Here is a 69774-nt window from a genome sequence, read left to right on the forward strand (position 1 = left end):
GCTTTCACATGCATGTGAGGTGACTGAAAATACCATGGCTTGGGTCAGGTGCACCTTAGTCCTTAAAGTGACATCTTTGCTTTTAACGCTTTAAAGGGGTCTTTTGCAGCAGATTTGCCCAATATATCTTTTGATTTCTCGACTGCTGCTTCCATGGGTGTTGATTGTGGCTCCAAGTAAAATAAAATCCTAGACAACTTCAGTCTTTTCTCCGTTTATCATGATGTTGCTTATTGGTCCAGTTGTGAGGATTTTTCTTTTCTTTATGTTGAGGTGCAACCCATACTGAAGGCTGTGGTCTTTGATCTTCATTAGTAAGTGCTTCAAGTCCTCTTCACTTTCAGCAAGCAAGGTTGTGCTATCTGCATAACGCAGGCTGTTAATGAGTCTTCCTCCAGTCCCAATGCCCCATTCTTCATCATGTAGTCCAACTTCTTGGATTACTTGCTCAGCATACAGATTGAAGAAGTATGGTAAATGATACAACCCTGATGCACACCTTTCCTGATTTTAAATTACAAAGTATTCCCTTGTTTGTTTGAATGACTGCCTCTTGGTTCTACATGAGCACAATTAACTGTTCTAGAATTTCCATTCTTTGCAACATTATTCATAATTTGTTATGATCTACATTGTTGAATGCCTTTACACAGTCAATAAAGCACAGGCAAACATCCTCCTGGTATTCTTTGCTCTTAGCCAAGATCTATCTAACACCAGCAATGACACCCCTCATTCCACATCTTCTTCTGAATCTGGCTTGAATTTCTGGCAGTTCCCTGTAAAAGTATTGCTGCAAACATATTTTAATTATCTTCAACAAAATTTTACTTGTATATGATATGACATCTGTGCAATCTTTCTCTGATTTTGGGACTTCAATTAAAATATGTTAACCTTTTTAACATATCCTCTATATCTCTTATTCTCTCTTCCTTATTTTCTGTCTTTATGACTCTTTTTGCTGCATTTTGCATAATTTCATCTAACCTATCTTCCATTCTTCTAATTCTATCTTCCACTGTATGTGTTATGAAGCCCATCCACTGGTTTCTTAATTCACTTACTGTATTTTTTTTTTTTCCCCAGTTCTGGAAGTTACATTTATTTTCAAATCTGTTGTGTCAGGCTTGGTTTTTACTTAAGTATAGATGTTGTTGGGTGCTGTCGAGTCGGTTCCAACTCCTAGCAACCCCATATGACAGTAGAATTGCCCCATAAGATTTCCTTGGCTGTAGTCTTTGTTTTTAGTTTTCTTTATTTTGCTGTTGTTTTTGAGAATATACACAGCAAAACATACACCAATTCAACAGTTTCTACATGTATGATTCAGTGACATTGATTACATTCTTTGAGTTGTGCAACCATTCTCACTCTCCTTTTCTGAGTTGTTCCTCTCCATTAACATAAACTCATTGTCCCCTAAGGTTCCTATCTAATCCTTTTGAGTTGCTGTTGTCAATTTGATCATACATATATATGTATTTAAAGGAACATAACGCACAAGGCAGACTTTTTTTAACTAATTAAGTTAAACTATTGTTTTAAGAAAACCTCAAGAGATATTTTTGGTATAAGATTTAAAGAGTATCACAGGGCAATAGTTTCAGGGGTTCATCCACCCTCCATGGCTCCAGAAAGTCAAGAGTTCATGAGAATTAGAAATTCTGTTCTGCATTTTCCCCTTTTTTGGTCAGGGTTCCTTCATAGAATCCTTTATCAAAATATTCAGTAATGGTAGCCGGGCACCATCCAGTTCTTCCGGTCTCATGGCAAAGGAGGCAGTTGTTCATGGAGGCAGTTAGCCACACCTTCTGTATGCTCCTTCTATTCCTGACTCTCTTTATTCTCTTGTTGCTCTAGGCAAATAGAGAACAATTGTTGTGCCTTGGATGGCTGCTTGCAAGCTTTTAAGACCCCAGGCACTATGCCACAAACTAGGAAGTAGAATAGAAGCGCTAAACACATTATTAGGCCAATTAACTGGGATGTCCATGAAACTATGTTCCTAAACCTCCAAATCAAGGAACCAAATACCATGAGGTGTTTGGTTGTACATAAGCAGCCTCAGCAGCTACGTTTTTTTAAAATGTTGTAAATATATCTATCACACAACTGTTGCAATTCAACTTTTTACAGCTGTACAACTTCTTGACAAGCATTACAATAATTGGCTGTGCAACGCCACCCTTAATCAATGCAATTTTTTCATCGTCATTGACCCTCCCTCTCCTCCTGCCTGCTGCCCCTGGAAACCACTAATAAACCTTGGCCTCTATACATTCGCCTTTTCTTGACTTTTTATGTAAGTGAGGTCATACAGTATTTGTCCTTTTGGTTGTAAGCTTTACAGAATCAGATTGGCAGGTCTTTCTCTCATGGAGTCACTGGCTATGTTTGAACCACCAACTTTTTGGTTAGCAGCCAAGCACTTAACCACTGTGCCACCAGGACTCTTTTTAGGCATGGTTGTTCTTGTTAGGTGCCGTCAAGTCGGTTCCAACTCATAGCGACCCTATGTACTACAGAACAAAACACTGCCCGGTCCTGCGCCATCCTCACAATCATTACGCTTGGGCCCATTGTTGCAGCCACTGTGTCAATCCGTCTTGTTGAGGGCCTTCCTCTTTTTTGCTGACCCTGTACTTTACCAAGCATGATGTCCTTCTCCAGGGACTGATCCCTCCTGATAACACATCCAAAGTATGTAAGACGTAGTGTCACCATCCTTGCTTCTAAGGAGCATTATGGCTGTACTTCTTCCAAGACAGATTTGTTCATTCCTTTGGTAGTGCATCATCTATTTGATATTCTTTGCCAACACCACAATTCAAAGGCGTCAATTCTTCGGTCTTCCTTATTCATCGTCCAGCTTTTGCATGCATATCATGTGATTGAAAATACCGTGGCTTGGGTCAGGCACACCTTAGCCTTCAAGGTGACATCTTTACTTTTCAACACTTTAAAGAGGTCTTTGGTAGCGCCCAATGCAATGCGTCTTTTGATTTCTTGACTGCTGCTTCCATGGCTGTTGATTGTGGATCCAAGTAAAATGAAATCCTTGACAACTTCAATCTTTTCCCCATTTATTATATGTTGCTTATCGGCCTGGTTGTGAGGAGTTATATTTTCTTTATGTGGGGGTGTAATCCATACTGAAGGCTGTGGTCTTTGATTTTCATCAGTATGTGCTTCAAGTCCTTTTCACTTTCAGCAAGCAAGTTTGTGTCATCTGCATAATGTGGGTTGTTAATGAGTCTTTCTCCAATCCTGATGCCCCATTCTTCTTCATACAATCCAGCTCCTCAGATTATTTGCTCAGTGTACAGATTGAATAGGATACGACCCTGACACACACCTTTCTTGACTTTAAATCATGCAGTATCCTCTTGTTCAGTTCTAACAACTGCCTCTTGATCTATGTACAGGTTCCTCATGAGCACAATTAAGTATTCTGAAATTCCCATTCTTTGCAATGTTATCAATAATTTGTTATGATCCATACAGTCGAATGCCTTGGCATAGTCAATAAAACACAGGTAAACATCTTCCTGGTATTCTCTGCTTTCAGCCAGGATCCATCTGACATCAGCGATGGCCAGATAGCTGTCTTCCAAATTTCTTGGCATAGATGAGTGAACACTTTCAGTCCAGTATCCGTTTGCTGAAACAATTGATATCCCATCAATTCCTGGAGCCTTGTTTTTTGCCAATGCCTTCAGAGCAGCCTGAACTTCTTCCTTCAGTGTAATTGGTTCCTGATCATATGCTACCTCTGGAAATGGTTGAATGTCGACCAATTCTTTTTGGTATAATGACTCTGTGTATTCCTTCCATCTTCTTTTGATGCTTCCTGCGTCATTTAGTATTTTGCCCATGGAATCCTTCACTATTGCAACTCGAGGCTTGAATTTTTTCTTCAGTTCTTTCAGCTTGATAAATGCTGAGTGTGTTCGTCCCTTTTGGTTTTCTATCTCCAGCTCTTTGCACGTGTCATTGTAATACTTTACTTTGTCTTCTCCAGCCACTCTTTGAAATCTTCTGTTCGGTTCTTTTATTTCATCATTTTTTACTTTTGCTTTTGCTAGTCTGTTTTCAAGAGCAAGTTTCAGAGTCTTCTGACATCCATTTTGGTCTTTTCTTTCTCTCCGCCTTTTTAATGACCTCTTGCTTTCTCCATGGATGATGTCCTTGATGTCATTCCACAACTCGTCTGGTCTTCAGTAATCAGTGTTCAACGCACCAAATCTATTCTTGAGATGGTCTCTAAATTGGGGTGGGATATACTCAAGGTCACACTTTGGTTCTCATGGTCTTGTTCCAATTTTCTTCAGTTTCAACTTGAACTTGCATATGAGCAATTGATCGTCTGATCCACACTTGGCCCCTGGCCTTGTTCTGACTGATGATATTGAACTTTTCCATCATCTCTTTCCACAGATGTAGTCGATTTGATTCCTGTGTATTCCATCTGGCAAGGTCCAAGTGTATAGTCACTGTTTATGCTGGTGAAAAAGGTATTTGCAATGAAGAAGTCGTTGGTCTTGCAAAAATTCTATCACGTGATCTCTGGCATTGTTTCTATCACCAAGGTCATATTTTCCAGCTACTGACCCTTGCTATGTTTCCAACTTTTGCATTCCAATCACCAGTGATTATCAGTACATCCTGATTGCATGTTCTCCAGCTCTGTCTGGGATCCTCTATTGTGATCTCTTTCAGAGCAGTCGGTGGTGGTAGCTGGGCACCATCTAGTTGAGCTCGACTCAGTCTGGAGGAGGCTGTGGTAGTTGGGGGCCATTCATCCTTTGAACTAATCTTTTTCTTGTCTTTGGTTTTCTTCATTCTCCCTTGCTCCAGAGAGGGTGGGACCAGTAGAATATCTTGGATGGCCACTCACAACCTTTTAAGACCCCAGATGCTATTCACCATAGTAGGATGTAGAATATTTTCTTTATAAACTATGTATGCCAGTTGAGGTAGATGTTGCCTGATACCATGGTTTCCACAGCCCTCAGCCCAGTAATTCAATCCCTCAGGGAGTTTGGATGTGTCTATGAAGCTTCCATGATCTTGCCTTGGTCAAGTTATGCTCACTTCCCCAGTATTGGGTACAGTCCTTAAGATTTTAGTTTGCTTCTTACAGGAGCATGGGGTCAGGACTAGTCTGGACCACTCCAGTTCAAATTCTAGGCCCGAGGTTCCCTGGATCACCCAAGTCACATGAATCCAGGCCTTAAACCTATGTGGGCACCGACTGATTTATCATTTTCTCTTACTGTGAGAGCTCCCTTTGTGGTTGCAGCTCAAAGAAAAGGGTGTGTCTTAGTTTCCTAGTACTGCTGCAACACAAATACCACGAGTGGGTGGCTTTGAAGAACAGGCATTTATTTCTCATAGTTTGGGAGGCTAGAAGTCTGAATTCAGAGTACCGGGTATATAGGGGAAGGCTCTTCATCAGCTCTTTCAGCTTCTGTTGCCCCTGGATTCTTTGGTGTCTTGGTGACCTCCATGTGGCATCTGTCTTCCCGTTTGTGCTTGCTCATCTCTGTGTCTGTGCTGCTCCTTATAACTCGAAAGCGATCAGGTTTAGGACATGCCCTTCACTGATATGGCCTCATTAACATAACAAAGAAAACCGTATTTACAAACAGAATTGCAACACATATTTTTGGGGAACACAATTCAATGCATAACAGGATGGCTTGTCAGACCCCCACCTAGGTATGCCCTGACCTATGTCCCTTTTGCCCTGTAAGGCCACCAAACTACAGCACAGTTTCAAAACTGTTTTTTCTGGATTTGCAAATGCCTCCAGACAAAAGCAGCTCTGAGGGATGGGCCTTCTTTGAGTTCTCAAACCTTGTCCTAGATTTTGGCTCAGAAATTTCTCACTTTCTGAAACTCTCTGATGCTTTTATGAAATTTTGTAATTAATATTTGAGCTCAGCTTTAGTTTTCTTCAGCAGGAAGATTGATGCTAATACCATTGTTGGAACCCATATTCATTGTAGGATCATGTTAAGCCTCTCTTTTACACACACACACACACACACACACACACACACATATACCCCTCATGGTGGAATTCTGATTGAAATTATATTGACTCAATTTAGAACAACTTAGGGGACAACTGACATCTTTATGACATTAAGTTTTCCAATCCATGAATGTGATAAATGTCTATATCAACTTAAAATTATTTTTAAACTTTAAACTTGCATTTGAACTAAATGTAGCAATTGATTTCAAGAATTAAACAAATATAGTCTCCCTCTTGGAATTTTTTTTTTTTCTTGGAATAAGAGGAGACTTTCACTATGCTTTCCCTCTTCCCTTCCCTCTGCCTCCCCATAGTTTGTTTTTATTTAAAATTTTTATTTTATGACTCTGTATTAAGACTATTAAACTTGTATTAAACTTTATAACCATATTATCAATAATTATTTAAATAAGTTTTTTCAAGACCACACTTTAAAGTCATGAGCAAGTTTTCTTCATGTTTCTCATGTTGTCAAACACATTTTTTTTTCTATTATAAATCACATTGTGTTGCTTTTCTTATAATTTTTGTTTTTGCATAGAGCTTTTCCTGCATCATATGAATTCCTTAAAGGGTATTCTCTGGGATATGATTGTTAAGTATGGGATTATTAACATTTTCTAGGCTTTAAAATTATTCTAGATTTATTTAGGCATATATAAAATACATACTTTTGAACATAAACAGGATTATACCATAATAATATTACATTCTTGGTTTCATATCATTTTCTTATTATAGAATATTTCCTGCTTTAAAAAAATTCCAGTAACAGAGAAATCTGACATTTGGCTGGGTCAGCTGTTTTCCACCATTTCATGTAGATTAGCTGTCCCTTTTCTTGAGCTCTGCTGGAATGATGTCTTCATTTCACTCTGCTCCTCCTCCACTAAGGGATTCAGAGGCACAGCGGTGGCTGGGTGCTGTCCAGCTCTCCCCGGCTCAGTTACCAGGTGAGGTGGGTTCCCCTCTTGTGGAACAGCTGGCAGGTACCCTCCCCCATATGTGGGTGGCAACATTGGAAGGCAGGGAGGCTGCCCTCCTTTCTGTTTGGCTTGTATTGTTTCTGAGCTCCCTCCCTCTTTTCCTCCATGGATTGGGACAGGATTTCCTTTCTCCAGTGGCCGAGTTGCCTCAGCAGGCAATCCAGAAAAGATGCTTCAAAGGAAAACACTAAAGTGATTTCCTCCCAGGACCCATTTTTGTGATTTTTATTTTTTGCTTGATGGTAATTCATGATACTGAGACCATGTTTATGTCACAGCGCATGTAGGTGACCACATGGCTTTGGAAGTATGTACCACTGTTTTACTCTCGGCGAGCCTCGAGCCTCGGAAGGCAAAATGCCCACACCTTGGGGAGGCAGCAGTGCTCGGCCACCTTCCCAGCAGAGACTCTCTCCCTGCAGAGCAAAGCTTTGCCCTCGGGTCTGGATTTTAACAAAGGGAGGTGGTTCTTCTCACACAGGCTGGACTGGACACTTTCTTGTTCACCTGTGTGTCTCCAGTACCTGTCACGGTCCTTGGCACCTGGTGGCATTGGCGTGGAATGATTTCCTGTGCTTAGTCCTCCCGCCATGGTGTCCTAAAGGCATCACTGGGTGGGCACTCCTCCTGTTCTCCCTACAGGCTGGGGGCTCAGACAGACAGGGGTCTTCAGGAGCTGTGGTAGACGGTGGATGTGCCACTCTACACCATAAGAGGAGAAGCAAGTTGGGGAACGCCACCTCCCTTCTCCCAAGGCCTTTAGGCACCATACTTAACCAACAGAGGCAGAGTCTGGGACAGGATACAGAATAAGGCGTGTGTCTAGAAACCCCTCCCCCAACTCAAGGTCCATCTTAAAGTCTGGGGGGCCCAGCCTTCTACCTTCTTACTGTCATCTAATAGGCCCCAGGGAGGGAGCTGGGAAGGGACCAGATGGAGTGAGATACCTGAGGCTCACCAGGGCCCAGGCTGGGTGCCAGGGACGCTCCTGGCCACCTTCTTGTGCTTGAGTCAAGGAGAAGCCCTGGGCCCTGTGTCCCAGAGGGAGGAAAACACACTCACATGCTGTGGGGGCCCTGCCTCTGTCCCAGGGACCTCAGACTCTTTTTTATCTTGGCCCACCTGGTACCTGTCCCAAGACTTATTCCTGAGGCTGGCTCAAGTGAAAAGCAGATGGCAGAAACATGGGTGCTCCCCTCCCCTCGTCCCCCAAGAAACCAAACACTGAGGGGAAGCAGGGTCACACCCAGGGAGGCATCTGTGAGGGCCTGAGCCCAGGCAAGACGTGGGCACAGAGTGTGGTCCCCAGATGAAACCAGGCTCTCCCAAGGGAGGGGGACTGGAGATGTGGCCCAGGAGCCAGCCTGGCAAGGTCCGGGACATGGGTACCAGGGGGCTCCAAGCGTGCTGGCACTGTGAAGGAGTAGAAGCAGGCTGGGCTTGGGCTGTCAGTGAGGCAGCACCTGGGAGGTCAAAAGGTCCTGGAGGGCATGGAGGGGAGGGTCCAGGAGGCTCTGGGGGGCCAGGTGGGTGACAATAAGACTGGCCCCCCCAAAAAGAAAACTTTTGGGTGTTCATCATTTTGTTTTTCTCTCTCCTGGAGACTTAGAAAGTCTTTTTGAAAACCCCCTTTCATCTCTGCTGAGCTTAGGGTAGGAAGTCCTAGGCTGCCAAGGCGGGGTGGGCCAGGGCCGCTGGCTTCACGCCCACACTTGATCTTGGAAGACGAGGCTGTCGTCACCTCTGTTCACCTTTGATGAGTTCTCCTAGTTAGGACACCACGCCCTGCAGGGTCCAGCCTGTGAAGTGCTTGCCTGCCGGCCCCACCTTCCCCCCACCCCCAAGTGGAATAAGCTGCTCAGGTTTCTGGTAATTTCATCGGGGCTGCATCACATTGCTGGAGCTGAGATAGCATCTTCCCATGGTAACCCTTCCCTGCAGAGCTCCCTGCAGCCAGCCCAGCTCAGAGGGGGGACACTGAGGAGGGGTGAGCTAGGGGCATGAGGGTCCTGGGGCTAGGGCAGCTTGCTGGGATGCTGGCATAGGGATCCGGAACACGCCACCTGCCACTGGGGACTGACAGAAAAGGAGAGGGAGTAGGAGCTGGGCGAGGAACCAGGAGAGGCCCCTACCTTCTGCTGCCTGTGCAGACTGGCCTGCCGACACCGTCAATTGGCTCTGCCAACAAACCCCCACCCACACAAGCACAAGAGCCACCCCTCCAAGGCCAGGCAGAGTGACACCTGGATTCCACAATCCACCCTCACTGCAGGCAGCTCACAGAGGGGGCAACGCGGGACCAACTGCAAGACAGCAGCCCAGGCAACTGGCCAATTAGGCTCCCCCTTGGGGTCTGCATCCAGCATCATGACCCAGGGTGCCTCTGAGCCAGACGCCCATCGCTGGGGCTGGGACATGGATGGGGACGAGGACTGGGACAATGTGGTGCTGACCCTGCTGGCGCTGGCTGTGGTGGCTGCCACAGCGCTGGCCTTGCACTGGTTCGGCTCCGGGCAGGACCAGGAGATGATGGGACCAGAGTCTGCAACCTCCCACCCCCAGCCTCCTCAGGCGAGAGGATCCGGGTCAGCCCTGCACCCAAAGATCAAGGTCAGTGGTGGAGTCGAGGGACCACAACAGGGGAAGTCAGGCCCTCCAGGATGCTACCAGGGGAGTCCTGTTGCCACAGAGGCCCAGGGCCAGGAGCTCTCCGGCAGGGAAGGCCTGGGTGCCACAGTAGGGCCTACACCCCAGATGCCTGGAAAGGTGGTCAGCAGCACAGCCCGTGGACAGAAGCATGGCAACAACACCTCAGAAGCCACTCAAGGCACAGAAAGGCAGCCTCTCAGGCCAGGCACTGCCCCCCTGGGAAGGAGCAAAGCAGGGGGGACGGCCAGCTCCATCCTGATCCATTTCACACCTCGGGATCCTGGCAGAGAAGCAGAGGAGGGGGCAGGGGCAATCTGTCCGAAGGAGCCAGCACACCAGACCCCTGGTCATGCAGCTGAACAGGACACCAGCGCCTGGCAGCCAAAGATGGGGCTGCCTCATCCACGGGGCAGAGGCTGGGGCAGCCGGCGGCAGCCAGCAGACACCTGCTCAAGAGACAGACCCTGCCGCTTGCCCAGGCTGGACCCGCTGAGGCTGGGTGCTGTGGTGAGTGTGTGGGATGCTGTAGACGCCACTGTGGCCACTGCTGCTGTGGACACCCCTGCCTGCAGGCTCCTGGCAGTTTCCCAGCCTTCCCCTTCCCCTCAGGGATCTGTCCCCCAGGAGAGGCCTGTGTCACACAACATGCAGGCTGGGCCCCTGGCCGATGTCTCAGAGAAGGATCACAGGAAGAGCAGCCCCCAACCAGTCCAAATCCTGGCTCTGGGCTCAGGGGCCATGACTAGTGGGAATGGAGACACTCCAGGGGGCCCAGGTAGTGCCCCCGAGGAAGGCTGGCCTTGGGCAAGGAGGGAGGTCCTAATCACCAGAAGCTTCAGCCAGGGTCCGGGCTCCATGGACCCATCATCACCAGGTGGGCCACGTGGGGGATGCCCACATTCGTCCCAAGGGTGGGAGACCCCAGAGGCCTGCAACATGGCCAAGACTGGGGTGGGTGGCTCCAGAGATGCCCACTCCTTCTTGAGCCCAGGGTTGGGCAGGACAGAAAAGCAAGGGGGCCACAGCCTTGGAGAAGGGAGAGGTTCCTGGCAGGTTGAGGGGGAGCAGAGCTGTGGGCAGGCAACTGGCAGCCAGGCTGCTGATCCGGAGCCCAGGCAGCTCCTGGACAGAGAGAAGCCAACCCCAGGCCTCTCAAGAAGTATACCGAGCTGCAGTCCCTCCCCAAGTCCCCTGGCCACCCCACCCACAGGCGCGCCTTCTGAGCAACCCCCCTCTACGTCCTTGCCTGCAGCTCATCCCCTTGGGGGTTGCCCACATGTAGCCTCCACTCTTCCAACCTCCTCTCCTTCTTCAGAAGTGGCTCCCTCCGAAGTTAGTCAGGGTCCTTTTGAGAATGAACATTTCAGAGCAGCCCCACCCCCAACTCTAGTCCCAGCCCCAGCCCCAACTTCAACCCCACCTCCAACCCCAGCCCTGACCACAACCCTAGCCCCAACCCCAGCCCCAACTTCAACCCCACCTCCAACCCCAGCCCTGACCACAACCCTAGCCCTTACCCCAGCCCCAACTTCGACCTCACCTCCAACCCCAGCCGTGACAACTCTAGCCCCTACCCGAGCCCCAACTTCAACCCGACCTCCAACCCCAGCCATGACCACAACCCTAGCCCCTACCCCAGCCCCAACTTCAACCCCACCTCCAACCCCAGCCATGACCACAACCCTAGCCCCTACCCCAGCCCCAACTTCAACCCCACCTCCAACCCCAGCCATGACCACAACCCTAGCCCCTACCCCAGCCCCAACTTCAACCCCACCTCCAACCCCAGCGTTGACCACAACTCTAGCCCCTACCCCAGCCCCAACTTCAACCCCACCTCCAACCCCAGCGTTGACCACAACTCTAGCCCCTACCCCAGCCCCAACTTCAACCCCAGCTCCAATCACAACTCCAGCCCCCATTCCAACCCCAGCCTTGACCCCAACTCTAGCTCCAGCCCCAGCCCCAGCCCCAACCCCGGCCCTGACTCCAACTCCAGCCCCAACCCTAACTCCAGTCCCAGTCCCAATCCTAGTCCCAACTCCAATTCCAGCCCCAACCCCAACCAGTTCTGTGCAGACTCCGGCTTCTCAGGAGCCCAGGATGGCTCTCTCCAGGGACTGTCTGGAGGAGCAGGTCTCAGGCAGCTGGGGAAACCTCGTCGCAATGGTTCTTAAAAGTCACCCCTTTCCCAGGCAAGAGAGGCCCCAAGAGGGAGCCTCAAGGGCAGATCCCAATGACCTTGCAGACTCCAGGAACAGTGTATCAGGTCCTTCTGAAGGCTCAGTCTCCAGCGTGGGGGAAAAGGGCAGGCCTCCAGTGGGGCAGGCTGCAGGGGCAGTAATCAGGCATCTGGCTGAAGACCCATTCCAGCTGCAGCCGAGAGGCTCCCAGATCGACAGGGCTCCCGCCCCAGGTCGAACGCTGAGTCCAGGAGGAACTGGAGTTGAGGAGAAAAGCCATGGCTCAACGCTGCCCTGCGCCACAGATCCCCGGCCAACCCCTCGGACCAGGAAGCACAGCCTATCTGAGGTGACAGAGAGCTCTGGGCTTGCGATCCGCCCAGCTGCCCCTGGGCAGCGCCAGGAAGCTGTGCAGGGGCAGGAGGCCGGGCCTGCGGGCCGCGGGGGAACCCTCAAGGAGAAGCAGGAGGAGGCCCGCAAACTCATGGTTTTTCTGCAGAGACCCGGGGGTTGGGGCGTGGCCGAAGTGCCACGGAAGCCTAGCACCCAGCCCCCGGCGCTGCCGGCCATGGTGGCAGCGCTGCGGCGGCGGCTGGACTTGGGCAGCTGCCTCGAGGTGCTGGCCTTCGCCCAGCAGCACGGCGCGCACGGCCTGGCCCAGGACACCTACGCCGTGATGAGCGACAACCTGCTGCACGTGCTTGGGGACCCCCACCTGTACCGGCAGCTGAGCGGAGCAGACCGTGAGCGCATTTTGAGCCTTCGGACTGGCCGTGGCCAGGCTGTCCTCGGGGTCCTCATGCTGCCCAGTCTCTACCAGCTGACCCGCCCTGGGCTCTCTGGCGCCCCGAAAGGCGAGGAGGCTCCTACGGCCGGGTCGGTGCCCCTGCCTCCCGCGCATCTGCACGTGTTCAACCTTCAAGAGAACACCTGGCGGCCCCTGACCCAAGTTCCCGCGGAGGCCCCTCTCCGGGGCTGCGGCCTCTGTACGATGCACAACTACCTGTTCCTGGCCGGAGGCATCCGCGGCTCAGGGGCCAAGGCCATCTGCTCCAATGAGGTCTTTTGCTACAACCCTCTGACCGACATCTGGACTCAGGTGCAGCCCATGCGGCAGGCCCGAGCCCAGCTCAAGCTGGTGGCCCTGGATGGGCTGCTCTACGCCATCGGGGGTGAGTGCCTCTACAGCATGGAGCGCTACGACCCCCGCACGGACTCCTGGACCTCTCGCGCGCCCCTCCCTGCAGGCACCTTCCCTGTGGCACACGAGGCTGTGGCCTGCCGTGGGGACATCTATGTCACAGGGGGCCACCTGTTCTACCGCTTGCTCAGGTACAGCCCCGCCAAGGACGCATGGGATGAGTGTCCCTACAGTGCCAGCCACCGGCGCTGCAGCGACATAGTGGCGCAGGGCGGCTTCCTCTACCGCTTTGACCTCCTCCGGGGCGTGGGCGCTGCGGTGATGCGCTACAACACCGTGACCGGCTCCTGGAGCCGTGCTGCCTCCCTGCCCCTGCCGGACCCAGTGCCCCTGCGCTGCACTGTGCTGGGGAACACCATCTACTGCCTAAACCACCAGGTCACCGCCACCTTCACTGTCTCTGATGCTACCGCTCAGTTCCAGGCCCAGGAACTGCAGCCCTGTCCGGTGGGGAGTAAGGGCGTCCTCTGCCCGTTTGTCCTGACCCTGCCCCCTGCGGCCCCGCTGCAGACCGCGCTCTGAGCCCCTCTGGAGGACGTGGGTGCAGCAGCTGGGCTCTGGGGCCTTAAAGGAAACCCTGCATTGGGGTGGATCTGCCAGACGCAGGGCTCTGGGACAGGGCAGGGATCTAGAACTTTCTGCTCATGTCCTGTTCTAATAAACCTTGTGCTTCAGAGATTTCCCATGGTTTCTGGAGATTCCGGCCCCCACCCCTTCCCTCCCTTGTACTGAGAACAGCCCCGCTTGCGGGGGAGCCCAGGCCCTGTCCTCTGTGAGCTGACCGGGCACCCTCTGCCTTGTTTCCCCCTCCCTGCAGTCCCTCTGATGTTAGCGTCCTTATGACATTGTTCCTGTTGCTGTAATGCCAGGAACATAACCTGCCCCAAGCCTCTACCTGGTTAAAAACTCCTACTCTGCTCAAATGTCCCCTCCTCAAGGCAGAGTTCTCCTCTGGGCTCCTGGGTCCAGGACTTATCTGTGCCACACCCATGATGCAACCTGTCCATAGGCCCCTGGACACCAGCAGCCTATGACCAATGAGGCCCCAAAGGTCAGTGCTGAGCCAAGGAAGGGCACTGGCTGGACCATTCTATCCCCAGGGCTCCAGGTAGCAAAGATCCATGAAGGTGATGGGGAAGGGAGAACCTCGGGCCAGGATATCCTGGGGAGCAACCTCCTTCTCCAGCTTTCTGCCCTTCGAGCCCTGGTAGAGACCAGCTGGGGTCCACCCTGCAGCTCTCCCATCTGACTGGCGCCATGGACCCTTGTCCTCTCTGCCTCTGCTTGGTCTCCCAGCCCTGACCACACCTCCAGGGGGCTCTCTCCCCACCCTACATCCCCACCATCCACCCCCGCTAAACCAGGCCTTGCGATAAAGTTGTGTTGGAGAGTCACGAAGGCTGGTTTAGTCCTAGTTCTGCACCTGTCAGTTATGTGGACTTGGACACCCAACTTCTCCTTCCACTCCTGTCAAGCAGGGTCCTGGTCTCCATCATCAGGGCAGCTGTGGAGAATGTGAGCATAATCTGCTCTGTGCACTCTCAGCAAGGTGGATAAATCTCCACTGAGCGCTGCACTGCCTCAGCCTCTGCCTGGCTTGTTGTGGTCTGGGCCTTCTTTTGCTTTTTACCCTCTGCGTAGCACCATGGGCACTAAATAAATGAGTGAATCACTGACAGCGTCTGCCTCTTACACTTCTCATGCTTTGCACACGACGTTTGCTACATGGCAGGCAGACACGGCGCAGGGATGAAGGTGTTTCTCAGCTTGTGCTTGAAAATAACTTTATTGAGAAGGGTGCCGGACGCAGAGCCGTGTGCGCGGGTCACTGCCCCTCTCCGTGGCCAGGCGGCAGGGTAGGCGGGCCCTACTGCTTCTGCTTGGTCTCATTGAGCAGCTCCTGCCAGTTCTTCTCCATCTCCTCCTTGCAGTTGAGGAAGGCATCCTCTAGCCGCCGCATGGAATCGGCCAGCGTGGGGTTGGTGCGTATCACCACCATGTCGTAGGCCATCCAGGTTGCCTGCACTGTGACACCGACGGGTCTGGTCAGAGCCGCAGGGCACTGGATACCCAGTGGGCCCACAAAGACCCCATATCCCTCTTTAAGGGTGGGTACACAAGACACCAAGGAGAGGGAGTTGGTAGGTTGCATGTCAGAGGGCTCATAAAACCCTGCAAACATGGCCCCCTACATAGTGCAGTGGGGAAACTTCCTAAGCCACACGCCTCAACTGCGGAAATGTCAGCCCGCAGTGCTAAGAGGCTGGAGGCCAGTCCAATATGAAATGTAGGAAAAGTAGAGAAAACCACAGACCCTGACTAACTCTCAGTTCACAACCAGTGGTTGCAGGGGATCCCAGGGAATCATACAGCCACCCAAGCACATGCTCAGGCAGGTCTGGCCATGCTCAGGTAAGTCTCAGGTATGTCTGACCCTGCTCAGGCAGGTATGACCCAATTCAGACAGATCTGACCATGCTCAGGTAGGTTGACCATGCTCAGGTAGGTTTGACCATGCTCAGGTAGGTTTTAGCATGCTCAGGTAGGTTTAAGCATGTTCAGGTAGGTTTGAGCATGCTCAGGTAGGTTGACCATGCTCAGGTAGGTTTGACCATGCTCACGTAGATCTGACCATGCTCAGGTACATCTGACCATGCTCAGGTACATCTGACCATGCTCAGGCAGGTTGACTATGCTCAGATAGATCTGACCATGCTCAGGTACATCTGACCATGCTCAGGCAGGTTGACTATGCTCAGATAGGTTGAACATGCTTAGATAGATCTGACCATACTGATGTAGGTCTGACCATGCTCAGATAGGTCTGACCCTGCTCAGGCAGGTTGACCATGCTGAGGTAGGTCTGACCATGCTCAGGTAGGTCTCACCATGTTCAGGTAGGTCTGACTACACTCAGGCAGTTGACCATGCTCAGGTAGGTCTGACCATGCTCAGGTACATCTGACCATGCTCAGGCAGGTTGACTATGCTCAGATAGGTTGAACATGCTTAGATAGATCTGACCATACTGACGTAGGTCTGACCATGCTCAGATAGGTCTGACCCTGCTCAGGCAGGTTGACCATGCTGAGGTAGGTCTGACCATGCTCAGGTAGGTCTCACCATGTTCAGGTAGGTCTGACTACACTCAGGCAGTTGACCATGCTCAGGTAGGTCTGACCATGCTCAGGTGGGTCTGACCATGCTCAGGTAGGTCTGACGATGCTCCAGAAGGCTGACCATGCTCAGGCAGCCTGACCACATTCAGGTAGGTCTGATCATGCTCAGCTAGGTCTGACCATGCTCAGTTAGGTCTGACCATGCTCAGCTAGGTCTGACCATGCTCAGCTAGGTCTGACCATGCTCAGGCAGCCTGACCACGTTCAGGTAGGTCTGACTATGCTCAAGTAGGTCTGACTATGCTCAGGTAGATCTGACCATGCTCAGGAAGGCTGACCATGCTCAAGTAGGTCTGACCATGCTGAGGTAAGTCTCAGGCAGGTCCAACCACACTCAGGTGGGTTGACCATGCTTAGGCAAGTTTGATCATGCTCAGATAGGTTACCACTCATAGTCCTGCAAAGTTCCAAGTTTCATGTGACCGCATGTTCAGTGACTGGTCACCCACCCACCTCTATATGGCCGCCTCTGTGCTTTCGAGAAGGCCCAGGTCAGAGGTACCTCCTTGTGGGAGGTTTCTGCTATGGCCGCCAGATATCTTTTGGCTGTCCCCACCAAGTGTGCCCCCTGGCACTCACCACAGCTTTGGCCTGTTTACTCACCTGCCTGTTCCTTCATGAATTTCCTGAGGGCAGTGGCTCTGTGCTAGCACGGGGTCTGACGGCAAGTGTGCACTTTTTTTTTAATTGTGCTTTAAGTGAAAGTTTACAAATCAAGTCAACCTCTCATACAAAAATTTATATACGCCTTGCTATGTACTCCTAGTTGCTGTCCTCCTAATGAGACAACACATTCCTTCTCTCCACCCTGTTTTCCCATGTGCATCCAGCCAGTGTCTGTCCCCCTCTGCCTTCTCATCTCCCCTCCAGACAGGAGCTGCCCACATAGTCTAATGTGTCTACTTGACCCAAGAAGGTCACTCATCACCAGTGTCATTTTCTATCTTATAGTGCAGTCCAATCCCTATCTGAAGAGTTAGCTTTGGGAATGGTTCCAGTCCTCGGCTAAGAGGCTAACATGACCTCCAGTGTCCTTCTAGTCTCAGTCAGACCATTAAGTCTGGTCTTTTTTAATGAGAATTTGAGGTCTGCATCCCACTGTTCTCCTGCTCCATCAGGGATTCTCTGGTGTGTTCCCTGTCGAGGGAGTAATTGGTTGTAGCCGGGAACTATCTAGTTCTTCTGGTCGCAGGCTGATGTAGTCTTTGATTTATGTGGGTCTTTCTGTCTCTTGGGCTCATAATTACCTTGTCTTTGGTGTTCTTCATTCTCCTTTGGTCCAGGTGAGTTGAAACCAATTGATGCATCTGAGATGGCCGCTTGCTAGTGTTTAAGACCCCAGACACCACTCACCAAAGTGAGAATGTTTTCTTAATAGATTTTATTATGCCAATTGACCTAGATGTCCCCTGAAACCATGGTCCCCAAACCCCCGCCCCTGCTCTGCTGGCCTTTGAAGTGTTCGGCTGTATTCAGGAAACTCCTTTGCTTTTGGTTTAGTCGAGTTGTGCTGACCTTTTCTGTATTGTGTGTTGACTTTCCCTTCACCTAGAATAGTTCTTGTCTACTATCTAATTAGTGAATACCCTCCCTCTTCTTCCACTGCCACCCATAAAATTTTCTTCTCTGTTTAAACTATTTCTTGAGTTCTTATAATAGTGGTCACATACACTATTTGTCCTTTTGTAACTAATTTCACTCAGCATAATGCCTTCCAGATTTCTCCATGTTATGACATGTTTCACAGATTCATCATTGATCTTTATCCATGGATAGTATTCCATTGTGTGAATATACCATAATTTATTTAAACATTCATCCTTTAATGGGCACCTTGGTTGCTTCCATCTTTTTGATATCATCTTTTTTTAAAATTGTGCTTTAAATCAAAGTTTACAAATCAAGTCAGTCTCTCACACAAAAACTTATGAACACCTTGCTACATACTCCCAGTTGCTCTCCCCCTAATGAGACTGCCTGCTCCCTCCCTCCACTCTCTTTACGTGTCCATTTCTCCAGCTTTTAACCCCCTCTACCTTCTCATCTCCCCTTCAGGCAGGAGATGCCAACATAGTCTGGTATTCTCTGCTTTCAGTCAGGATCCATCTGACATCAGCAATGGTATCCCTGGTTCCACGTCTCTTCTGAAACCGGCCTGAATTTCTGGCAGTTCCCTGTCGATACACTGCTGCAGCCATTTTTGAATGATCTTCAGCAAAATTTTACTTGTGTGTGATATTAATGATATTGTTCTATAATTTCCACATTCAGTTGGATCGCCTTTCTTGGGAATAGGCATAAATATGGATCTCTTCCAGTCAGTTGACCAGGAAGCTGTATTCCATATTTCTTGGCATAGATGAGTGAGCACCTCCAGTGCTGCATCCGTTTGCTGGAACATCTCAATTGATATTCCATCAATTCCTACAGCCTTGTTTTTCACCAATGCCTTCAGAGCAGCTTGGACTTCTTCCTTCAGTACCATCGGTTTCTGATCATATGCTGCCTCTTGAAATGGTTGAACATTGACTAATTCTTTTTGGTATAATGACTATGTATTCCTTCCAACTACTTTGGATGGTTCCTGCGTCATTTAATATTTTCCCCACAGAATCCTTCACTATTGCGACTCTAGGCTTGAATTTTTTCTTCAGTTCTTTCAGCTTGAGAAATGCCGAGCACATTCTTCCCTTTTGGTTTTCCATTTCCAGCTCTTCGCACGTCATTATAATTCTTTACTTTGTCTTCTCGAGAGGCCCTTTGAAATCTTCTGTTCAATTCTTTTACTTCATCAATTCTTCCTTTTGCTTTAGCTGCCTGACATTCAAGAGCAAGTTTCAGAGTCTCCTGACATCCATCTTGGTCTTTTTTTTCCCATCTTTTCAATGACCTCTTGTTTTCTTCACGTATGATGTCCTTGATGTCATTTCACAACTTGTCTGGTCTTCGGTCACCAGTGTTCAATGCATCAAATCTATTCTTCAGATGGTTTCTAAATTCAGGTGTGATATATTCAAGGTCATATTTTGGCTCTCGTGGACTTGCTCTGATTTTCTTCAGTTTCAGCTTGAACTTGCATATGGGCAATTGATGGTCTGTTCCACAGTCGGCCCGTGGCCTTTTTCTGACTGATTATATTGAGCTTTCCATCATCTCTTTCCACAGATGTAGTCAATTTGATTTCTGTGTGTTCCATTTGGCGAAGTCCATGTGTATAGTCTCCATTTTATGTTGGTGGAAGAAGGTATGTGCAATGAAGAAGTTGTTGGTCTTGCAAAATTCTGTCATTTGATCTCCGGCATTGTTTCTATCTCCAAGGCCATATTTTCCAACTACTAGCAGTGGAACATTGTCTGATATAGTGCTGGAAGATGAGCCCCCCAGGTTGGAAGGCACTCAAAAGATGACTTGGGAAGAGTTGCCTCCTCAAATTAGAGTCGACCTTAATGACATGGATGGACTAAAGCTTTCGGGACCTTCATTTGCTGATGTGGCGCAACTCAAAATGAGAAGAAACAGCTGAAAACATCCATTAATAATTGGAATCTGGACTGTACGAAGTATGAATCTAGGAAAATTGGAAATCGTCAAAAATGATTTGGAATGCATAAACATTGATATCCTAGGCATTAGTGAGCTGAAATGGATTGGTATTGGCCATTTTGAATCAGACAATTATGTAGTGTACTATGCTGAGAATGACAACTTGAAGAGGGATGGTGTTGCATTCATCGTCAAAAGGAACGTTTCAAGATCTATTTTGAACTACAACACTGTCAGTGATAGGATAATATCCATATGCCTACAAGGGAGTCCAGTTAATACGACTATTATTCAAATTTACGCACTAACCACTAAGGCCAGAGATGAAGAAATAGAAGATTTTTATCAGCTGCTGCAGTCTGAACTTGATGGAACATGCAATCAAGATGCATTGATAGTTACTGGCGATTGGAATGCAATAAACATGGTTGTGCATATATCTGTTCATGTAAAGACTCATTTCTCTAGGATATATTCCAAGGCGTGGGACTGCTGGATCGTACAGTAGTTCTATTTTTAGCTTTTTAAGGAAGAGCCAAATCAATTTCCAAAGTGGTTGTACCATTTTACATTCCCACCAGCAGTGTATAAGTGTTCCAGTCTCTCCACAGCCTCACCAACATTTATTATTTTGTGTTTTTTGGATTAATGCCAGTTGTTGGAGTCAGATGATATCTCATTGTAGTTTTGATTGGCATTTCTCTAATGGCTAATGATTGTGAGCATTTCCTCTTGCATATGTTAGCTACTTGAATGTCTTATTTAGTGAAGTCCTGTTCATATCCTTTGCCCATTTTTTAACTGGGCTGTCTTTTTGTTGTTGAGTTTTTGTAGTATCGTGTAGATTTTAGAGATCATCCGCTGATTGGAAATGTCAAAGCTAAAAACTTTTTCACAGTCTGTAGGTAATCTTTTTACTCTTTCGGTGAAGTCTTTGGATGAGCGTAATAGGTGTTTGACTTTTAGGAGCTCCCAGTTATCTAGTTTCTCTTCTGGTGTTTGTGCATTGTTAGTAATGTTTCGTATACTGTTTATGCCATATATTAGGTCTCCTAACATTGTCCCTATTTTTTCTTCCATGATCTTTAACATTTTAGATTTTATATTTAGGTCTTTGACCCTTTTTGAGTTAGCTTTTGTGCATGGTGTGAGGTATAGGTCTTGTTTCATTTTTCTGCAGATGGATATCCAGTTATGCCAGCACCATTTCTTTTTTTTTTTATTAACTTTTATTGAGCTTCAAGTGAACGTTTACAAATCAAGTCAGTCTCTCACATATAAGTTTATATATATCTTACTCCTTACTCCCACTTGCTCTCCCCCTAATGAGTCAGCCCTTCCAGTCTCTCCTTTCGTGACAATTTTGCCAGCTTCCAACTCTCTCTATCCTCCCATCCCCCCTCCAGACAGGAGATGCCAACATAGTCTCAAGTGTCCACCTGATTTAATTAGCTCACTCTCCTTCAGCATCCCTCTCCTACCCACTGTCCAGTCCCTTTCATGTCTGATGAGTTGTCTTCGGGATGGTTCCTGTCCTGTGCCAACAGAAGGTTTGGGGACCATGCCCGCTGGGATTCCTCTAGTCACAGTCAGACCATTAATTATGGTATTTTTATGAGAATTTGGGGTCTGCATCCCACTGATCTCCTGCTCCCTCAGGGGTTCTCTATTGTGCTCCCTGTTAGGGCAGTCATTGATTGTGGCCGGGCACCAACTAGTTCTTCTGGTTTCAGGATGATGTAAGTCCCTGCTTCATGTGGCCCTTTCTGTGTCTTGGGCTCTTGGCTGTCGTGTGACCTTGGTGTTCTTCATTCTCCTTTGCTCCAGGTGGGTTGAGACCAATTGATGCATCTTAGATGGCCGCTTGTTAGCTTTTAAGACCCCAGACGCCACATTTCAAAGTGGGATGCAGAATGTTTTCATAACAGAATTATTTTGCCAGTTGACTTAGAAGTCCCCTTAGAGCATGGTTCCCAAACCCCTGCCCTTGCTCCGCTGACCTTTGAAGCATTCATTTTATCCCGGAAACTTCTTTGCTTTTGGTCCAGTCCAATTGGGTTGACCTTCCATGTATTGAGTGTTGTCCTTCCCTTCACCTAAAGCAGTTCTTATCTACTAATTAATCAGTAAAAAACCCTCTCCCTCCCTCCCTCCCTCCCCGCCTCGTAACCACAAAAGTATGTGTTCTTCTCAGTTTATACTGTTTCTCAAGATCTTATAATAGTGGTCTTATACAATATTTGTCCTTTTGCCTCTGACTGATTTCGCTCAGCATAATGCCTTCCAGGTTCCTCCATGTTATGAAATGTTTCACAGATTCATCACTGTTCTTTATCGATGCATACTATTCCATTGTGTGAATATACCACAATTTACTTACCCATTCATCCTTTGATGGACACCTTGGTTGCTTCCAGCTTTTTGCTATTGTAAACAGAGCTGCAATAAACATGGGTGTGCATATATCTGCTCGTGTGAAGGCTCTTATTTCTCTAGGGTATATCCCGAGGAGTGGGATTTCTGGGTTGCATGGTAGTTCTATTTCTAACTTTTTAAGAAAACGCCAGATAGATTTCCAAAGTGGTTGTACCATTTTACATTCCCACCGGCAGTGTATAAGAGTTCCAATCTCTCCGCAGCCTCTCCAACATTTATTATTTTGTGTTTTTTGGATTAATGCCAGCCTTGTTGGAGTGAGATGGAATCTCATCGTAGTTTTAATTTGCATTTCTCTAATGGCTAATGATCGAGAGCATTTTCTCATGTATCTGTTAGCTGCCCGAATATCTTCTTTAGTGAAGTGCGTGTTCATATCCTTTGCGCACATTTTGATTGGGTTGTTTGTCTTTTTGTGGTTGAGTTTTAACAGAATCATATAGATTTTAGAGATCATGCGCTGGTCGGAGATGTCATAGCTGAAAATTCTTTCCCAGTCTGTAGGTGGTCTTTTTACTCCTTTGGTGAAGTCTTTAGATGAGCATAGGTGTTTGATTTTTAGGAGCTCCCAGTTATCTGGTTTCTCTTCGTCATTTTTGGTAATGTTTTGTATTCTGTTTATGCCTTGTATTAGGGCTCCTAAGGTTGTCCCTATTTTTTCTTCCATGATCTTTATCGTTTTAGTCTTTATGTTTAGGTCTTTGATCCACTTGGAATTAGTTTTTGTGCATGGTGTGAGGTATGGATCCTGTTTCATTTTTTTGCAAATGGATATCCAGTTATGCCAGCACCATTTGTTAAAAAGACTATCTTTTCCCCAATTAACTGACACTGGGCCTTTGTCAAATATCAGCTGCTCATATGTGGATGGATTTATATCTGGGTTCTCAATTCTGTTCCATTGATCTATGTGTCTGTTGTTGTACCAGTACCAGGCTGTTTTGACTACTGTGGCTGTATAATAGGTTCTAAAATCAGGTAGAGTGAGGCCTCCCACTTTCTTCTTCTTTTTCAGTAATGCTTTACTTATCCGAGGCTTCTTTCCCTTCCATATGAAATTGGTGATTTGTTTCTCCATCACATTAAAAAATGTCATTGGAATTTGGATCGGAAGTGCATTGTATGTATAGATGGCTTCTGGTAGAATAGACATTTTTACTATGTTAAGTCTTCCTATCCATGAGCAAGGTATGTTTTTCCACTTAAGTAAGTCCTTCTTAGTTTCTTGTAGTAGTACTTTGTAGTTTTCTTTATACAGGTCTTTTACATCTTTGGTAAGAATTATTCCTAAGTATTTTATCTTCTTGGTGGCTACCGTGAATGGTATTGATTTTGGTGATTTCCTCTTCGATGTTCTTTTTGTTGATGTAGAGGAATCCAAGTGATTTTTGTATGTTTATCTTATAACCTGAGACTCTGCCAAACTCTTCTATTAGTTTCAGTAGTTTTCTGGAGGATTCCTTAGGGTTTTCTGTGTATAAGATCATGTCATCTGCAAATACAGATAATTTTACTACCTCCTTGCCAATCCGGATGCCCTTTATTTCTTTGTCTAGCCTAATTGCTCTGGCTAGGACCTCTAGCACAATGTTGAATAAGAGAGATGATAAAGGGCATCCTTGTCTGGTTCCCGTTCTCAAGGGAAATGCTTTCAGGCTCTCTCCATGTAGAGTGATGCTGGCTGTTGGCTTTGTATAGATGCCCTTTATTATGTTTAGGAATTTTCCTTCAATTCCTATTTTGCTGAGAGTTTTTATCATAAATGGGTGTTAGACTTTGTCAAATGCCTTTTCTGCATCAATTGACAAGATCATGTGGTTTTTGTCTTTTGTTTTATTTATATGGTGGATTACATTAATGGTTTTTCTAATATTAAACCAGCCTTGCATACCTGGTATAAATTCCACTTGGTCGTGGTGGATTGTTTTTTTGATATGTTGTTGAATTCTATTGGCTAGAATTTTGTTGAGGATTTTTGCATCTATGTTCATGAGGGATATAGGTGTGTAATTTTCTTTTTTTTTTTTTTGTGATGTCTTCACCTGGTTTTGGTATCAGGGAAATGGTGGCTTCAGAGAATGAGTTAGGCAGTATTCCGTCATTTTCTATGCTTTGAAATACCTTTAGTAGTAGTGGTGTTAACTCTTCTCTGAAAGTTTGGTAGAACTCTGCAGTAAAGCCGTCTGGGCCAGGGCTTTTTTGTTGGGAGTTTTTTGATTACCATTTCAATCTCTTTTTTTGTTATGGGTGTATTTAGTTGTTCTACTTCTGATTGTGTTAGTTTAGGTAGGTAGTGTTTTTCAAGGAATTCATTTCTTCTAGGTTTGCAAATTTGTTAGAGTACAATTTTTCGTAATAATCCGATATGATTCTTTTAATTTCAGTTGGGTCTATTGTGATGTGGCCCATCTCGTTTCTTATTCGGGTTATTTGTTTCCTTTCCTGTATTTCTTTAGTCTGTCTGGCCAATGGTTTATCAATTTTGTTAATTTTTTCAAAGAATCAGCTTTTGAAAATCTACTTTAATTTTAATTTATATATTGAAATTATACTTAATCGTGCTGATGTCTGTTCCAGGCTCACACCCACCTCTTCTAGTGAAGGAATATCTCTATTCAACTTTATATTCCTAGCACAGCACACAGTAGGCAATCAATAAATGTTAACAGGAGAATGTGTAATTAGATTGAAGGAATTAAATAACTTTGAAAGCAAAGAAGACTTGAAACACTTACTGATGAAGATCAAAGACCACAGCCTTCAGTATGGATTACACCTCAACATAAAACAAAAATCCTCACAACTGGACCAATAAGCAACATCACGATAAATGGAGAAAAGACTGAAGTCATCAAGGATTTCATTTTACTTTGATCCACAATCAATGCCCATGGAAGCAGCAGTCAAGAAATCAAGATGCATTGCACTGGGCAAATCTGCTGCACAAGATCTCTTTAAAGTGTTGAAAAGAAAAGATGTCACCTTGAAGACTGAGGTGCACCTGACCCAAGCTGTGGTGTTTTAAATCTTCTCATATGCATGTGAAAGCTGGACGATGAATAAGGAAGACCGAAGAATTGATTCCTTTGAATTGTGGTTTTGGCAAAGGATGTTGAATACACAACGGACTGCCAAAAGAACGAACAAATCTGTCTTAGAAGGTGTACAACTGAAGTGCTCCTTAGAAGCAAGGATGTCAAGACTATGTCTCACATACTATGGACAAGTTATCAGGAGGGATCAGTCCCTGAAAGAAGGACATCATGCTTGGTAGGAGGTCAGCAAAAAAGAGGAAGACCCTCAACTAGATGAACTGACACAGTGGCCGCAATGATGGGCTCAAGCCTAACAACGATTGTGAGGATGGTGCAGGACGGGCAGTGTTTCATTCTGTTGTACAAAGGGTCACTATGAGTCAGAACTGATTCCAAGGCACCTAACAACAACAACAACAGAGTATGCATGCTTTCTAACATTTGTTTCACATTATGATTTTCTCTAGCAAAAATTAGGCTCACAATTTTTGAGAATTAATACACACTCTGAATTCACAAAGAACAGATTAAAGAAATGTTGACGGTATTGCTACCACTACTGTTTACCACTTAGTGGAAATATGTTGAGTAACGTAAAAAACTAACATTCCTTTCCAAAAATGGAGAAATTTGTTGAAGCCTACTGCTGCTGTAATCCACTGAGCTGTACCTCCCATTTCAGTACCCAACCAGTCTTGGCACTATTACTCTGAACCCTTTCTATTTAAAAGACTCCCAGTAAGAAATGTTCCAATTCTGTCTACAGGTGTCACAGTAATGTAATTGGCCACTTGCTTAGCATTTGAGCTGTGGCTGGTAATGTTCCAGTTACTAACCAAAAAAACCAAACCCGTTGCCGTCAAGTCGATTCCGGCTCATAGTGACCCTATAGGACAGAGTGGAACTGCCCCATAGAGTTTCCAAGGAGCACCTGGTGGATTCGAACTGCTGATCTTTTGGTTAGCAGCTGCAGCACTTCACCACTGCGCCACCAGGGTTTCTCCAGTTACTAAAGGAGTCACTATTTCTGCCCTGAAGAAAATACCAGTCGGTTGCAGAAATAAGGTGCAAACACACATAAAATTATCAGAAAAAAATCCAAGGTAACATTCTGTTATCGGTGTCAAATTTTGTGAAAGAGCAGTTGCATGCCATAGGGGTTGCAAGGGTGTCAGGAAGGCAATTGATTTGAGCTTAGAAGGGTGGGGAGGGCTTGGGCTATTGGAAAGAAGGGGGAAGGCAGCTGGCTGGTAAAATATCCTACCTGAGATTTTCTCCATCTCTTCCAGTAGCTTTTCCAAGTCCTTATTCAGGTCTGACAGCATTTTCAACATGTTGTCATAGTTTCTGTCCCCAGGGTCAGAATCAGCCATCTGGCAGTGCACACAAAGAAACTTCAATGAGACAGACATGGGTCTCAATTCTGGTGCTACCATGCACAGCTGTGGTTCCTCTAATGCATTCTTCCGCTGTCTCTTAAAGTTGGAACAATACCACTCACCCCACAGGGGTGCTGTGGGGCTAATATGACGATGTGTGTGTGCACGTATATGTGTATGTATGCCTGCACATGCGTACATATGTACATGCAGGTGTATGCGCACATGTATGCGTGCACATATGCATGTGTATGTATGTTTGTGTATGTGTGTACTTGTGTATGTTTGTGTGTGTGTGTACTGTGTGTGAGTGTGTGTGTGTGTGTAAAGGGCCCAGCAAAGAGACTGGCCCACAGTAGCAGCCCCTCCCCTCACCTTTCCTCTTGAGTACAAACATGTCTTCAAACACGGCTGAAGGATGGGACAATGAAAGCGGAAGGCATTTTCACTGGTCACAAAGGAAAAAGTCTTTGCCATGAATGGTGACACAGAGTAGAATTCACTGTGGCAAAAATGTACTGCATCCCCACTAAGTGCAGCTGCCATGCTGACACATCACGAAAAGACATGATCCCTGTCCTTAAGGAATGCAGAGTGTATGATGGGAGTAAGCCACACACCCCCATGTGACAAATGCCACAGTGGACATATAAATACCAGCTATTACAACAAATACAAATGTGAAGCTAACGGAGCCTGAAGGAGAGTAAGTTTAACTTTAAAGTATGAAATGATTCACAAACGTGCCAATTTAAAAAAAAAAAATTTAGAGAGCCTGTGCAGGGTTATCTTTTTTTTTTTTTTTAATTATTATCAACTTAAGCAACTTTACAGAAGAACTCTCTTGGACCCTAGAGGTGGTCCTGCAGCCTGAGGCAGAAACCAGGAGCCGCCTTTAATTTCTCCGTCTCTCTTTTCTCCAAGACCCAGTGGGTCACTAAGACACATCACTTTTATTTGTTCATGGAATAAGTATCTCATCACTTCTGGGTCAGAAAGGACTGGTGCGTGGAGACACTGTGAGCTGAGCCTTTCCCTGTGGAGCTCACAGTTTGTCCCAACTCGTCAATGCCCCTGTCAGTGCCTCTGCGTTTATCGAGGCCCACTCCTCCACCCAACTCTCAGCACCGGCTTGCTGACTGAGCACGCACTATGGGCCAGAGATCTAGGGTGCTGCAGCCAACCAGCCAGCCGAAGCCTGAGCTTCCCTTCCAGCGGGGAGAAACAAATAATACACTAGTAAACACATAAACAAGATACCTTCAGTTTCTGGTAATTTTTCAACAAAGAAAATAAAAAAGGCTGGTGGAGTAAAGAGGCTCTTTCATGGGGAAGAGGCACTTTATGTTGGGAAGGCAGAGAAGTCCTCTCCAAGGAAGTGACATCTGACCTGACACCTGACACTTGAGCTGGCCACGTGAGGGTCTGGGGAAGAACTCCAGGCAGGCAGGTGGATGGCTCAAACACAGACCCCAAGTGGCCCTGGTTATTTTGAGGAACAGAAAGAACGTGCAGGGTGGGGCTGAGGATAAGAGAGGCACGATACGAGAGCAGCTAAGTGGGCAGGGGCTCTGGTTTTACTTTCAGTGTGACAGGAAGCCACTGGAGGCTGACGGGAGGGGAAGTATGCTATTTAATTTTTGTTTTAAAATGACAATCTTGTTTGGAACATAGACTGTTGCAGGTTGAGGGGAGGCAAGAGAGGGAAGGCCAGTTAGTGAGGAGACCCGTACAGTGGTGAGAGCTGATGGTGGCTTGGACTAGGGTGTTAATGATATAAATGGTGAGATGTAAAAGGATTTAGGATATATTTTGAAAGCTGAGCCACGAGAACTTAGTAGAGGACTTGATGTGTATGGGCTTGCAGGGGCAAGTAACAGAAAGAAAGAAATTAAAGATGACTCCTAATTTTGAGGAAGGAGCCCTGGTGGTCTAGTGGTTAAAATGGTTAGCTGCTCTACCAAAGGTCAGCGCTTCAACCCACCAGCCAGTCCACAGGAGAAAAGACCCAGCTATCGGCTCCTGTAAAGATCACAGCCAAGGAAGTCCCCGGGCTGTTCTATTCTGTCGTATAGGGCTGCTACAAGTCAGAATTGACTTGACGGCACACAACAACAATTCTGGTGAGAACAACTTGTTGGGTGCTACTAATATGAACTAAAAAGGGGAAGACTGGGAGAAGGGCAGAATTAGAAGGAAAATCAAGAGCTCTATTTTGGACACTTTAATGTGAGATGACTAATAGGTCTCCAGCCCACATGTCTGTCAATGTGTCGTACTGTGGTGGCTTTCGAGTTGCTGTGATGCTGGAAGATATACCACTGGTATTTCAAATACCAGCTGGGTCACCCATGGTGGACAAGTTTCAGCTGAGCTTCCAGACTAAGACAGACTAAGAAGAAGGACCTGGCACTCTACTTGCAAAAAATTTAACCAATGAAAACCATGAAAAACAGCAGAACACTGTCTGATATTGTGTCAGGAGATGAGCCTCACAGGTTGGAAGGTACTCAAAATACGACTGGGGAAGAGTTGCCTCCTCAAAGTGGAGTCAACCTTAATGTTGTCAACAGAGTCAAGCTTTCAGGACCTTCATTTGTCGATGTAGCATGAATCAAAATGAGAAGAAATAACTGCAAACATCCGTTAAAAATAGGAACATGGAATGATCTAGGAAAATTGGAAGTTGTCAAAAATGAAGTGGAATGCATAAACATCACTATTCTAAGCATTAGTGAGCTGAAATGGACTGGTATTGGCCATTTTGAATCAGATAATCATATGGTCTACTATGCAATGAATGATAACTTGAAGAGGAATGGCATTGCATTTATGGTCAAAAAGAACATTTCAAGATCTATCCCCAAGTACAGCACTGTCAGTGATAGGAAAATATTCATAAGCCTACAAGGAAGACCAGTTAATACAGCTACTATTCAAATTTACACACCAGCCACTAATGCCAAAGATGAGGAAATTGAAGATTTTTACCAACTTCTAGAGTCTGAAATTGATAAAACATGCAATCAAGATGTGTTGATAATTACTTGTGACTGGAATGCAAAAGTTGGAAACGAAGAAGGAACAGTAGTTGGAAAATATGATCTTGATGACAGAAACAACACCAAATATCGTATGATAGAATTTTGCAAGACCAATGACTACTTTGTTGCAAATACCTTTTTTCACCAACATAAATGGCAACTATAAATGTGGACCTCGTCAGATGGAATACACAGGAATCAAATCAACTATATCTATGGAAAGAGATGATGGGAAAGTTCAATATTATCAGTCAGAACAAGGCCAGGGGCCGAGTGTGGAACAGACCATCAACTGCTCATATACAAATTCAACTTGAAACTGAAGAAAATTAGAACAAGTCAAGGAGAGCCAAAATATGACCTTGAGTATATTCCAACTGAATTTAGAGACCACTGCAAGCATAGACTTGACTCATTAAAACACTAACGACTGAAGACCAGATGAGCTGTGAATGACATCAAGAACATCACACATGAAGAAAGTAAAACCAAGCCAAACCTGCTGCCTTTGAGTTGATTCTGACTCACTGCTACCCTATAGGACAGAGTAGAACTGCCCCATAGGATTTCCAGGGAACAGCTGATGGATTTGAACTGCTGACCTTTTGGTTAGTAACAAGCTCTCAACCACTGTGCACCACAAGGGCTCCTGAAGAAACAAAAAGTCACTAAAAAGACAAGAAAGAAAGAAACGACCAAAGTGGATGTCAGAAGAGACTCTGAAACTTGCTCTTGAATGTAGAGTAGCTGAAGTGAAAGGAAGAAATGAAGTAAAAGAGCTAAACAGAAGATTTCAAAGGGCGGCTTGAAAAGACAAGGTATTTTAATGAAGTGTGCAAAGACTTAAGAGTTAGAAAACCAAAAGGGGAGAATATGCTCGGCATTTCTCAAGCTGAAAGAATGGAAGAAAAAATTCAAGCCTCAAGTTGCACTATTAAAGGATTCTACAGGAAAAATACAAACAACGCAGGACGCAACCACAGAAGATAGAAGGAATACACAGAGTCACTATACCAAAAAGAATTGGTTGACATTCAACCATTTCAGGAGGTAGCATATGATCAACAACCAATGATACTGAAGGAAGAGGTCCAAGCTGCACTGAAGGCACTGGCAGAAAAACAAGGCTTCAGGGATTGACAGAATACCAGCTGAGATGTTTCAACAAAGGGATGCAGCAGTGGAAGTGCTCACTCATCCATGCCAGGAAATTTGGAAGACAGATATCTGGCCAACTGACTAGAAGAGACCCATAGTTGTGCCTATTTCCAAGAAAAGTGATCCAATTGAATGCAGAAATTATTGAAAAGCATCATTAATTTCAAATGCAAGTAAAATTTTGCTGAAGATCATTCAAAAGCAGTTGCAGCAGTACATCCACAGGGAACTGCCAGAAATTCAAGCTGATTCAGAAGAGGATGTAGAATGAGGGATATCACTGCTGATGTCAGATGAATCCTAGCTGAAAGCAGAAAATACCAGAAAGATGTTTACCTGTGTTTTATTGACTATGTAAAGCCATTCGACTGTGTGGATCCTAAAAAATATGGATAACACTCGAAAGAATGGGAATTCCAGAACACTTAATCATGCTCATGCGGAACCTATACATAGACCAAGAGGCAGTCACTCCAACAGAATAAAGGGATACCTCAAAGTTTAAAGTCAGGAAGTGTGTGTGACAGGGTTGTATCATTTCACCGTACTTATTCAACCTGTATGCTGAGCAAGTAATCAGAGAAGCTGGACTGTATGAAGTACAGGGCAACAGGATTGGAGGAAAACTCATTAATAACCCAGGAATGCAGATGACACAACCTTGCTTGTTGAAAGTGAGGAGGACTTGAAGCACTTATTGATGAAGGTAAATGACTACAGCCTTCAGTACGGATTACACCTCAACATAAAACAAAAATCCTCACAACTGGACAGATAAACAACATCATGATAAACAGAGAAAAGATTAAGGTTGTCAAGGATTTCATTTTACTTGGATCCACAATCAACGCCCATGGAAGCAGGAGTCAAGAAATCAAACGAGAGGTGGGGCCGAGATGGTGGAGTAGTCAGACCCTTGTGGTGATCCCTCTTACAACGAAGACCCCAAAAAACAAGTGAATTGATTATATATACGACAGGCTAGGAACCCTGAGCATCAAAGGCAAAGTTAAGAAATCGGACTGAGTGACAGGGGAGGGAGAGATGGTACAGAAGCAGCGAGGGGTTGCTAAGCCCATGGCAGGGCCTCAGCCCTGATTCCTCAGCACAACTATGGCGGGGCTGATGGTAGTTTTCAGGGTCACAGCCATTTCAGTGAAAGAAGGCAAGCAAAGTGGCACACCCTTCACCCTGTGGTGTGTCAGCAGTGGAGCTGGCTGTGGCGTTTAGGACGTGGCAGCTTCAGAGAAAGCAGGCAAGCATGGGAGGCAGCCCTAACTCCCTGGGGCGATCTCAGCAGGGACCCAGCCAGCGCACACAGGCTACACACACCTCTGGAATCTAGATAAAACAGTGCTCTTGACACAAGGTAAGTGATTCTGTCTAACTTACCGATGCGGATCTAATAGCTCCTTCTTTTGAAAGAACTCTCTATCTGATCCCTTCTCTCTCTGCCCCAGGTGGCTTCATTAACAGTTGATTTCCCTGGGCCTGAGATAGGTCCTGCTGCACTTCCTGAGCCACTCTCATGGCCTTGGAGAAGAAACAAATTAACAAACAGCAGAAAAATACTCTGCCGACTCCGCTAATCTGGAAACTCAAAGCAGAGGCAGCTCCAGTCCAGGCACAAGTGATCCACAGACTTTGTCTTTCACCCCTGCACGGATCCAGGTGGCTCTACTACACCAGATGGGATCTGGCTATTACACAGCAAGGGCCAATCTGTTTGAGGCCTGACTGTAACTATTTCAGCTGTGCAGTGGAGGGGCAGGTTTTGGACGTTTGATACCACTCTGCCTACTAAACAGGGACTTCACCTACCCACAGCAGGGGCCTGAGCACTGGAGGCTCCAACCACACCACCTAGCCGCCCATGAAAGGGCTCCAAGGCTAAGTGGTGCCTACCAGTCCTTACAGGTACAAGCACTGGGTGCCTATGGTACGGCTGCAAGGCCCACCCGCCAAAGCGATCTAGAGAACAGGGACGTGCCTTCCTCACAGACACTCAGGGGAAGGTTGTCAGTCCCCTCCCTTCCTCAGAGTGTGACCCCCTGCTGTTACGAGAAACCTGTGCATACACCAATCACCACTGCTCCTCTAAGATCGTAGGTTAGAGTCTATACCATACATTAGGTGACCAACTATCAGGACACCTGAGCAGAATCTATACAAGAATAGTGAATGGACTCCTAGGCTCATATACCTGGAAACAGCTCTAGCCATCTTGTAACAGGGCATTAGTGCTTCAAAGGCTCCAATAATTCAAGTTAGCTCACTCTAGTAGCCTATTTGGGTATATGAAAACAAAACAGAGCAAGAAAATAGGACAGAGTGAGCAAACATAAAATAAATTAATAACTTATAGATGGCTCAGATAACAGTCGATAACAAATCACATAAAAAAGCAGACCACGATTGCTTCAACAAACTCCCAAAACAAAGAAGCAAGGACTCTCCAGGTGAAGATGTATTCCTGGAATCACCAGATGTAGAATACATAAGATTAATATACAGAACTCTTCAAGACATCGGGAACGAGATCAGGGAAAACGCAGAACACGCCAAGGAACACACAGATAAAGCAGCTGAAGAAATTAAAAAGATTGTTCAAGAACATAATAGAAAATTTAATAAGCTGCAAGAATCCAAAGAGAGATAGCAATCAGAAATTCAGAAGACTAACAATAAAATTACAGAATTAGACAACTCAATAGAAAGTCCGAGGAGCAGAACTGAGGAAGTGGAAGGCAGAATTAGTGAGATGGAAGAGAAAACACTTGGCAACAATATATTTGGAAAAAAATCAGACAAAAGAATTAAAAAAAATGAAGAAACCCTAAGAATCATGTGGGACTCTATCGAGAACAATAACTCACGAGTGATTAGAATTCCAGAATAGGGAGGGATAACAGAAAATACAGAGAGAATTGTTGAAGATTTGTTGGCAGAAAACTTCCTTGAGATTGTGAAAGATGAAAGGATATCTATTGAAGATGTTCACTGAACCCCATACAAGGTAGATCCCAAACGAAAGTCACCAAGACATATTATAATCAAACTTGCCAAAACCAAAGATAAAGAAAAAATTTTAAGAGCAGCCAGGGATACACAAAAAGGTCATCTACAAAAGAGAATCAATAAGTTCAGACTACTCGGCAGAAACCATGCACACAAGAAGGCAACGGGATGACATATATAAAGCACTGAAGGAGAAAAATTGCCAGCCAACAATCATATATCCAGCAAAACTGTCTCTCAACTGTGAAGGTGAAATTAAGACATTTCCAGAAAAACGGAGCCTTAGGGAATTTGCAAAAACCAAACCAAAACTACAAGAAATACTTAAGGGAATTCTCTGGTTAGAAAATCAATAATACCAGATATTAACCCAACACTAGAACACAGGACAGCGCAACCAGATATCAATCTAGACAGGGAAATCACAAAAATTAATCAAGGTTAAAAAAAAATGCTCAAATCAGGGAAAGAGCAATGTTATTATGTAAGACAACATTAAAACAATAAAGAGGGACTAATAAATGTAGTCAGAGATCTTTCATATGGAAAGGAAGACAAGGCAATATAAAGAAATAAAAGTTAAGTTTAAACTTACAAAAATAGGGGTAAATATTAAGGTAACCACAAAGAAGACTAACAGTCCTACACATTAAAATAAAAAACAAGAAAAACGTAAAGACTCAGCAAAAACCAAATCAACTACAATGAAAAAGCGGGACACACAATTTACAAAGAAAAACTACTCAGAACAAAAAAAATCAGTGGAAAAATGAAACTGGCAACAACACACAAAAAAAGCCATCAAAATGACAGCACTAAACTCATAAAAAAAAAATACCTATCTATAATCACGCTGAATGTAAATAGACTAAATGCACCAATAAAGAGACAGAGAGTTGCAGAATGGATTAAAAAAACACGATCCATCTATATGCTGCCTACAAGAGACACACCTGAGACTTGAAACACAAACAAACTAAAACTAAAAGGATGGAAAAATATATATTGAGCAAACAACAATCAAAAAAAGAGCAGGAGTGGCTATACTAATTTCTGACAAAGCAGACTTCAAGCTTAAATATACCACAAAGGATAAAAAAGGACACTACATAACAATTAAAGGGACAATATACCAGGAGGGTATTACCATATTAAATATTTATGCGCCCAACGACAAGGCTTCAAGATACGTAAAACACACTCTAACAGCATTGAAAAGTGAGATAGAGAACTCCACGATAATGGTAGGAGACCAACAAACCACTTTCAGTGAAGGGCAGAACATCCAGAAAGAAGCTCAACAAAGACATGGAAGAGCTAAACGCCACAATTAACCAACTTTAATTCATAGACGTATACAGAACTCTCCACCCAAAGCATCCAAGTATTCTTTCTTTTCCAATGCACAGGGAACATTCTCTCAAATAGACCATATATTAGGTTATAAAGCAAGCCTTAACAGCATCCAAAACACTGAAATATTACAAAGCATCTTCTCTGACCATAAACCCATAAAACCAGAAGTCAATAACAGAAGAATCAGGGGAAAAAAATCAAACACATGGAAACCAAACAACACTTTGCTCAAAAAAGATCAGATTATAGAACAAATTAAGGACAGAATAAAGAAATTCATAGACTCCAATGAGAATGAAAACACTTCCTATCAGAACCCTTGGGACACAGTGAAAGTAGCTCTCAGAGGTCAATTTATATCAATAAATGCACACATACAAAAAGAAGAAAGGGCCAAAATCAAAGAATTATCCCTACAACTTGAACAAATAGAGAGCAACAAAAGACACCTTCGGGTACTAGAATAAAGCAAATAATAAAAATTAGAGGAGAATTAAATGAAATAGAGAATAGAAAAACTATTGAAAGAGTTAACAAGACCAAAAGCTGGTTCTCTGAAAAGATTAACAAAATCGATAAACCATTAGCCAGACTGACAAAAGAAAAACAGGAGATGAAGCAAATAATCTGAATAAGAAATGAGATGAGCAATATCACAACAGACCCAAGTGAAATTAAAAGAATCATAACAGAGTACTATGAAAAGTTGTACTCCAACAAATTTGAAAACCTAGAGGAAATGGACAAATTTCTAGAAACACACTACCTACCTAAACTAACACAAACAGAGGCAGAACGACTAAATAAACCCATAACAAAAGAAGAGATTGAAAAAGTAACTTAAAAACTCCCAAAAAAGAAAAGCCCTGGCCCTGACAGCTTCTGTGGAGAATTCTACCAAATTTTCAAAGAAGAGTTAACACCACTATTACTAAAGGTATTTCAGAGCATAAAAAAGGATGGAATACTCCTAAACTCATTCTATGAAGCCAGCATAACCCTGATACCAACTGGTAAAGACTCCACAAAAAAGGAAAATTACAGACCTATATCCCTCATGAACTTAGACACAAAAATCCTGAACAAAATTCTGGCCAATAGAATTCAACAACATAACAAAAAAGTAATTCACCATGTCAAAGTGGGGCTCATACCAGGTATGCAGGGATGGCTCAATATTAGAAAAACAATCAATGCAATCCATCACAGAAATAAAACAAAAGACAAGAAACCACATGATCTTATCAATTGATGCAGAAAGGGCATATGACAAAATTTAACACCCATTCAGGATAAAAACTTTCAGCAAAATAGGAATACAAGAAAAATTCCTAAACATTATAAAGGGCATTTATACAAAGCCAACAGCCAACATCATCCTAAATGGAGAGAGTCTGAAAGCATTCCAAATGAGGACAGGAACCAGACAACAATACCCTTTATTACTACTCTTATTCAACATTGTGCTGGAGATCCCAGCCAGAGCTGTTAGGTTAGATAAAGAAATAAAGGGCATCCAAATTCACAAAGAAGCAGTAAAAGTATCTCTGTTTGCAGATAACATGAGTTTATACATAGAAAACCCTAAGGAATCTTCAAGAAAACTACTGAAACTAATAGAAGAGTTTAGCAGAGTATCAGGATACAAGATAAACATACATAAATCACTTGGATTCCTCTTCACCAACAAAGAGAGCATTGAAGAGGAAATCACCAAATCTATAACATTTACAGTAGCCCCCAAAAAGATAAAATACTTAGGAATAAATCTAACCAGAGATGTAAAAGGCCTATACAAAGAAAACTGTAAGACACTACTAAAAGAGACCTATATAAGTGGAAAAACATACCTTGCTTGTAGATAGGAAGACTCAAAATTGTAAAAATGTCTATTCTGCCCAAAGCAATCTATAGATACGATGCAATCCCAATCTAAATACCAGTGACATTTTTTAATGAGATGGAAAAACAAATCACCAACTTCATATGGAAAGGAAAGTGGCCCCAGATAAGTAAAGCATTACTGAAAAAGAAGAACAAAGTGGGAGGCCTCACACTAACTGATTTTGGAACATATTTTACCGACACAGTAGTCAAAACAGCCTGGTCCTAGTACGACAACGGATACATAGACCAACGGAATAGAATTGGGAATCCAGACATAAATCCATCCACAAATGAGCAGCTGATATTTGACAAAGGCTCAGAGTCAGTTAAACGGGGAAAAGACAGTCTCTTTAAGAAATGGTGCTGGCGTAACCAGATATCCACCTGCAAAAAAAATGAAACAGGACCCATAGCTCACTCCATGCACAAAAACTAACTCAAAATGGATCAAAGACCTAAATATAAAATCTAAAACGATAAAGATCATGGAAGAAAACAAAGGGACAACGCTAGGAGCCCTAATATATGGCATAAACAGTACATAAAACATTACTAGAAATGTACAAACACCAGAAGAGAAATTAGATAACTGGGAGCTCCTAAAAGTCAAACACCTATGCTCGTTCAAACACTTCACCGAAAGAGTAAAAAGATTACCTACAGACTGGGAAAAAGTTTTTAGCTATGACATTTCCAGTCAGTGCCTGATCTCTAAAATCTACATGTTACTGCAAAAACTCAATAACAGAAAGACAACCCAGTTAAAAAATGGGCAAAGGATATAACAGGACTTCACTAAAGAAGACATTCAGGTAGCTAACAGATACATGAGGAAATGCTCATGATCATTAGCCATTAGAGAAATGCAAATCAAAACTTCAATGAGATTCCATCTCACTCCAACAAGGCTGGCATTAATCCAAAAAACACAAAATAATCAATGTTGGAGAGGCTATGGAGAGACTGAAACACTTATATGCTGCTGGTGGGAATGTAAAATGGTACAACCACTTTGGAAATTGATTTGGCGCTTCCTTAAAGAGCTAGAAATAGAAGTACCATACGATCCAGCAATCCCACTCCTTGGAATATATCCTAGAAAAATAAGTGCCTTTAAAACAACAGATATATGCACACCCATGTTCACTGCAGCACTGTTTACAATAGCAAAAAGATGGAAGCAACCAAGGTGCCCATCAACGGATGAATGGATAAATAAATTATGGTATATTCACACAATAGAATACTACGCATCAATAAACAACAGTGAGGAATCCGTGAAACATGTCATAACATGGAGGAATCTGGAAGGTATTATGCTAAGTGAAATTAATCAGTTGCAAAAGGACAAATACTGTATGAGACCACTATTATAAAAACTCAAGAAATAGTTTAAACAGAGAAGAAAATATTCTTTGATGGTTACGAGAGGGGGAAGGGAGGGAGGGCGGAGGAGGTGTATTCACTAATTAGATAGTAGACAAGAACTAACTTAGGTGAAGGGAAAGACAACACACAATACAGGAGAGGTCGGCACAACTGGAGTAAACCAAAAGCAAAGAAGTGTCCTCAATAAACCGAACACTTCGAAGGCCAGCATAGCAGAGGCAGGGGTTTGGGGACCATGGTTTCAGGGGATATCTAGGTCAACTGGCATAAGAAAATGTATTAAGAAAACATTCTGCATCCCCCTTTGGTGAGTGACATCTGGGGTCTTAACACTAGCAAACGTCCATCTGAAATGCATCAATTGGTCTCAACCCATGTGGAGGAAAGGAGAATGAAGAATACCAAATACATAAGGTAGTTATGAGCCCGAGAGACAGAAAAGGCCACATAAATCAGAGACCACATCAGCCTGAGACCAGAAGCACTAGATGGTGCCCGGCTACAACCGATGACTGCCATGACAGGGACACAACAGAGAATCCCTGAAGGAGCAGGACAGCAGTGGGATACAGACCTCAAATTCTCGTAAAAAGACCAGACTTAATGGTCTGAATAAGACTAGAAGGACCCTGGAGTTCATGGTCCTGTTAGCTTAAGACAGGAACCATTCCCAAAGCCAACTCTTTAGACAGGGATTGGACTGGACTGTAAGAAAAATGATACTGGTGAGGAGTGAGCCTCTTGGATCAAGCAGACACATGAGACTACGTGGGCAGCTCCTGCCTGGAGGGCAGATGTGAAGGTCAAGGGGGACAGAAGCTGGCTGAATGGACACAAAAATACAGGGTGGAGAGAAGGAGTGTGCTGTCTCATTACGGGGGAGCAACTAGGCGTATATAACAAGATGTATATAAGTTGCATTTTGAGAGACTGACTTGATTTGTAAACTTTCACTTAAAGCACAATAAAAAAAATCAAATAATGCACTGAATGGGGCAAATTTGCTGCAAAAGACCTCTTTAAAGTGTTAAAAAGCAAAATTGTCACTTTAAGGACTCAGGTGCACCTGGCCCAAGCCATCACATGCATGCAAAAGTTGGACAATGAATTAAGGAGACTGAAGAAGAATTGATGTCTTTGAATTACGGTGTTGGTGAAGAGCATTGAATATACATACCATGGACTGCCAGAAGAATGAACAAATATGTCTTGGAAGAAGTACAGTCAGAATGCTCATTAGAAGCAAGGATGGCAAGACTTCATCTCACATACTTTGGACATGTTATAAGGAAGGGCCAGTCCCTGGAGAAAGACATCATGGTTTGATGGAGTAGATAGAGGGTCAGTGAAAAAGAGGAAGACCCTCGATGAGATGGACTGACACAGTGGCTACAACAATGGGCTCAAGCATAACAGCAATTGTAAGGATGGTGCACGACCAGGCAGTGTTTCCATCTGTTGTACATGGGGTCACTCTGAGTTGGAACTGACTCGATGGCACCTAACAACAAAAGGCCTCCAGGTGGAGATTCAACTAGGCAGTTGAATATACGGGACTGGAGTTAAGGCAAAAGTTTGGAATTAGTGGTGCTGGTTTTTCTTTCACCTGGACTACTGTCAGAGCCTGCTAAGTGGTTTTCCTGCTTATAGTTTGATCGCATCTGATCCACTTCCCAGGCGACACCCAGAGGGATCTTTTCTGACCTGTTTAAAACTCTTCAATAGCTCCCTATTTCTTTCAGGATAAAATGCAATCTGTTTATTACTGATGCAAGGACCTTCATAATTTAGCTCCTGACTACCTCCGGTCCCATCCAGTTCTAAACTGTGACCAAATAACTGAACAAAGCCTTGAGAGATCCAGAATTTAGATTACCTAAAATTTGCATGAGTTATGTATTTCCAAAAGATAAGATGAAAAGAGATCAAGGGATAGAACTCAAGACTTTAACTGTAAATCTTTATGGTTTTCTTAAGTAAGAGCCAAGAAATGCAAAATGCAATAAAATAATTCTGTCATCTGGGCAGTGGTTACAAAAATCTGTCTGAAGGCAAGACAGTTAGGTAATGACCCCATTAAAATCTGTCATGCAGGCTACTTGTTCACTTAAGCTGTAAAGTTCTAAGTATATTTTGTTATCCATTCATTCAACACATATTTATTGGGCGCTATGCTAGATTCGGAAACCCTGGTGGCGTAATGGTTAAGTGCTACGGCTGCTAACCATAAAGGTCGGCAGTTTGAATCCCCCAGCCGCTCCTTGGAAATTCTACAGTGCAGTGCAGTTCTACTCTGTCCTATAGGGTCGCTATGAATCGGAATCGACTCGCCGGCAGTGGGTGGGATGCTAGATTCTAGGGATAAAACAGATTAAAAACCCTGGCCTCATGGAGCTTATATCCTAGCTGGGTGATGGGGGAGGGCAGACAGTAAACCAGATGAACAAGTGAAAAATTAGGAGGTGATAAATACTCAGGAAAAAGTCAACCAGAGATAGGGTGGCGTGAGGGGAGTATGTGATTGTTGGTGGCTACAATCTAAATAAATGAGAAGGGAAGGCCACGCTGAAGTTATTTTGACTAAGGTCCTGGAGGAAGTAGAGGAATGAGCCATGTAGATATCCAGGAAAAGAGCACTCCAGGCAGAGGAAACAGTGAGAACAAGGACCTTGAGGTAGAAGCCTGTGGACAACATGGAGGAACAGCCATGAGGCCAGTATAGCTGATGTCAAGGGAGTAAAGGGGAGAGCAATAAGAGATGAGATCAAAACGTTGGGGCGGGATTATGGAGGATCTTGTAGGCCACTGAACAGACTTTGGCTTTTTCTCTAGTGAGATGGGAGCCTGTAATCTGATTTACATCAGATTTGCAAGTAGATCACTATTTTACATCTACATTACATCTGATTTACAAATAAATCACTAGGTTGAGAACAGCCTGTATGATTCAGGAGGAGTTCGGGAGACTAGTTAGGACACTGGAATGATGCAGGTGAGAGACAAAAACAGCTCAAATCAGCAGTGGTTAAGAGCTGGCAGTTCCAATCCATGAGCTGCTCCTTGGAAACCCTATGAGGCAATTCTACCCAGTCCTATAGGGTCACTATGAGTCAGAATCAACTTGATGACAACAGATTTTTTTGTTTGTTTTTTGGTTTTGAGATTCCTCTTGGAATGAGAAATTTGAAGGGACATGAGTGGTGTTTGGATCCAAGATTCATTCTTTTGTGAGGGGCAGAGGTTTCGAAGCGTGAGTAGAGTGCAAATAGACGTGACTGTGATGTGTGGGAGGGGGAGTCCTGGAAGTTAGAAGGGTGTGAAGGATCTGGGACCACTACTGTTATGAAGCCTGAGGTGGTTTGCAGGCTGGAGGGGTGTGGGATGTGAGGTGGTGTGTGGAATCGGGGATCAAGAGTGTGTGGGGCAAAGGGTCGGACTGTGAGGAGCTGGGTGAAATCAGGAGGTGTGGGGGGTGAGAATGAGTCTATGGTGTGAAGGGTATGGGGGAGGTGACAGCCCGGGGTGAGGGGTCTGGGTATGTGTGGTGAGGGGTCCACAGTGAGTGATGAGGATGTGAGGGGTAAGAATGTGAAGGGTTGCGGGTGAGAAGTGAGAGATCAGAGAGGTGAGGGGTCAGGGGTCAGGGGGTGAGGGCTCTGAGGTGTGTAGGGTGACGGGTCGGAAGCGTGAGGGCCTGAGGGGTGAGGGGCCTAAGGGGTAAGATTCTGAGGTGTGTGGGGTAAGGGGTCAGGGTGTGGGGGGTGAGGGTCTGCTATGAGAGGAGTCACGGTGTGTGGAGTTTGGGTCCAGGATGCGAAGCCCTGGGAGGGACACGTTGTGACAGGCACCGACCCCCCACCCCCCCACCCTCACCCCCGCCCCCACCCCACCTCCCTGCTCACCTCCCGCTTGGCGGGAGCTCCGTCAGCTCCGCAGAGGCTCCCGGAAATGACACGTCGAAGTCCCACGCATTTCCGTTACTTGACCCACCCCCGGAGTTGGCCGCAGGCCCTTATTGGCAAGTCTCCGAGCGGAAGGGGCGTGGCTCCAGGCATGTGACCTCGCCCTCCCAGCAGGCCTCGCGTGCTGGCCTCGTGGTTTCACGTAGGCAAGTGCCGGAAGTGAGTGAAGGTCTTAGGGTTGGGGGAGACTGGAGATGAGACGCAGAGTCTCAGGCTCCCACTGACCTGGCACCTCCACGGCTCCCCTGGGTTCCTTGAGAGGCCGTGAATGCAGGGCCTTGTCTGTCTTGCTGACCCAGCGTCCCTAGTGCCCAGGACATAGTTGACATAGAGCAGGTGCTGGCAAACATTTGTGCAGTAGGTGTGAGGGCTGAACGCCCAAATATTTTGAATCTTCACAACCACCATGCATGGTCAAAACAGTGTTCTTACAGAGGAGAAAGCTGAGGCTAAGGGAGGTGAGGGTCTGTCCAGCCCTCCTGGCCTTCAGGCAGGGGGTGCACAAACCACCAACAGAGATTGGCACCGGAAGCTCTGGTGGAGACAAAACTGGAGGGAACAGTATCCAGAAACCTGATCACCGGGCCTGTAGGGGTCAGTCCGAGGAGCTGGGCCTTTATTCATAGAGCGATGGGGCACTTTAGAAGGGTGGGACGCAGCAGAGGGTGTGGTCAGGTCTGAGGCCAGAGGGTGGAGATGGACCATAGCTGTTGCTGCTGTTGCATGGGAGATGATGGAGGCATGGCTGGTGGAGGTGGTGGCCACCTGGAGGGAAGTGCTTAGAGTCAAAGGCCACTTAGAAGGTGGACTTGACTGGGCTTGGTGATGTGGGAGGGGAGGGAGAAGGAAGGGATAGGTTAATGGGTGGAGGGTGGGGCCGCTGGCTGAGATGAGAAGAGTGGAGGAGAAGCCAGTGTGGAAGGTAGGTAACTTCAGTTTTGAACATCTGGGACACCTTATGTTTGAGATTCCCCACACCTGGAACACACTGGACTCTCTCTGTAGGGATTTTGACCCCTGAGCAGCCTGGTTGCAGAGCAGGAGTAATGGCTGGAATCAAGCCAGCTGGTCTGACAGAGAGAGCACTCACCTGTCATAGAGGAGACTGCTGGGTGGGCCACATCACCTCCCCAAGCTCCCAGGTTCCTACCCCTTCCCAGCCTGGGTTTTTGTCTGTCCCTTCCCACCTGTGAGATACCTTGCATACTTCCAATCATTCACTTAGTTGCCCAGAATTTATTCCTGATATAAACAAAAACCAAACCCATTGCCATCGAGTCTATTCCGGCTCATTAGGACCCTATAGGACAGAGTAGAACTGTCCCAATAGGGTTTCCAAGGAGCGGCTGATGGATTCAAACTGCTGACCTTTTGGTTAGCAGCCAGACGCTTAACTACTGTGCCACCAGGGCTCCATTTCTGGGGGATATAGCACCCCAGAAAAACATGAATCACAGAAAACTTTGACGGGGTAATGGAACAGCTCCGGGGAAGAGTAGGTGTTTACCAGGCTAAGAAAAGGCAAAGGATTCCGGGCAGAAGGTCCAGCAAGTACAAAGCCAAAAGTAGGAGTGAGCATGCCTCATTTGGGGGAGGGGAGAGTGACTGGATCACAGGGCTCTTGGGGAGGGGCAGAAGATCAATGTGACAGCCTCGCCCAGCAGAGGCAGGCCAGTCAACCATTGTGATAAGGTGAATGGATTTTGCATGTGGGAAAGACCTGAATTTTGGGGGATCAGAGGGTGGAATGTTATGAATTGAATTGTTTCCTCCTCAATATGTACTGAAACCCTGGCCCTTGCATCTGTGGATGATTCTGTTTAGAAATAGAGTTTTCTTTTATTATGTTAATGTTTTACGAGTGTAGGATGTGTCCTAAACCTAATCACTTCTGAGTTATAAAAAGGCCTGAATAGACACAGAGACACACACAGCAGGGAGACAAATGCCATGTGAGGACCCGTGTATAAGCAAAAGGATGCTAAGCATTGCTGGCAGCTACTAGCAGCTGAAAGAGACAAGGAAGGACCTCCCCTCCCCACAGAGACATGCCCTGAATTTGGATTTCTAGCCTCCTGAACTGAGAAAACAAATTTCCTCTCTTCAGAGTCACTCACTTGTGATATTTGTTATGGCAGCACTAGGAAACTAAGACAACCAATATGCCTGGGCTCTCTGGGAATCCTGGAGATGTCTGTTCTGCCCATGGGTGCCCTTGTACATCCCATTCACATATGACTTGAGTTCTCCCCAGTGGAATATGGGTGGAAGTGCTATATATCACTTCCCTGCCAGGCCATAACAGCCTCCAGGAGCCACCGTCTCTGTCTTCTCCCTTCTCCCTTGAGGGCCGGATGTTGGAGGCTGTCAGCCTGCCTCCTTGGGGAGGAGTCAGGAAGGGGAGGCATGGGGGAGGCATGGGGAGTCCCCCACTGCTCCTGACTGGATTTGATTTTAGCAAGAATTAAGCTTCTATTTGGTGAAACCACCGAGATTTCAGGCTTTATCTGTTATAGGTGCTAGAATTTCTTTAATGCAGATCTCCAGACTCCCTGACCCCCTCCTCACCCCCATACCTCCGGACTCCTCGGATTTGCCTACCTTCAAGGCCCCCTCGCTGTCCGTCCATTACAGCAGGCTCCTCGCACCTCAAGGTACTTGCTCTTGCTGTGCCCTCACCAAGGGAATAGTCTTCCTTTAGATGTCTGTACGGCTTGCTCCCTCATCTCCTTCAGCCACCCTGTCTGAAATCGCCACTCACCCTCCGTGTTCCCCCATTTATTTTCCTCCGCAGCACACACTGCCAGCGCATACGCCGCAGACTTCACCCATTCATCTGGTCACTGCTGTCTCCACCACTGGACTCAGCTCGACAGGGGGGTTTCCTTGGTTGGTTTCGTTCACAGATGCCCCCAGTGGGCACGGAGGCACTCAGTACATGCTCGTAAACTGATTCTTCCCAAGCCTCGTCTCCACCTCAACCCATGCCTCCCTCACCTACTGGCGGGGGCGGGCGGGGGCGGGCGGGGGGGGCAGTCCGCAGGCACATGGGATGCTCCGTAAACTCTGTTCAACAAAGGCCAGGACAGGCACAGGGACCCGTGCAGGACTGGCAAATAAACAGAAGTGGCCTCGGGAAGGGTGAAGGTTACGAAGCAGGAATTTATTCCAGCTAGAGTGGGTGTGGAAACCCTGGTGGCGTGGAAACCCTGGTGGCGTAGTGGTTAAGTGCTACGGCTGCTAACCAAAGGGTTGGCAGTTCAGATCCACCAGGTTCTCCTTGGAAACTCTATGGGGCAGTTCTACTCTGTCCTATAGGGTCGCTATGAGTCGGAATCAACACGACGGCACTGGGTTTGGTACTGGGTTTAGAGTGGGCGTGGACACCTGTCTCAGGAGCCCATGTCACCAGCAGAGCCACACCTCAAGGCCGTCGCAGACCTTCCCAATCACCTCCCAGTCCCAGCCTGTCCCCTGCCCCTCTAGGGCTGAGCTGGGCGGGGGGGCTGCCTATTTCCCCCCCCCAAAAAAAAAAAAACACACAGACACAGGTACCCAAGGGCTAAGAGAGAATTACAGCCTTATTTTTATTAACATCTACCAAGAAAAGTCAAATTCCATCCTGACTCCAATCCCACCTCCAGCACCTTGGTCCTCGGAAACAGCATCTGGCCAGGAGGACCCTGCTGCCAGTACTGTTCTTCCGAGCCTGAGACCCCTGCATGGCCACTCACACATGCCACGAGCTGGCCATGGGCCCCTTCCTTCCATGGCATGGGGATGAAAGGACAGCTGGCCACATCTCCAATCCTCAGCGGGCAGCCTTGGGCACTTGGAAAAGATCTGCAATGTCCATCAGGGCTTGGCGGATATGGTTCCCAAAGCGCTGGGCATTCTGTGGGGCAGAGAGCTCAGTGTGCCTGCTGGCTGGCCCCATGCCTTTGTCCCTAGCTTCCCCCAGCAGCATCGCACCCAGCCCTGGGTGCAGAGGGACACTCACCGTTTCTGAGCTTGAGAACTTGCTGGAGACGTGGAAGAAGATGGTGTTCTCCCCTGCGATCATGTAAGAAACCCCATAGCCATCATCCGCTACCTGAGGGCAGCAGGAGGGATGGGGAGAAGAAGTGACAATCGAATCTAAACCATTTGAGAGCCAGAATAATACTATAAATGCTTTGTCCACAGGAACTGGAAGGGAGGGGCTCCACCCCTGAGATGAGCTCAGGACTGCCCCCAGGAACATGGTGGAAACTCAAGAACTCTCCCTTGCCATCCTGACTGCCAAGAACCCAGACTTCCCGTGTTCTCTTCCCTCCCTCAGGATCAGTCTTATCTTCTTCCTCCAAGGGGATCTCTGGCATCTCATTAGCCTTGGCATTTTAGAGGGAGTGCTGACTCCCAGATAAGCATGGCTCAGTGGGCAGGGGTTAGCGCAGGTGGGGTCTCTGGCACCTTCTGCCTATCTCCACACAGGAATTGGGGCTCCCTGCCCTATCTGACCTCACCTCGCATCCTGGTACTTCCTACCGTCCCTTGCCCCATTCTGCCCTCCTGCCCCGCCATGTGCACTCACGGGGCCAAAGCCACCTCCAGCGACAAGGTGACGGGGGTACTGCTCTGGGTCAAACATGCGGATCTGGAACTGGGCAGTCTGGCTGGTGGAGAGGCGCCAGGGTTCTTCCAGCACCTGCAACGGAAAAGCCACACAGTCAGACCTCACGCAAGCTCCTGCTTAAACACCTGTGTGACAAGTGGTGCCTGAGCAGGGAGGCCACAGCACTCAGATCTCACGCATTTAGCACACACCTGAGTGAATGTGAGGGCAGACGCTTCCTGATGCTACCCTTCACCCCGCACCAGCCTCCTCGCCTGTGCTCCCTCCTTTTCTGCCCACCACCTCCTCTCCTACACCTGATACTACCCTCCACCCCGCACCAGCCTCCTCACCTATGTTCCCTCCTTTTCTGCTCACCACCTCCTCTCCTACACAGCCCCCTGCTCCATCCCCCCAGCCTCCTCTCTTACCCCCTCTTGCTCCGCCCTACCTCCTGCACCCCTCCCGCTGTTCCTCCCCCCACCTCCTGTCCTATGGCCCCCTGCTCTGCCCTGCACCCCCTCCCCGCCTCTCTCCTGTGCCCTCTGCCCTCCCACCACTCTGCTCTGCCCTCCCCTCTCCTACACCTCCCATTATGCTGCATCCCAGGCTCCCTGTCCCTCAAGAGCACCAGCTCGCCTGGTCTTGAAGTCTAGGCACTGGTTGTTTCCTGCTCTCCCCCTCACTTCTGGCAACCTTAGGAAGAGGCTTTCCCTGACACCCCCCATTCTCTCTAACAGGATCCCTGCCGACAGATCTCATCTTTTATCTGTTTGTCTCACTGATCAGACTGTCCATGTGATTTCTGTGCAGACCACGACTGGAGAGCTAGGATGGAATCAGACCAGCCTGCCAGGGTGGCCCCTGGTCTGGAAGGGCAGAGAGACAGAGGACACTGACCTCGGCCAGGAAAGGAGACGTGACCCCCAGATACTTGGAGACCAAGTAGAGGCAGAAGAGATGCCTGTCAATTCCAGACCCTGTCATGGCCAGGCGGTACATGTGCTGGTGCTTCTCAGATGCTTTCCGAAAGAGATCCTGGAGGTCTGCTTTCTGGGGAGAAGTGGAGGGTGAAGGTAGCCCCCACCCCAAGGGCCTGACCCCTGAGGTGGGTGAGGGTGGGGGTGTCTCACCACATCGTCCTGATCCCTGAAGTGAGTGGGGGTGTCTCAGCATGTGGGCCTAATCCCCAGAGTGGGTGGGGGTGGGTGTCTTCACCATGTGGCACCCACCCCAAGGCGAGCAGGGATAAGGGTACCTCACCACTTGGCCCTGACCCCTGTGGGGGACAGGTGGTGGTGGGGGACAGGTGGTGGTGGGGGACCTTACCACATGGCCCTACCACAAGATAGGTGAGGTGTCTCACCACGTGACCCTTACCCAGAGATACGTGGAGTATCTCACCACGTGGCCCTGACCTCTGCAGGGTGCAGGTGGAGGTGGGGTGTCTCACCACATGGCCCTGACCCTGGGTGGGTGGGTGGAGGTGGGGTCCTCACCACGTGGCCCCCACCCCGTGAATTGGGTGGGTATAGGTGGGACCTCACCATGTGGTTGCCCTCCACCATGGCCTGCACGAAGGCTGAAGACTCGCTGGTACAGGACCGCACCGTCTCGGTCCGTCCCTCCCGGAACATTCTGGTCATTGAGGCCTCGTAGGTCAGGCAAAACTTGCCCCTATCCTGAGGAACACAGAGGGGTGGTTCCAGCAGGTGGCTGGCTTGCCCCTCGCCTGCCTGCCTGGCTGGGCCATGTGCTCACCCGGAAGTGTGCCAGCTGCAGGGCAATCTGCACAAAGGCGTCGGGGCTGGTGCGGCACTTCTTGATGAGACCTTTGCCAAAGGGCAGGAACTGGAAGCAGTACAGCTCCACGTCGTCTGCCAGGGCCTTGGCCACCTGGTAGGAGCGCTCGATGGCCACCTGGCACTGCCAAGAAACCAAAAGTGTGGTGAGGGAGAGGAGGAGCTGGTATGCCTCTCAGGGCACCCTGAGGTCAGCAGAGAGGTGATGAAAGCAAACTTGAAGGATGGTCTGGGCCGGCTGGGGCAGGGCAGGTGGACCTCACACCTTTGCTACCCCTGCTGGCCCTGGGGCTCTGACCTCCCTTTGGTCAGTCTGGGACCCACATGCTCCCTGAGGAGTCCTGCCCTCCCCCTCAGCACCAGCGGGCAGAAGGGAGGAAGCAGAGGTCTCCCTGCTCCCGGCCCCTCTTGGCCTGTGCACCTGCGTGGGGCCCTGACCCACCTGCTCTGGAATGTCCCACTGCAGCCGCTGAGGACGTGACAGCACGGGGTTCACTTTGCCCAGGCAATGCCCAGTCTCCGTGTAGCCCAAGTATAAGGCGTCAGTAGCCAATACAAACTGAAAAGAGAGGGGTAAGGCTAAGGGGTTGGCCATGTCCCCTCCCAGCCTGCCCCCAAGGACCTGCCCTGCTGCTACCTCCCAGAGATGCCCTATGATGGGGGCGTCTGCCCACGCGTGTTCTGCGTTGAGGCCCATCTGGCCATTCTTGAAGCAGATGAGAGTGAAGGACTTGTCAAACCACCTGCAGAAAGATGTAGAGGCCTGAGAGGGGGCTGAGAAGTGGGAGTGACAAAGTCGGAATGGTAGCAGGGCTGGGGGAGCTGAGCTGGGGGGAACACGACCGGGGCGGGGGCTACAGGGCCGGGGAGGGCAGAGGGATGGGGGTGCAGAGCTGAGGGGAACACGAACAGGTTGGGGGGCTAGAGGGACGGGGAGCAGAGCTGGGGGGGACACAACTGGGTGGGGGGCTACAGGCCAGGGGGGCAGAGGGACGGGGGTGCAGAGCTGGGGGGGCTACAGGGCCGGGGGCAGCAGAGGGACGGGGGAGCAGACCTGGGGGGGAACACGACCGGGTAGGGGGGCTACAGGGCCGGGGGGGGCAGGGGGATGGGGGTGCAGAGCTTGGGGGGAACACGACTGGGTGGGTGGGCAGAAGGACGGGGGTGCACCTGTCATAGCAGCTGCCATGAAGCAGTGCCTTGCCGTAGAGGCTGAGGCTGGCCTCATTCTCGGGGTCATAGCAGTGGGGCTCTTCGTCCAGGGCCACAAAGAAGGCAGCCCGCTCGATGGTCTCCAAGGCAGTCTTGTTCTTGCCGCAGCTAAAGAAGGCCTGGCGAGCCTCAGCCCACTCAACCCTGAGGACACAGGGGCGGCGCTGGGTGGGAGGGTGCAGGGGATGGTGCCTTCGGGGAGCTGGCCTGGAGGCAGCTGGTCTAACTGCTGCCCATCGGTGTGGGGTGCAGAACAGCCCAGGGGATGCCCTCTCACCACCAAGGGCCCTGGTTTGGGTGACAAACAAGGCCAGGCAGCCTCTCCTCGTGGTGCTCTTCCACCCGTACCTCCCGCCGGCCGTGAGGGCCGCCAGCTTCTCCTCCCCGGGCTGCGGTGGGGAGGGGTCGTCCAGTATCCTTTGGAACTGCATCTCCAGGTCTCGGGGCTTGAGCAGCTGTGAGCCCTCATAGAGCCACACCTTGAAGAAGCGGCCCTTGTGGTAGACAGCCACGTGCCTGCTGTCCCCTAAGTGCTGCAGCAGGTCTAGGGCAGATGAGGTGGGTGGGTGCTGAGGCAGGGTGGGGGGCCCGGGGGAGATGCCCTCCCCATGTGGCCCTCAGGTCCTCCTCTGGCCTGGCCTCCACCTGCCTTCCTTCACCCACTGGCACACAGACCGTGCCAGGCACTCAAGATGTCTTCATACCCCTCATTCTGCCAGGTGCTTCAGAGTAGAGGGAACTGAAGCCCTGAGAAATGAAGCCCTATAAACAGAGTGCTGCAGGCCTGCCAGACCCTGGGCCTGAGCTCACCCCTTCCTCTACCACCTCCTACATTTACTCCCTTGACCCCAGGCCCAGGCCCGGCGAGCCCTGGAGATCCCAGCAGTAACAGCAGGCAGTGGGGCAGCACCTGTCTCCTTGCCCGGGATCCGGGTGGTGTTGAACATCCTCTCCATCTGATAGGAGCACATGGGCACGATACCCAGTGCCATTACCTGTGGGGAAGGTCCAAGGCTTGAACACGGCTGCCCCTCCATCCCCAGTGCCATCACCTGTGAGGAAGGCCCGAGGCTTGGACGTGGCCTCCCTTCCACCAGCCCCACCCCAGCTTGTCCCACTCACAGGCTTGATCTCTTCCCGGTCCAGCTTACGGCGATACAAGATCATGGCATGGACAATGTTCCCCAGGCGGGCAGCCTGCACCTCCGTAGGCCTGATGAGCACAAAGTCCTGGGGAGAGAGCAGAGCCTGCAGCGGGTGGCAGGGTACCTGGCGGGTGCTTCTAGCCAACCAAGACCACACCAGCCAGTGACTCAAGGTCCCTCCTTTTTCACATTCCATTTTATTGGCTTAGGTTTTACTATTTTGAAGAAAGGGTTCCACTGCTAAGAAAACAGCTTAAAGCCTGTGGTACAGAATAGTTGTGTGTGAGTTTCGGAAAAAGAGAGGAGGATGCTTTTGCCAAGGAGGGAACTCCAGCAGAGGACAAGAGACACATAGGTTCCAGGGCAGGGGGAAACAGGCTGGTGGGCACAGATGGTGTTGGGGCCCATGGAGCAGGGTCCAACGGCAACACCCTGAGTTCTAAGAGAACAGCCTGGGCTCCAGTCTGGTTCTGGATCCGTGAAGTGAGGGGATTTACCTGGTGATGGTGTGCAGGATGGACAGGATCCTGTGGCCTGTCTGAGAGACAGTGACAGGGTCTCTCCTCTACTTCCTTTTCCTTCAAGCCTCACTCTGTAAGCCCTCACATGTCACCAGGATGGTGGGCTGCTGCTTGGGGCCCCGTGCCCTAAGACTCAGAGCTGGGGACAGACAGAGCCACTGGAGCTCCAGGTCTTACCGTGATGTAATAGTTGCTGTTCACCGGCAGAGGGCTCCTGCCTCGCAGGTAGATGTACTCTTCCCACCAGTCACTCACCTGTGGGTGAGTGGGCAATTAGAGGGGCCAGGCGGGGTGCAGGGCTGGGCGGCTGGGGCACACAAGCAGGTGAGGAGGAGAGCACCCGGGGTGAGTGGGAGATCAGAGGGGCCAGGCGGGGTGCAGGGCTGGGCAGCCGGGGCACACGAGCAGGGGAGGAGGAGAGCGCCCGGGGTGAGTGGGAAATCAGAGGGGCCAGGCGGGGTGCAGGGCTGGGCAGCTGGGGCACACAAGCAGGTGAGGAGGAGAGCACCCGGGGTGAGTGGGAGATCAGAGGGGCCAGGCGGGGTGCAGGGCTAGGGCAGCTGGGGCACACAAGCAGGTGAGGAGGAGAGCGCCCGGGGTGAGTGGGCGATCAGAGGGGCCAGGCGGGGTGCAGGGCTAGGGCAGCTGGGGCACACAAGCAGGTGAGGAGGAGAGCGCCTGGGGTGAGGGGACTCACGTAGTTTGTCGCCCACCAAGACTTGAGCACCAGGTACTTTTGCAGCCGGGGGGCAGTCTTGTCCTGGAATTCCTTGGCCAACGTCTCCGTGCGGTAATATTCCTCGTCACCCAACAAGGGCCGCACAGATTCCAGGTACTGTCCAGCCAAGGTATCACAGTAGAAGCCCGATAGCAAAGTCTGCCTCAGACCCTCTTGGCCCCTTTTCTCCCCCCTCCTTCAGCCTATCACTCTCAAGTCTGCTCTTTTCAGGAGCAGTCCCTTGGGTTTAGGCAAGTCCTGAGTCCAGCCCCCTGCCCCCTGACCAGAGGACTCACTCTCCGGATTGTGGCCGACACTCTGGGCACAGGAAGGGTGGGCAGGGATGTCTGGAAGCTGTAGAGCATGGGCCTCCGGCTGGACAGAAGGCGAACACAAATCTGGGGTACAGGAGGCAGCGTGTGGGGTAGGAGCCAGAAGAAAGAGTGAACACAAACCGGGGACGCCTGAGGAGCTGGGGCCTAGGTGTACCAGTCCCATCCCCCCTCCCCAGGATGCACCCACACGGCCGGGCACTGGCACCCCGCCTGCCTCTCCCTCTAGCTCAGAAGTCCCAGTGGGCCCTGCATCCTTGCCCAGCCCTGCTCACAGCCCAGATCCTGGTGACGTGGCTGGTCTGGCCATGCATCTCGAACATCCAGCCATGGTAGGAAAGCAGCAGCTTCAGGGTTTGGCGGAAAAAGAAGATGCCAGTGGCCCAGACCCCCGTGGAGAAAATGGCCATGCTGAGAAGTGCCTTGGTCTGCGGGGTCTGGTAGAAGCTGCACCTGTGCGGGGCAGGGAGGGGTGCTGGGGTCCACTCGGGGCCAGCCTCGGGGCCATTATGACTGTGCCTCTGATGCCTCCTGAGTTGAACGTCACTTTGTGGTTGTGGCCTGTTTCAGGGTAGGCGCAGAGGGAGCAGAACCTCCCTGGTACCCACTCCTCTGAGTGCATCAAATACTAACCATCAGAGACAGAACAGAGATGACAATGGCCCTGGGGAGGGGCCGCTGTCCTGCATCTGGTCTCAGCTCCCCAACCCTGGCCTTAGGAGTGTTGCCCCTGCCCCCTTATGACACCTGTGCCCAACTCCAAGCCCTGCTTCTCACCCATCAGGGATGCATCTCTGGATACGACTGACCAACCCCATAGAAATGTCCACGTTGCAGTAGGATGACCCCACGGTTGCCATGACGACAACCAGCCAGCTGGTGGGGCTACCAGGATACACACCCCTGAGGATGCCATTCTGTGGACAGAAACAGGGCATAGCTCTCCTGGGTCTCTTGCAGAATGGGGAGTCAAGGTGAGCAGACATCTAGGAGGTGAAGGAGGCTCTCGTCTTCCTGCAACAACCCACCCCCCAACACCTGCTGTTCTCATCATTCTTCAAGTCTGGTTTTCCCTGTCCATACATTCATACCTTCGGCACTGATCACTGGCCGGGTCCCACCATGACCACTTTCAACCTGCCCTGAACGGCATCGCCAGGCCTGTCACCCTGCAGAACTCCGAGGGGAGGGAGTTGGGCTTGGCTGCCAGCTAGGGTCTGGGGAGGGACACCTGGCAGCTGCCTCTTCCCCAAGGATTGTTCTGCACCTGCTGGAAGGAAGAGGCCTGGCCAAAGAACCACCGCGCCCACCTTGATCCGAATCAGGCGTTTCTTCCAGGAGTTGATGCCAGACAGGTAGACGTGTTTCAGAGCCTCCCTACTGAGCCGGAAGTCGACCCCATCAGGGGTCACCGTGAACTGGAAGGCCACGGCCTGGTGTGCTTCCGCCATCCTGGGCTTTGGCCGGCACCTGGGCGTGGGGCAGGGGTGCGTGGGCGTGGGGCAGGGGTGCGGGGTCAGGGGTGCGGGGGCAGGGGGTGCGTGGGGCAGGGGTGCGGGGGCAGGGGTGCGTGGGCGGGCTCAGGCCGGCTCTGGCCCCGCCCCACCGAGCGAGGCCCAGCCCCTGGGTCCGCCCGCCCCTCCGCGTCTCCCCTTCCGCCCGCCCCCAGCCCGGGCCAACGGCAGCCGAACCCAAGCGCCGGGCGTTCTGGGCGGGCTCCGCCGCAATGGGTGGCCGGTCCGGAAGGGGTCGGGCCGCGAAAGCTCCAGGAGCTCCTCGGGCAGTGAAGGGGGCCTCGGGCCGGGGGCGTCAGGGAGGGGAACGGGCAGGGCCCGGAGACGCCCGGGAGGTGGAGCCGGCCCGGCACCAGGTGGGGTCTGGGGTCCCTGGCGTCCTCCTCGCCCCCGCGCCAGCTGGGCAGCCCTTACTCACGGCTCGGGCTCGCTGGGTCTGCAAGGCCGGCTGCTCTGGCCCGTGTCCCTGTGTCCTTCAGTCCGGACCACCCCCGCCCCGCCCTCTCCGGGAACCTGACACCCGCTCCCAAATTGGGGTCGGAGAACAGATGCGGACGGGCACCAGAACCCCCTCCCCCAGCGCAGTGTGATACGGGAGTAGGGGGCGGGCTTCTTCAAGCTGAAGGTGCCTCAAAGGTCGGGGAGGGGGGGTACCCAGAGTCTCACGTGAATGTGGTGCATTTGAGCTAAAAATAGCCAAAAGTAGGGAAAAGGTCGCGGATGTATCAGCTGAGCTGCCCGGACAGCCCCACTGGGCCCTGTTCCACCCCACTGGGCCCTGTTCCACCCCACTGCGCCCTGTTCCACCCCACTGCGCCCGAAGGCCGCCTCACATCATTCCTGACCTGGAGCTGAGGAAGGGAGGCAGCAGGGCGTGGGGCCCCAATTGGCCGAGGGCGCACTGTCCAGCCCGGCTCTACAGAGGGCGGGAAACAGGCTCAGTGCAGGGTCTCTGTCAATCTGCTCCCATTCCTTGCTGGACACTTCTGCTGCTTTAGGGCAGAGTCAGACCACGGCTCAAAGAAGGAAGAAAGAAGCTGTTTATTATCTGAAAAGGTTTATTGTCGGAAGGTACACAGCCCAGGGCTCCCGCCCCTGTAGGCACGGGAACATGTCTGCCTCCTCAACATGTCTCACTTGGGGGGCTCAGCCCCAGTGCCAGGGCCTCCTTCCAAGGTCCTGCCCTGGAGACTCCGGGGAAACTGCAGGATGGGGGGATCAGGACTTGGGGTGGAGAGTGGTCAGCTGCCTCTTCTGCTGGAAGTAGAACTGCAATCGAGACTGTGCATACTCCTAGGAAGAAAATCCGTCCCCCCAGCGGTGAGAAGGCTCAGGCCTGCATCCCAGGAGTCTGCATAGCCCTGCTGCCTTCTAGCCACCCCTAATACACCCATTTTGTGGTTTACTTACCAAATAACCAAATTCTATAGTGGACATAGATGCCTGGAGGATGGACCAGAGACCCCAGAAGAAATGAGAAGCCAAGGCATACCTGGGTGGGTGGGCAAGAGCACATGCGGCCCTGCTGGCATGCCCCTCCCCTGGGCTGGTCAAGCCCCTGCAGCTCTGACCCCTCCCCTACCACCCTAGCCCCCCTTGTCCTGTCTCCACTGCCCAGACCTCCTCCTCACTCCCTGCCTCCACTCTGTGATGCACCTGAGGGGTCACCTGGTGAGTCTGACCACCCACCCTCTTCCTCAGCCCCCATTTCCTCTGTGCCCCTGCCCTCCTCCTCACCGATCAACCTCCACCAGCAAGTCTTCTTCCAGCTTCCTCTGTTCCTCCTGGGAGAGAGTCTCATCTTTTTTTACCTCTGCCAGGTAATGGCGAATAAAATGGAGCTGAAATCAAGAGTGGGAGTCAGCGTTTTCTATCAACTCCCTTTGGTGTCATTCCTTCCAGACTTAACCTCCCTCCCCCTCCTCACCTCTTCCTGCTCCCTGCCTCTGGACCACATTCAGCTCTGGCCCACATACCTGCTGTTCCCTGGTGGGGTAGTCTGCTGGCCTCGCCTTATAGAAAGGCCACTCCTCGTGAGTATAGTCATATACCCATTCACAGAAATGGTTCCCAATGTCAAAGCCCCTGGGGAGTAAGGTGGATACTCAGTCTGCAGCAGGGACGCAGAAATGGGGAAAGACCGTGGGAATAGATATCCCTTCACCTGTAGTTGTAACTGCTGTACTCAAAGTCCACGAGCATGAGACTGTCAGCATTTTCTGGCGCTGAGAGCAACAAGATGTTCCCTGTGGGAACAGGGTAGGGTTCTGGTCACCCAGGACCCTCTGGCCCCTCCCCTTAGGGTCAGGCAGAGTCAGATGCCTTTTCCTACCTTCCTGGATGTCATTGTGGCAGAAGACCACTGGTGATGGGGTGGAGGCCAGCAACTTCCTGAAGGGGAATGGGGGCAAGGGTCCTGACTAGCAGCCACCAGAGGGCCAGAGCCACCCTCATAGGCCAGGCCCAGAGCACAGCCCTAAGCAAATCCTGGGGGGAACCCGTGAGGCAGGAGGCACCTCCCCCTGCTCTTTGGCCTTACCTGAGGTTGCCCATCTCATCCTTTAGGCTGTACACCTCCAGCAGGTTCATTTGGGGGAGGCCCGTAGGGGGCAGGTCCTGGATCTGCTTTAGGTACCTGAAGCCCAAAGAATGGGATGTCCTCACTCTGCTGCCTCTCCTGCTCCCTCCTCACCTACTTAATCCTCAGGCCAGGCTACCCGCTCGCTTTTTGGTCAGTGTTTGACTTGTCTGACAAACACGTGGAAGGCTCTGTGGGAGGAGTCACAGCCAGCAGGAGGGCCAGCTAGGTGTGCAGGAGCCCCACGGAGCAGGACTCACCGCTCCATGGTCCTGAACAGCCAGTGGGGCTCTTTGGTGAAAGGCATCTCCATGCCGTGGAACCGGGCCATCTTGGTGGCAATGGCTGCTGACAGCACTGGCTCTCGAAGCTCTTGAGTTTTCAGGGGCCGACTCTGCACCCAGGAACCTATCAGGGTGGTGAGGGGGCTGGGGCGGGTGGGGCAAGGGCTGGGGCAATGGGGGGAGGTCAGGGTCTTGGGGAAAATTCCCTACCTGGGGCTTAGGGAGGTGAAGGCAGACTTGGGGGGAGAGGGGAGAGGTCTGGGGGGCAGGAGGTGCCTCAGGGAAGTCAGGGCTGTGCTCGTACTGGGATGTACTGCTCCAGCCGGCCCTCTGGGAAGACGCCATAGAGCTGGGGCCCCAGTGACCGCTCAGCGAGGATGGCAAACATCACGCTTTCAAGAACCAAGGAGTCCACACCCTGGAAGAAGGTAGACAGCAAAGGGCAGAGTCAAGAGAGCAGTCAGAGCAGAATGCCACTGGCACAGGGCGAGGAGGGTATGGTTTCTTCCTCTACCACAGCTGGGTTCCTCGTCCTACTGCCCAGAGGCTCTGGGGCATACGCCTTGGGGTCTAGAAGGCCAGGCTCTGCCACTGGGCAGCAGGGCAATAATGGACTAGTTACTTAGTGTCTGAACCTCGGTTTCCCCATTTGTGCAATGGGGTGGTCCTACCTGCCACTCGTAAGTGAAGGATCCTAGAGCCCTTAGCCGCTGTGGCCCTCATGCCCTCCTTACCTGCAGGATGGCCCCGTACAACCGAAGCAGCACCTCCCTGGGCTCCTCGCCATGACTGGGCAGGTGGTCCGGGAGCGAGCAGCGGAAGAGCAGGTTACTGAGGCCCCCGCTGTAGACCCACAAGGGGTGCTCAGCCTGGGTTGGCTCAGCCCACCCTTCCACCCCAGGTCCCTCGTCCTCCTTGGTCATCTTCGGGCTCCCTGGGCCCCTCATCTCCCCCAGCCCCTCCATTCTCCTCCGCCCGCCCCCGCTATCTCTGGACCTCTGGTGCCCCCTTCTCCTCCTGCCCTTCACGGCCCTCCTCCTTGGGTCGCGGCCCCCCTCCTCGGGTCCCGGGTCACGGCCCCCCTTCCTCGGGTCACGGGTCACGGCCCCCTCCTCGGCTCACGGGTCACGGCCCCCCTCCTCGGCTCACGGGTCACGGCCCCCTTCCTCGGGTCACGGGTCATGGCCCCCCCCTCGGGTCATGGGTGCGGCCCCCCTTCCTCGGGTCACGGGTCACGGCCCCCCTCCTCGGGTCCCGGGTCACGGCCCCCCTCCTCGGGTCAAGGGCCTTCGCGGTCCCCTGCCGGCCAGGCCCCTGGCAGCCCCGCCACTGCCCCGCCCCGGGATCGGGCACACGCACTGGGTATGGGGGGCCCGAATCTAACCCCTGGCCCCCGCCCGCGCAGCAGAGGGCTGACCCCTGACCTCCCACCTCACGGGGTTCACCCTCAGCTCCTCGGGGCGCACCCGGCGCCAGGCCCCGCCCAAGTACTCCCGGCACCACTGGTAGGCTCGGCGCTCGGCGTCCTGTGACAGCGAAGAAGCGCGCCGCCGGATCGGGGCCGCGTCCGGGCACTCGGACAGCTTCGAGCTGCTGCTGGCGGCGCGGCCCCCGACGGCCCCGCCTCTGGCCACAGCTGCCCCCTCCGCCGCCATGGCTCGGGCTCAGCCCCGCCCACCAAACGGCTACGCCCCGCCCCCTTCGGCCGGGCTCGGCTCCTTCCGGCCACGCTCGGCCCTGCTTCCGGCCGGCTTGGGCTTCTCCACCCCTACGCCGATCTCTCCGGCTGTGCTCGGCTCTTTCCGGCACCGCTCGGCTCTCTCCGTGACCCTGATGTGGGCGCGCTCCCCGAAGGCCAAGTTCCCCGCGTCTCCACCGTGCCCCGCCCCCGCTCGGAGCGAAGGCCAATGGCCTCACTCTCTGTACGGGAGCGTCCCGGACCCGCCCTTGGGGCGTGGCTGCGCAAAAGACAGGCTTCTGTTTGGACGGCAGCGCGGAAATGAGAGACCGACGTAGGCCAATCGGAAGCGTCGTGCGCGATTGGCCGCGGGGCCGTGCGGCGTGGCGCGTGGACGTGTGGGGGGGGGCGCATGCCTTTGCCCCGCGCCAGGCGGGCGGCCTCGGGCGGCTGAGGTCCGGGGACGAGGGTCCTCGCAGGCGCGTGACGTGCGTGGTCCCCTCCTGTTCTCATGAAGGGGGTGTGGCTGAGGCCTGGGTGCGTGTGCCCGTGCGGGAGGAGGGCGTGTACGCGCAGCCTGTCCCGTATCTGGGGGGCGGTGCTCAGCTCACGTTTGTTGAGTGAGTGAATGCAGGGTTGCGAGTCTGAGATGGGCTGGGTGCGCTCGGGACGGTTCGGGTGACTCCCCAGGGCCCTCGAGTCGCTTCCGACTTATCGCCTGGAGCTTCCCTTCGCAGTAGGTGGGCAGCTCTGCAGCTGGCAGTGGCGTGCCCTTGGGCTGGAAGACGTTGCCTTCATTCCCCCTGCACCACCCTCATTGTCTCCAGACCTAGAGCCAGAGTTAGATCCCAGCGCACTACAGGGATCAAATTACAAAATCAAACCCGGAAGAGAAGACTCAGACGCTGCAGAAGACCTCCCTAGGGCTGCGTCCCGTCCCCGTGGCCTGCTGCCGCGGTTTCACGTGCGCTCAGCTTACGCTGAAGCATCCCGCTGGAAGTGCGTGACTCGCCCAGCCAGGTGGCTTGAATCACAGGACTCGGGGGCAGTACCTGTCGGACCATGGCATTCCTAGGGCTGCGTGATAGGTTGGGTTTTCTAGAGAAGCAAAATCAGTGAAGAGTATAAATATGTATTGTTGCTGTTAGCTGCCTACTCATAGCGACCCTATGTGCCACACAACAAAGCACTCCCTGGTCCTGTACCATCCTTACAGTCATTGTTACACTTGAGCCGACTGTTGCAGCCACTGTGTCAATCCATCTTGTTGAGGGTCTTAGTCTTTTCTGCTGAGCCGGTACTTCACCAAACATGATGCCCTTCTCCAGGGACTGATCCCTCCTGACAACATGTCCAAAGCATATAAGACCCAGTCTCACCGTCCTTGCATCTAAGGAGCATTCTTGTTGTACTTTTTCCAAGACAGATTTGTTCGTTCTTTTGGCAGTCCACGGTATATCCAATATTCTTCGCCAACACCACAATTCAAAGGCGTCAGCTCTTCTTCATTCTTCCATATTCATTGTCCAGCTTTCATGTGCATATGATACTACTGAAAATACCATGGCTTGGGTCGGGCACACTTCAGTCCTCAAGGTGACATCTTTGCTTCTTAACACTTTAAAGAGGTCCTTTGCTGCAGATTTACCCAATGCAATGCATCTTTTGATTTCTTGACTGCTGCTTCCGTGGATGTTGATTTTGGATCCAAGTAAAATGAAATCCTCGACAACTTCAGTCTTTTCTCCATTTATTATGATGTGGCTTATTGGTCCAGTTGTGAGGATTTTTGTTTTCTTTATGTTGAAGTGTAATCCGTACTGAAGGCTATGGTCTTTGGTCTTCATCAGTAAATACTTGAAGTCGTGTTCACTTTTGGTAAGCAAGGTTGTGTTATCTGCATAATGCGGGCTGTTAATGAGTCTTCCTCCAATCCTGGTGCCCGTTCTTCTACGATATAGTCCAGCTTCTCGTATTATTTGCTCAGCATACAGATTGAATAGGTATGGTGAAAGAATACAACCCTGGCGCACACCTTTCCTGACTTTAAACCACTCAGTATCCCCTTGATCTGTCCGAAAAACCGTCTCTTGATCTATGTATAGGTTCCTCATAAGCACAATTAAGTGTTCTGGAATCCCCATTCTTCACAATATTATGCATAATTTGTTATCCACACAGTCAATAAAACACAGGTAAACATCTTCCTGGTATTCTCTGCTTTCAACCAAGATCCATCTGACATCAGCAATGATATCCCTGGTTCCATATCCTCTCCTGAATCCAGTCTCAATTTCAGCAGTTCCCTGTCGATTACACAGCTGTAGCTGCTTTTGAATGATCTACAGGAAAATTTTCCTTGCTTGTGATATTAATGATACTGTTTGATGATTTTCACATTCAGTTGGATCAGCTATCTTGGGAATAGCCATAAATATGGATCTCTTCTAGTCAGTTGGCCAGGTAGCTCTCTTCCAAATTTCTTGGCATAGACCAGTGAGCACTTCCAGCACTGTATCCATTTGTTGAAACATCTCAATTGATATTCCGTCAATTCTTGGAGCCTTCTTTTTCGCCAGTTCCTTCAGTGCAGCTTGGATTTCTCCATTCAGTACGGTTGGTTCCTGATCATATGCTACCTCTTGAAATGGATGAACGTCGACCAATTCTTTTTGGTATAATGACTGTGTATATTCCTTCCGTCTTCTTTTGATGCTTCCTGTGTTGTTTAATATTTTTCCCATAGAATCCTTCTCTGCTGCAACTCAAGGTTTGAATTTTTTCTTCAATTCATTCAGCTTGAGAAATGCTGAGCGTGTTCTTCCATTTTGGTTTTCTATTTCCAGCTCTTTGCACGTCTTAATAATACTTTGTCTTCTCGAGCCACCCTTTGAAATCTTCTGTTCAGTTCTTTTACTTCATCATTTCTTCCTTTTGCTTTAGCTGCTCAACGTTCCAGAGCAATTTTCAGAGTCTCCTCTGACATCCATCTTTTTTTAAAAAATAATTTTTATTGTGCTTTAAGTGAAAGTTTACAAATCAAGTCAGCCTCTCACACAAAAACCCATATACACCTTGCTACATACTCCCAATTACTCTCCCCCTAATGAGACAGCCCACTCCTTCCCTCCACTCTTTTCGTGTCCATTTCACCAGGTTCTAACCCCCTCTACCCTCTCATCTCTCCTCCAGGCAGGAGATGCCAACATAGTCTGTAGCGTCCACCTGATCCAAGAAGGTCACACCCCGCCAGCATCCCTCTCCAACCCACTGTCCAGTCCAATCCATGCCTGAAGAGTTGGCTTCGGGAATGGTTCCTGTCCTGGGCCAACAGAAGGTCTGGGGGCCATGACCACAGGGGTCCTTCTAGTCTCAGTCAGACCATTAAGTCTGGTCTTTTTATGAGAATTTGGGGTCTGCATCCCACTGCTCTCCTGCTCCCTCAGGGGTTCTCTGTTGTGTCCCCTGTCAGGGCAGTCATCGGTTGTAGCCGGGTACCATCTAGCTCTTCTGGTCTCAGGCTGATGTAGTCTCTGATTCATGTGCCCCTTTCTGTCTCTTGGGCTAGTAATCACCTTGTGTCCTTGATGTTCTTCATTCTCCTTTGATCCAGGTGGGTTGAAAAGTAGTTCTTATGTACTATCTAATTAGTGAATATCCCTCTCCCACCCTCCCTCCCTCCTCCCTCTCGTAACCACAAAAGAATGTTTTCTCCTCAGTTTAAACAGTTTCTCAAGTTCTTATGATAGTGGTCTTATACGATATTTGTCCTTTTGCAACGGACTAATTTCACTCAGCATAATGCCTTCCAGGTTCTTCCATGTTATGAAATGTTTCACAGATTCCTCACTGTTCTTTATCAATGCGCAGTATTCCACTGTGTGAATATACCATAATTTATCCATTCATCTGTTGATCGGCACCTTGGTTGCTTCCATCTTTTTGCTATTGTAAACAGTGCTTCAGTAAACAAAGGTGTGCATGTATCTGTTTGTGTAAAGGCTTTTATTTCTCTAGGATATATTCCGAGGAGTGGGATTGCTGGATTGTGTGGTAGTTCTATTTCTAGCTTTTTAAGGAAGTGCCAAATCAATTTCCAAAGTGGTTGTAGCATTTGACATTCCCACCAGCAGTGTAGAAGTGTTCCAGACTCTCCACAGCCTCTCCAACATTTATTCTTTTGTGTTTTTTGGATTAATGCCAGCCTTGTTGGAGTGAGATGAAATCTCATTGTAGTTTTGATTTGCATTTCTGTAATGGCTAATGATTGTGAGCATTTTCTCATGTATCTGTTAGCTACCTGGATGTCTTCTTTAGTGAAGTGTCTGTTCATATCTTTTGCCCATTTTTTAATAGGGTGATTTGTCTTTTTGTAGTTAAGTGTTTGCAGTATCATGCAGATTTTAGAGATCAGGTGCTGATTGGAAATGTCATAGCTAAAAACTTTTTCCCAGTCTGTAGATAGTCTTTTTACTCTTGGTGAAGTCTTTGGATGAGCATAGGTGTTTGATTTTTAGGAGCTCCCAGTTATCTAGTTTTTCTTCTGCATTCTTAGTAATGTTTTGTATACTGTTTATATGCCATGTATTAGGGCTCCTAACCTTGTCCCTATTTTTTCTTCCATGATATTTATCATTTTAGATTTTATATTTAGGTCTTTGATCCATTTTGAGCTCGTTTTTGTTCATGAAGTGAGCTATGGATCTTGTTTCATTTTTTTGCAGATGGATTTCCAGTTATGCCAGCACCATTTGTTAAAGAGACTGTTTTTTCCCCATTTAACTGTTTTGGGGCCTTTGTCAAATATCAGCCGCCCATATGTGGATGGATTTATGTCTGGATTCTCAATTCTGCTCCATTTGTCTATGTATCTGTTGTTGTACCAGTACCAGGCTGTTCTGACTACTGTGGTAGTATAATAGGTTCTAAAATCAGGTAGAGGGAGTTCTCCCACTTTGTTCTTCTTTTTCAGTAATGTTTTACTGATCCGGGGCCTCTTTCCCTTCCATATGAAATTGGTGATTTGTTTCTCCATTCCATTAAAGAATGTCATTAGAATTTGGATTGGAATTGCATTAAATGTATAGATAGCTTTTGGTAGAATAGACATTTTTATGATGTTAAGTCTTCCTATCCATGAGCAAGGTATGTTTTCCCACTTATGTAGGTCTCTTTTGGTTTCTTGCAGTAGTGTCTTGTCGTTTTCTTTGTATAGGTCTTTTACGTCTCTGGTAAGATTTATTCCTAAGTATTTTATCTTCTTGGGGGCTACTGTAAATGGTATTGATTTGGTGATTTCCTCTTCAATGTTCTTTTTGTTGGTGTAGAGGAATCCAAGTGATTTTTGTATGTTTATCTTGTATCCCGATACTCTGCTGAACTCTTAGTTTCAGTAGTTTTCCTGAGGATTCCTTAGGGTTTTGTGTGTATAAGATCATGTCTCTGACATCCATCTTGGTGTTTTCTTTCTTTCCTGTCTTTTCAATGGCCTCTTGCCTTCTTCTTGTATGATGTCCTTGATGCCATTCCACAACTTGTCTGATCTTTGGTCATTAGTGTTCAACGCATCAAATATGTTCTTGAGATGGTCTCTAAACTCAGGTGGGATATACTCAAGGTTGTATTTTGGCTCTCATGGACTCTTTCTTATTTTCTTTAGTATAAACTTTAACTTGCATATGAGCAATTGATGGCCCATTCCACAGTTGGCCCCTGGCCTCGTTCTGACTGATGGCATTGAGCTTTTCCATTGTCTCTTTCCACAGATGTAGTCAGTTTGATTCCAGTGTATTCCATCTGGCACGGTCCACATGTATAGTTGCCGTTTATGTTGATGAAAAAGGTATTTGCAATGAGGAAGTTGTTGGTCTTGCAAAATTCAATCATGGGGTCTCCGGCATTGTTTCTATCACCAAGGCCGTATTTTCCAACTACTGATCCTTCTTCTTTGTTTCCAACTTTTGCATTCCAATCACCAGTAATCATCAATGCATCCTGATTGCATGTTTGATCAATTTCAGACTGCAGAAACTGGTAAAAATCTTCAATTTCTTTGTCTTTGGCCTCAGTGGTTGGTGCGTAAATTTGAATAATAGTTGTATTAACTGGTCTTCCTTGTAGGTATGTGGATATTATCCTATCACTGACCATGTGGTACATCAGGATAGATCTTGAAATGTTCTTTTTGACGATGAATGCAACACCATTCTTCTTCAAGTTGTCATTCCCGGCATAGTAGACTATATGACTATCTGATTCAAAATGGCCAGTACCAGTCCAAGTCAGCTCACTAATGCCTAGGATATCGATGTTTATGCTTTCCATTTCATTTTTGACAATTTCCGGTTTTACTAGATTCATACTTTGTATAGTCCATGTTCCGATTATTAATGGATGTTTGCAGCTGTTTCTCATTTTGATTTGTGCCACATCAGCAAATGAAGGTCCCAAAATCTTGACTCCAGCCATGTCATTAAGGTTGACTCTACTTTGAGGAGGCAGCTCTTCCCCAGTTGTCTTTTGAGTGCCTTCCAACCTGCGGGGGGCTTATCTTTTGGCATGATATCAGCGTTCTGCTGCTATTCATAAGATTTTCGTTGGGCGATTCTTTTCAGAAGTAGACCGCTGGGTCCTTCTTCCTTAGTCTGGAAGCTCAGCTGAGACCTGTCCTCCATAGGTGACCCTGCTAGTGTCTGAATACCGGTGGCATAGCTTCAAGCATCACAGCAACACTCAAGCCCCCACAGTAAGACAAACAGACAGACACATGGGGAATAAGTATGTATAGAGAGATTTATGTCAAGAAAGTGACTCATGTGGTTTAGGGGCAGAAATGTCCCAAGTCTGTGGGTCAGGATAGAGGCATCTCCTGATTCACCTAACTGCAGGGGCTGGCAAACCCTGTGAGCTCTTGCTCACAGGCTGTGAAGATCAATAGATCACAACGTCAGCACGCAACATGGCAGGTAAGCTGCTAGCTCAAGTCCCAAGAACTGGAGGTCAGATGAACAGGAGCCAGCTGCAGGATCCAGAGCAAGCAAAAGCACCCAGCCTTGCCAGAGAGTCCACCTATATTGGATCCAGGCCATATTCCCAAGAAAATTCCCTTTTGACTAATAGGCTACTCACAGCAGATCCCATCATGGAGGTGGAATTATATCAAATCTCACCATGGAAGTGATCACATCATCATATGACGGCTAAGCTACAACATAACGGCCAAACCACTGAGAATCACGGCCCAGCCATGTTGAAACACAACCTTAGTGATCACAGATACCATGATGGTGGATAAGGCATTCTGTAGGTTCACAGAAGGTAGTTTTGGCAGAAGCATTGCATGCAGTGAAGGAAAATTCGTATCCAGGGTAAGTGTATATTCCAGAACAACAAAATGCTGTACCTTCCATGATGGGAGCAGTCCAATGTAATCAATCTGCCACCAGCCTGCGGGCTGATCACCTTGAGGAATGGTGCCATATGGGGGACTCAGTGTTGGTCTCTGCCACTGGCAGATTGGATAGTGCTATAGCCAAGTCAGCCTTGGTGAGTGGACGTGCATGTTGCTGAGCCCGTGCATAACTTCCTTCTCTGTCACCATGGCTGCTACTTTGTTCATGAGCCCATTGGGCAATGACAGGAGTGGCTTGGGAGAAGAGGATGACTGGTTTCCACAGAACATGTCATCCTATCCATTTGATTGTTAAAATCCTATTCTGCCAAGGTCACCCTTTGGTGAGCATTTACACGAGACACAAATATCTTCACTTCTTTGGCCCATTCAGAGAGGTCTATCCACATACATCTTCCCCATACCTCCTTGTCTAAGATTTTCCAATCATATTCCTCTCAAGCCACTGACCATCCATCCAAACCACTGGCCACAGCCCATGAATCAGTATACAGTCACACATCTGGCCATGTCTCCTTCCAAGCAGAGTGAACACCCAGGTGCACTGCTCAAATTTCTGCCTATTGGGAGGAGTTCCTTTCACCACTCCCCTTCAGGGAGGTGCCAGAAAGGGGCTGCAGTGCTGCCGTCGTTCACTTTTGACCGGTACCTGCATATCACGCAGAACCATTTGTAAAGCAAGCATGGGTTTTTTCTTCCTCAGTCAACTCATCAAAAGGAACTCCCCATGAGGCCATAGGTGTAGACTGGGAGAAGATAATGTAACAGGAGTGGAAACCACGGGCATTTAGACCACTTCCTCATGCAACTTACTTGTGCCTTCAGTCTTGCTCAGGCCTGATATCATATATACCACTTCCATTTATTGTGGCTCTGTGGGTCAGACAACACTTAACTCATGTTGGGCAGCTCAGGCCACATGGTGACTTGGTGGCCCATGGTTTAGCATTCAGTCTCTACTAAGGTCCAGTAACAAGCCAAAAGCTGTTTCTCAAAAGCAGAGTAGTTATCTGCAAAGGATGGCAGGGCTTTGCTCCACAATCCTAAGGTCTGCACTGTAGTTCATCAGTAGGGGCCTGATAGGCTCTAAATAGCGTCCCCATCTGCCACTGACACTTCAGGCAGCATGGGATCAGCTGGATCATGTGGCCCAGGTGGCAGAACCACTTGCACAGCAGCTTGAACCTGTTGCAGAGCCTTCTTTTGGCCTGGGCCCTCCTCAAACCTAGCACCTTTTTGAGTCACTTGATAAATAGGCCAGAAAAGCACATGCAAATGAGGGATATGTTGCCTCCAAAATCCAAAGAAGCCCACTAGGCATTGTGCCTCCTTTTTAGTTGTGGGAGGGGCCAGATACAATAACTTATTCTTCACTTTAGAAGGAATATCTCAACATGCCCCACACCACTGGACCCCTAGAAATTTCACTGAAGTGCAAGGTGCCTGAATTTTTGTCAGATTAATTTCCCACCATCTAGCATGCAAATGTTTTACCAATAAGTCCGGAGTCGTTGACACTTCTTCCTTACTGGGTCCAATCAGCATAATGTTATCAATGTAATGGACCAGTGTGACATCTTCTGGAAGGGGAAGGCGATCGAGGTCCCTGCAGATTAGACTACAACATGGGACTGGAGAGCTGATGTAACTCTGAAGTAGTCAAGTGAAGATGTATTGCTGGCCTTGCCAGATGAAGGCAAACTGCTCTGTCCTTGGAAACAGCTATGGAGAAAAAGGCATTAGCCAGATCAATAGCCGCATACCAGGTACCAGGAGATGGATTAATTTGCTCAAGCAATGACACTACATCTGGAACAGCAGCTGCAACAGCAGCTGCAGTTGGAGTCACCACCTGGTCAAGTGTTTGATAATCCACTGCCATTCCCAAGATCCATCTGTTTTTTTTACCAACCAGATGGGTGAGTTGAATGGGGGTGTGGTGAGAAAAACCACCCCTGCATCCTTCAAGTCGTTGATGGTGGCTGTAATCTCTGCAATCCCTCCAGGAATGTGGTATTGCTTTTGGTTTACTCTTTTCCTAGGAAAGGACAGTTTTAATGGCTTCCACTTGGCTTTTCCTACCATAATAGCCCTTACTTCATTTGTCAGGGATCCAGCGTGAGGGTTCTGCCAGTTGCTGAGTATATCTATTCTGATTATGCATTCTGGAACTGGGGAAATCGTTACAAGATGGTTTCAGGGACCCACTGGACCTACTGTGAGACAGACATGAGCTAGGACTCCATTAATGATAACCTGACCTCCATATGCCTCCCTCTGGTCGGTGCGCCACAGTGATGTTTTGGGTCGCTGAAATTAATGTCAGTTCAGAGCTAAAAAAAAAAATTTTTTTTTTTTCAGAGCCAGTATCCAACAATCCCTGAAAAGTCTGATTATTTTCCTTTCCCCAGTATATATCCACTCTCGTAAAAGGCCATAAATCCCTTTGGGGAAGACTGGGAGAAAGATTGACAGTATAATTTTTTGGCAATGTAGTAAGGTCCTTCCTCAAGGGTACCCACCCTCCCTTTCCTTCAAGGGGTCGTGGGTCTTTAAACTCATTCAAATCTGGGAATTGATTTAGGGACTGTGACTCCCTATTCTGGCAATTTGAGTTAGACTGCTGTTCCCTTGACCTAGACCTCTTCTGCTTGTACAAATCAAGAAAATATTTAGTAGATTTCCTATCTGTTTTGCTCATAGGGACACCATGACTAAGTACCCAATGCCATAAGTCTGTCATGAATTGTGTCCCTCCAAAATATCTGTCAACTTGGCTAGGCCATGATTCCCAGTGTTGTGTCACTGTCCACCATTTTGTCACCTGATGTGATTTTTCTATGTATTGTAAATCCTATCTCTATGATCTTAATGAGGTGGGATTATTGATAATTACATTAATGAGGCAGAATTCAATCTACAAGATTAGGTTGTATCTTGAGTCAATCCCTTTTGAGATAAAAAAGACAGAAGTGAGCAGAGAGACGGAGGACTTCATACCACCAAGAAAGTAGTGCCAGGAGAAGAGTGTGTCTTTTGGATCTAGGGTCCCTGTGCTGAGAATCTCCTAGTCCAGGAGAAGACTGATGACAAGGACTTTCCTCTAGAGCTGACAGAGAGAAAGCCTTCCTCTGGAGCTGATGCCCTGAATTTGGACTTGTAGCCTACTAGACTGTGCGAGAATAAACTTCTGCTTGCTGAAGACTTCTGCTTGTGGTATTTGTGTTATAGCAGCACTAGATTACTATAACAAGTCCATACCAGTAAGACTATTCTGATTACTGCTTTGACTCTGTTGTTTGTGAAGGTAAATATGCCCACCTTGTCTTTGTCAATTGAGTGCTGCCACTTAGCCTGTACTACCATGGGTCCCCATGAAATCCTTCACTATCGCAACTCAAGGCTTGAAATTTTTCTTCAGTTCTTTCAGCTTGAGAAACACCGAGCGTGTTCTTGCCTTTTGGTTTTCCATCTCCAGCTCTTTGCATGTGTCATTATAATACTTTACTTTGTCTTCTTGAGAGGCCCTTTGAA

General features: G+C 48.6%; 4 protein-coding genes across 7 annotated transcripts; 1 reads left to right on the top strand and 3 right to left on the bottom strand.

The window, feature by feature from the left end:
- The first annotated feature begins 9094 nt into the window (after positions 1 to 9094).
- Positions 9095 to 13587, top strand: KLHDC7B (kelch domain containing 7B). The gene has a single exon (XM_049884996.1). The coding sequence runs from the start codon at positions 9400 to 9402 to the stop codon at positions 13585 to 13587; it is 4188 nt and encodes a 1395-aa protein (XP_049740953.1). The 5' UTR covers positions 9095 to 9399.
- A 1289-nt stretch (positions 13588 to 14876) lies between these two features.
- Positions 14877 to 27931, bottom strand: SYCE3 (synaptonemal complex central element protein 3). Its single transcript, XM_049884791.1, has 3 exons — positions 27898 to 27931; positions 26523 to 26631; positions 14877 to 15090 (listed from the first exon to the last, which is right to left on the bottom strand). Exons 2-3 carry the CDS (start codon positions 26629 to 26631, stop codon positions 14933 to 14935), a joined length of 267 nt encoding a protein of 88 aa, XP_049740748.1. The 5' UTR covers positions 27898 to 27931; the 3' UTR covers positions 14877 to 14932.
- Positions 27932 to 46016: 18085 nt separating this feature from the next.
- Positions 46017 to 55223, bottom strand: CPT1B (carnitine palmitoyltransferase 1B). 4 transcript variants are annotated; one of them, XM_049884767.1, is made up of 19 exons: positions 55135 to 55223; positions 54086 to 54245; positions 53553 to 53692; positions 53051 to 53336; positions 52740 to 52841; positions 52423 to 52560; positions 51903 to 51980; positions 51182 to 51289; positions 50970 to 51054; positions 50408 to 50603; positions 50018 to 50203; positions 49485 to 49590; positions 49290 to 49406; positions 48807 to 48971; positions 48593 to 48727; positions 47946 to 48098; positions 47025 to 47138; positions 46452 to 46544; positions 46017 to 46346 (listed from the first exon to the last, which is right to left on the bottom strand). In XM_049884767.1, exons 2-19 carry the CDS (start codon positions 54224 to 54226, stop codon positions 46263 to 46265), a joined length of 2427 nt encoding a protein of 808 aa, XP_049740724.1. In that variant the 5' UTR covers positions 54227 to 54245; positions 55135 to 55223; the 3' UTR covers positions 46017 to 46262. The 4 variants fall into 4 exon arrangements, with proteins under 4 accessions (XP_049740724.1, XP_049740725.1, XP_049740723.1 ...); XM_049884768.1 differs by lacking the exon at positions 55135 to 55223 and adding an exon at positions 54708 to 54785 and having other exon boundaries at positions 53051 to 53228; XM_049884766.1 differs by lacking the exon at positions 55135 to 55223 and adding an exon at positions 54708 to 54785.
- Positions 55224 to 55319: 96 nt separating this feature from the next.
- CHKB (choline kinase beta) lies at positions 55320 to 58821 on the bottom strand. Its single transcript, XM_049884785.1, has 11 exons — positions 58583 to 58821; positions 57886 to 57994; positions 57456 to 57569; positions 57128 to 57261; positions 56829 to 56924; positions 56622 to 56680; positions 56454 to 56535; positions 56266 to 56374; positions 56027 to 56130; positions 55700 to 55781; positions 55320 to 55582 (listed from the first exon to the last, which is right to left on the bottom strand). Exons 1-11 carry the CDS (start codon positions 58804 to 58806, stop codon positions 55508 to 55510), a joined length of 1188 nt encoding a protein of 395 aa, XP_049740742.1. The 5' UTR covers positions 58807 to 58821; the 3' UTR covers positions 55320 to 55507.
- Positions 58822 to 69774: the final 10953 nt, after the last annotated feature.

This window comes from Elephas maximus, chromosome 4 (assembly GCF_024166365.1).
Source record: "Elephas maximus indicus isolate mEleMax1 chromosome 4, mEleMax1 primary haplotype, whole genome shotgun sequence".
Lineage (NCBI taxonomy): Eukaryota > Metazoa > Chordata > Mammalia > Proboscidea > Elephantidae > Elephas > Elephas maximus.

What these genes read in the sequence shown, in the direction of transcription:
- KLHDC7B (XM_049884996.1), top strand. Translation starts at nt 9,400, where the DNA reads ATGACCCAGGGTGCCTCTGAGCCAGACGCCCATCGCTGGGGCTGGGAC.
- SYCE3 (XM_049884791.1), bottom strand. Translation starts at nt 26,631, where the DNA reads ATGGCTGATTCTGACCCTGGGGACAGAAACTATGACAACATGTTGAAA. An exon ending in AGAGATGGAGAAAATCTCAG is followed by an intron (nt 15,091 to 26,522) that starts GTAGGATATTTT and finishes TCGGTGTCACAG; the next exon opens with TGCAGGCAACCTGGATGGCC.
- CPT1B (XM_049884767.1), bottom strand. Translation starts at nt 54,226, where the DNA reads ATGGCGGAAGCACACCAGGCCGTGGCCTTCCAGTTCACGGTGACCCCT. An exon ending in CAGAGATGCATCCCTGATGG is followed by an intron (nt 53,337 to 53,552) that starts GTGAGAAGCAGG and finishes ACCCTGAAACAG; the next exon opens with GCCACAACCACAAAGTGACG. An exon ending in CGTCTCCTTTCCTGGCCGAG is followed by an intron (nt 47,139 to 47,945) that starts GTCAGTGTCCTC and finishes TTTCCGTTGCAG; the next exon opens with GTGCTGGAAGAACCCTGGCG.
- CHKB (XM_049884785.1), bottom strand. Translation starts at nt 58,806, where the DNA reads ATGGCGGCGGAGGGGGCAGCTGTGGCCAGAGGCGGGGCCGTCGGGGGC. An exon ending in CCACAATGACATCCAGGAAG is followed by an intron (nt 56,536 to 56,621) that starts GTAGGAAAAGGC and finishes CTGTTCCCACAG; the next exon opens with GGAACATCTTGTTGCTCTCA. An exon ending in TTGCTGGTGGAGGTTGATCG is followed by an intron (nt 55,782 to 56,026) that starts GTGAGGAGGAGG and finishes CCACCCACCCAG; the next exon opens with GTATGCCTTGGCTTCTCATT.